Below are 72,089 nucleotides of genomic sequence, written 5' to 3' on the forward strand. Positions count from 1 at the left end.
ATGAAAACACAAAAGAAATTAATGGCTCAACAAAGCCAAAGACAAATCGCTAAATAAGACCTGGTGTCAGAAACACTTAAATCCTAGAGGTTGGGAAGGAAAAGGAGAAAAAGGTACATTTGACAGAAATTATTCCAATAACAAATTCTATGCATCTTCTGATGGGACATGGAAAACGTTTTTGTCATAGACATGCACTCAAATAAGAAGTGAGCCGAGTCCATGGGAATAAACTTGGTCTTTCCAAAGGGCACTCATTATGAGCTTTCATTTTCTTTGATCATTATTCTGCTGCAATATTTATAAAAAAAGAGAAAGAATTTGCTTTCTATAGGAGTGATAAAGACGTAGTGAAGGTTCCTGAAAACAAATATGTGTAATTGTAGATAGACATCCTACTTCTGCCTCCACCCCCTCAATCACTTAGCATAATATGTCAGGATATATAGATACAAATTAGTTTGGGTTTTCCATAAGAGGAACACAAGGTGGTAATCTTATTAATATATTTGTGTGGGAATGAAGATAGGTAGTTCTCACAGAAAGGCAAAAAGCCAACGAAAACTCCCAGTCTGAATTGGTCTTTTCAACTGCACAGACAACTTGTTGCAGAACAAAATAAAACCCTGAACAAATGCCGCTATTTGTACCAATACACAAGTGAATCTGAAACCATGAAGAGCTTGCATCCTCAACACGGGAGCAGGTGTGATATCTTATTCCGTAAGTGGCTTCATTGGTGTCAAGCAGGAGAGAAGCTAAGATGTTAGAATAGCACAACTGGTCTCTAGGAATACATTTCTATCCAAATGTAAATTCTGTGGAAATTATAAATTGAAGTCAGTGGGGTTACGGTGGTTACAATTGAGGGAAGAAATTAGATATTAAATCGGTATTTCTGTTTTTTAGGACAATGATGAAATCGTCCTACTGCAGCAGAAGTAGTTCTACTAAAGCTCATTATTTAATAGCATTTAAAAATTCTGTGCATATATTTTCATTGGCTAAGCTTAACATACTGAAATAATGTTTCTCTGTTTGTTATGAAAGTCGATTTAATATAGTGCAGTTGCTTTAACACTACATTTTCAATAAACTTCAATGCTGAGAATACTGAATGGATTAAAGAAATTAGCATATCTGTTTGAAATAGTATTATGGAGAAGGAAAAACCAAGGATATTTGATTTTCAGTAAAACTTCTGGTAAAATTAAAATTTGCATAAACTGATCCCTGGCTTCTTGAAAATAAGAGAAACCAATTTAAAAATATGAAATTGGAGTTTAAACTGGGGGAGGGACAGTGAACAAGCAAGAAACTACTGGTCATTATAATATTTGTTATCAACAGGCTCCCATAAATAAGAGTCCAAGTATCTAAAATTAAATATATCATATACAGTGGGATTTTTTTTTTTTTTTTTTTTCTGGGCTGATTGGTATACATAAGTTAGAGGCATGTACTTTGGATCTCTTATTCTTGTTGGTGGCTCCACATTTCACTTGCTTCTCTTAATGTAATTGCTATCTGAAGACAGTGTTTCAAATGAGATTTAGTATTCCTTTTCCACTAGAGTGTCATTGGAAGAAAAAAATTTTGTAACAAAAAATTTTTTGTGTGAAAATTAAAAACAAAAAACTACAAACCCATAACTATTACTGATTAGAAAGCCATGCTGCAAGAGACTTATAGAAGCTTTAAAGCTATAGAAGACAGATCCTGCCTATGGAATTTGCAATTCTTGATTTTTATAACTTCTACAGCAGCTGTGTTTTTAAGCAAACACACAAAATAAACATACATATAATATTCTGTTACTTCTCTGCATGACAAAGTATTCATTGCATATGTCTTGCATTTAACTTTGATGAAATACTGGATTACAGAATATATGTATACATATATATGTTGGTGTTTTTTTAAATACATTAGAGTAAGTATGCATCATAGATATTTGAATTTAAACAGAAAAAAACAAAAACAAAAACAAAAAACAAACCAGGAATATTCCATTTCATGTTTTATCTGTTGTTGTAGCGGTATGCACCCACCTGGACATGTTCTTGTGTGACCTCACTTAGGTGTTCCTGCTCTGGCATGGGGATTGGACTAGATGATCTTCTGAGGTCCCTTCCAATCCCAAACATACTGTGATACTGTGATACTGTGTAATTAATTAAAACAGCTACAATCCAAAGAGACTCTTCTTCAGTTCAGCACTGGAGTTTTCTTAAGAAAAGAAACACTTACTTTCAAAGATGCAAGCAACAGTATTATGAAAGTTTCTTACTTAAACAAACCTGCATGATTCAAACTGATCTGCATAATCAGTCTGACACTTAATTACATATTTTACATATACATAAATTGTACATATCCCTTAAAGACAAGGCAGTTTAAATTGTCACTGTTCTCTAAGCTTTTTCTACTACAGCTAGTTGTCAACCATGCCATTAGTCCTTCAGAATGCTAATAGCAGTTTGTATTTTTATGTCTGGTACTGCCTGTCAGCTAAAGCTTTCATAGTAGCTGCATTTTCCTGGAGAACCAGATACATGTTTTGGCAAACATAACAATGGAATATGAAGTAATGGAATAAGCATGGATGGACATCTCGTGAGAGGGGCAACAAGAAACAGGTGACCAAGAAACTGACCAACTGTGTATAACATTCCATTCATGTCAATACTTCATATAAAAGTGGGAGGTCATGAGGATCTCGTGCCTTTTTTCCCTTTTGCTTATGGCCGACATTAAGAGAGGACCTTGCTAGTCATCCCTGCGAACTGAGGCCTAGTGAGAGATTGAATCCAGCTCTGGTTGGCCGCTGAGTCCAATCCAGGACTTTGGGTGCCAGCTCTGCAGTTGATGAGACTTTCAAGATTGGTTTTGTATATTTTGTACTATTTTTTCTATTCTTATTAGTAGCATTAGTAAAACATTTTTAATTTTTCCAACTCTCTTCTCTCCGTCCTTCTTTCCCTCCCGATCACCTGTCCTTAGTGGGAAAGGGGAAAAGGGATGGACAAAAGGGGGAAGTGGGGAAGGAGAGGAGGTTAACAATACATCTGCCAGGGTTTTATTGTCACCCTGCAATCAAAGGGCTCGACTACCAGTCATATTTTTACAGCCTCCTAAACTCAGAGGAAACTGAAAATACTTTCTGCCATTAAAAATATATGTGTGAAATTGTATGGTTTTTGAGAAAGAGCCAGAATGACTCAGAAAAAAACTTCTGGGGAGACAGTGACAGTGTAAGATAAAACTTTCATTAACTTTTTTTTTAAATTAAGAAAGATAGATACTTCAAGGAGACACATCTACTAAAAAATACCACATATTCTTTTAAAAAGGCCATCAATATACTGTTTTAAGCCATGTTTAGTTTATCTACCCAGAGTATTCATTGGAAATAAGGCAGTTAATTCAGATGTTTTTGCTCTGTCCATCTTTGGCATTGAACTTTTTGGAAATATTTAGAATTGGAGCCTTCAGTCAGGAAAATATTCCACTTTGTAAATTATTATATTTGCTTACTAAAAATAACTTAAAAATAAATAAAGGAAAAAGTACAGTCACCACCTCTGATTTTTATTTTATTTTTTCTGAAATTCCTTTTATTTCTCCTAAGTTTTGACATCATTTGAATGCATCAGAGTGTGCCTTTGTCACCATATGATTCACTTCAGTATCTTTAGTCAAGAGAATTAAGAGTCAGAAGACAAAGAAAAGTAATTCTCAAAAGTATTTTTGTTTACTTCTTTTCAAGCTCATCTGAGATGGATCCATCTGCTCTAATTGAGGATTTTAAAAGATGGTTGTTAAAATTTAATCTGTTTAAACAATTGTCTCTTTATTGTCAATGGAGGGATTGATTAATCTTGTTCAAATGTAGGAAGGTGAATTATTTCTATGTACCTTCTTTTCCCACAAATAAAACCCAGAGCAATTAGCTCAAAATTAGAGGTCAAAATATTAGATACCTATAATTAGCTAACATATAAATCTCCCAATTTGGAATGGGTTAACACCAGATTTTGAATTTCTGAAGTCAGCAAAGTTAATGGCTGGATTATGCAAGAACAGCAGATGATCACATCTTGTATAATGTGAGTTATATGTTTTCCTTTAATTAGTACTTCTTTGTCATATAAATGTTTAATTTTCCTATGTAGTAGCTTAGATACACGAAAGATGAAATGTTGGCAAGAAATTATAAGACATGTGGGCAAACAGTATGCTGATATGACTAAGGTGTCAGTTGTGACCCTTCTCTAGAGACACTCTCATAGTAGACAATACTTTTTATCAGGGCCTGCCTGGCTGCATAGCGCTGTCAGAGTTATCTAGTTCATGAAAAATAGAACTGGACAACTGATAGGCAGTTTTTGGCTTTACTCACTGTCTTCACTTTGGTCAGTAGAGATGAGTGACCATAAGAACTGCAAAAGAGCTACTCATGGTAAAATATGGCAACGAAGGCTACTGATTCTTCTGGGGTGACAACTGCAAGAAAATCTCAGGTTGATTTGTTGAAGACTAATTTAAAATACTTGAAAACTATTGTTCGATTGTTTAATATAAGTGCTTAAGTGCTGCCTTGGATCGGGGCCTAGGTCTTTATCACCCGGGGTGAGCTCATCAGGGTCAATAACTAGCTTTCGGATTAAATGCAGTATGGTCTTGAAAATTTGTACTCTAAACATAACACTTCTTGTGAATGGAAGTGTTGTTTTGTACTGGGTGAAAAAAGCTGGGGAGCTGGTTGTAGCCATACTATAACTTTAATCCTGACTTGATTATTTGCACTGTGTTTGGCCTTGGACACCTCTCAGCTCTGTGCCTCAGTTTCCCTTCTGTAAGATTTGGAGAACAATCATGTGAGACTTAATTAGCTGTTTACATAGCACTGAGAAAATCTGCAGTGCTGTAATGTTATTAGTATAACTAAGAACTGTTTTAAAAAGCAGCTTAGTGAAATCAAAAGTGCCTTTGTACCGTGTATTTATGTGTACTTGTTAGTCTACATGACCTGAAAGGGATTAGCAGCTATTCCCAGGTTAATTTGCCTCCATGGCATCTTTTCTGCTGAATCTTGAAGGGATATTCTGTCTGCAAATCCAAATCCCCAGATACATTTTAGCAACTATTATGGTAAGTGAATCAGCTGGTTTTTATTAGTTATTCAAGCAGTCTGATGGGTTTTAGTCATCTAGAATGGCCCAAACCAAATGACAGCTGCTTTTGCATGTTTTCTCTGCAGATGTCATTTTAATAACTAACATCATTGTTACATATACCTCCTACAAGGTAATGCTGGAACTCTTCAGCTGCAGATTTACAGGCATTTCAGATACATGTGAGCTTAAATACCTGTGTAGAAGGCTACAAATAATAATTAAAATGTCCTACAGATCAGAATGCCGTCCTTCAAACTTGTAGGAGGGTGGCAATACTTCCCTAGTTTTGCCTGTTGGACAGACAAGAGCAGTTGCTATCACTTACTTTAACTTCAGTTCACTTTGCAGCACTGTCCAAAATGATCCAATATGCACTGATCATATTATTTGAGCAATTATAATGTCTTTATAAATGCTTTCAACAGCAACAACATTGCAATAGAGAAAAAAAATGTTTCAAGGGAAGTTAGACTCCTAACTGCCTTTAAATATCTGAACCCTGGTCTCATTTTCTAGCTGTTCATTTCAGTATGCCAGATTATTAAGAGCCGTCAAATGCCAGATAGACTGTGTTTATGCACTGGTGCCTGAAATCACATTGTTTCTGAACCTATGAAGCTGCTATTCAAAAATAAGCCTGTAAAACTCATGATTAAGAAAATCTGAGGCATAGATTGTCTATGAACAAATCCATAACACTTCAGAGGCTGAAATCTTGGAGAAAGAAGCACCATATATACAGACTACTAAGACAAGATTTAATACTTGCTCACAGGATGCATCAGTATGAATCATGCAAAATTCATTTTAAATAAAGTATTTATTAATGGAAACAGCCGTAACCCTAACAATAATAAGTGTTTCTGGACTGTCAAAAGATAGTGTATAACTAACTATTCAGTTAAACATAAAGACTTCGTATATGTTTCTACTGAATTTATCAAGTGATCTCTATGGAAATGAAGATAAGTAGTTTTACCACCTCATTTTGGATTAGTGCTATACCCAAATAGTAAAGATTCTGTGAAGTATTTTAACCCCTGCAGCTATTTTCGTCTTTGTTTCATAGTTAGTTCTTGGTTTATGTTATCCTTACCACCAGGAACAGTGTTATATATTATTCAGGACCGAAGGAACAGGGGCTTTTGAAAATATACACAGATCCATGTATTCTTTTCAAAGATTAAACAAATCAAAAACAGTGGAGAAATTCTAGGTATTCTTTAGGTTGTGAATATAATGAACCAACATATAAGTTACCAGTGCAGGAAGCAAGCATTCAATGCCACTCTGGTTCCAGTGATGTTAATAAAATAGTTGATGCTGTCAGTGTTAGAGTTGTCTTGAGTTGCAGAGGGGAGGGCATGATTCGTGGGTGTATAAAATGTTAATTTGTCTTTTCCTGTAGTAAAGTACAGGTTCACTTTCCTTTTTTCCTGACATCAATTACAGCAAGTTTCAGGAAAGACCAGTATGGAAAATAGATGGAGTTCATGGGTTAGATATAAAGATCCAGTAGTGTTATTACTGGAAGGACAGAATACAAGCAGAACTACCTTTTAGCAAGAGCCAGAGACAACATCTGCAATGAGAAACATGACATCATATATTTATATATTAACATAAATATTAAAAATATACAGGCACAACACACACACATGTAAAAGCATCTGATAGATATAATCCAGGGTATAATAACAAGGAAAGTTTATTTTTCTTCCATGTGCAGCACTGACTACAGGAAAACATTGGGTTTAGTTTTTTAATGCTTTTAGAAGACAGTAGGAATAGGAACAAAGTCGTATGGCTTTTTTTAAAATGATTCATACTTTTGTGATTCATTAATACAAGTGCATTTTTCTTTACACTTCCAACTTTATAGTATAAAAGGGGACTTCGAGAATGAAATCTTCTTCACCTTTCTGTCTATTTAAGTACCTGCTCACCTTTCATTAAGCTGTATGTGCATCAAGCTACTAGTTGACAAATGAGCTGTATAATATGGTAATATAAGATATCTAACATGAGCGGATATTACTCTACCAGATATACACACACATTTTGGGACTTTTATTCTTTCATTTCCTGAGAGGGTAAAGAAAGCTGTCTAAGTAATATCAGTAGCAAAACCACCTTGAAAGCCTGAGAGCAATGTGGTGAAGCCATACAGTGAACCATTAAATGCAGAGAATCCCCTAACTGATATTTCCAGTCTGGTTGATCATAAATTATGTTATCATGTTGCTTGGTATGTGACTCTTCACAACATCCCAACGTGATGCACTGAATTAGCTCACTGCAGTATAATATATCAAAAATTTAGAAGCACAGGAGGAAACTGATACATCTCACCCTAATGAAATACAGATTTTGTCTATCCATTTTGTTAATTAGCCAAGTACCTCAGATCTAATTATGAATCTATCTTTAATATGCTTGCTTCACCCTGCACATCACGGGCATACCATGGTAATTATGCTACACACAACTAAATAGAAGTTATGTCCTCTGGTGTTGAACTGCAGAATCTTTAACTCTGTGATTGGGATATTTTAATTTCTGGATGAATTTTGTAAAAGTTTACTTAAATCAATCTTTCCCTCTTATCCTTACTTTAGCTGTTGAAACTATGTTATGAAAACTTGATGATAGAGTATATTTTATCTAATATATCTTTAAAACATCTTTTAAACTCATATTTAACCAAAAAGTTAACAAGCCAGTATTTCCTGCCATCTGAACTGCCCCACCCCAAGAAGACAAAAAACAGCCTTCATTAACAATCACCTCAATTAAGAAAACCTGGGGGAGAACCATTTTGCTTCTTCAATACTCAGAAATTATGGACTGGAGGTTAGGGCATGTGCAGTCTAATAGCACTCCCTGTAGTGCAGTGCTCTGATGTGTGCAGAGACAAGAGGTGTTCAGCACCAGCTGGACTAGATGCAATCATCCTTTAGTTAGCCATGAGTTTCATCACTGGCTAGTCCTACTGATCACTGAAAGGGCTTGCAATAGAATAAGGTGCAAAATACTTATAAGAAACCTTGATAGATAATTGCCTGTACACCTTTAATCTTGATAATATTATGTCTATATGTAAGGAGAAGAAGGGTGATGAATATCAGCCCTTTGTCTGTCATGTTTCTGGAAGGGAAACTGGGCATACAGACTGGAAGGAAGCTGCATTAAGGCACAATAGATAGCTGGATACCAAAGCAAGGGCCATTTTGGGTGTATAGAAAATATTATTTCCTGTGCAGCTGCCATTGGCAGTTTTTTTTAATTACCCAGTGAGTGAAACACAAGAGGCTATGCTGCATTTTAAAGTTCCATGCCAATGAGGCAGACCTGGCATGACATGCAGTAGAGAAGACTCGAACAGGGGGACATACAGAAAGGAAGTGTAGTATGATGGTTCTTCTAAAAACTAATTATAGGGAAATAAGCTCATTTGAAGTTTAAAAGTCTCGTGAACTTTTGAACGAAAAATACTTTGAAAAGGTAAAATAAAATAATAGTACTGTTATGTCTGAGAACTTGAAAGCAGAGGCCACAGCAGAATTCAAATCTCATGTTCAGAGCATTGGTGGAATGTAGCACTGCCATTGTCTCACACTCTGAAGAGTAAGATACTAATTTGTCCTTTTAGTAGAAGCAAAAAAATGTGTTTATGAAACTGTTTATTGATTCCTTAAGCTTTCTTACATTTTTATACTTCAGTTATAAACAAAGAAAAGACAGTATGTCCTAATTTGAAGGGATTGTTTTTTTCCTGCCAGAACAGTAAGATCATCAACTATTAAATGAAGAACAAAGAAATAGTAATGCAGTATGTTAAATACAAGAGAAACATCTATCACAAATACATTTTTATTCAGTACTTGAAAATATGCCTAGCTTTTCTCAAACTCATCTTTAAACAGCAAGTTTGGTATACTACTACATGTAGATTTTTAGTGTCTAGAAAATTATAATCTATGTATTCATACATCTATGATAACAGCTATTAGAGGAAATTAATATGAAATCAGTTTCTAGTACCCACAGGATTTGATTGTTATTTTCAAGGAAGAAGCTGCAAATTTATTTTCCTGCATTGGTCCCTTATCAATTAATTCTATTTCAGTTCAAGTGAACATATTTTCATATGTAAGTGGCCATCTCTCATTTTAAGAGTTGTCTTTCAAAGCTAATGAATGCATGGATAGAAGAAGTGGAGTTAAAAAAAGAGATGATGGCATGCATACACCTCTAGATACTGTACTTTCACTGGAAATAATCTTTGAATTGGAGTGGTCAGCTGTAATACAGATTTAATGAGATATTGCAGTTCATGTCCAGCTTTAATTAGATGATAGTTACCTTATCTGTTGATTTTTAAATTGACTTTTGATAGAATGGTGAAGTAACTGCAAATTCTTTGGCCTCGTGTCTTCTTTCTTTAGGACTGAACTTTGCAATACAGGGTAAATCTGGCTTGGAGCAGAGTCAGAGCTAAGTGTTGTCAGTGAGACGTCAGAAGTCGAGACAGAATCCATTATTGGATGGTAGAACTGGAAGTGAGTTCTTGAGCTGAGCACTGTAATCCTTGGTTACTCTAAACAAACAGATCACATAGTCCTTCCTTATATATTTTAAAAATTCTACTTTTTAAGTAAGATATTTTTGCTTTGCCATTATATCTCCTTTTTAATGACTCCTATCTCACTGGATAGGTGCCATTTCATTTCACCACCTAGTATTTAGAAAGTCTCTTCTCATACATGAAGAGTTTATACTACAGCCAAAGCAAGGTTCTACTGCATCCATAAAAGTATATCTACACTAAGCAGGATTAGATAAATATTAGGTTGTTTTAAAATTATACATAAGCACAGTAAATAATAATAATAGCTGTAAGAACATTTTTGCACCCTGTGGCCCTGTAAGGAACTGTAGTGCTTCAGAGAATAAGCTCCAGGCCTTAAGCTAACTGCACCTTAGCAAGCTCTGCAAGACCCCAGCTGTGGTTTCTTAGGCTTGTAACCGGCTTGCTATGAGGGCTTGCAATGTGAAGTGGAGCTTAATACCTGGCGTCTCTTGCTAGTTTGTAAAATTTTGAAAGTGTGGGGCATGAAACTGATTGAAATATGGATATATCTTGAATGCAGAGGCCCCAGAAGTTTAAAAAACTCACTGATGGTCAATTACTGCTCACTGAAAATGTGTAACCTTTAAGAAAAGGAGAAGCCGCTGAGCAGGGAAGGAAGAGCCAGGTTGCCGACAGAGCAACTGCCACAGCAGGAAGGCAACGTCCCAGAGCACCCCAGAGCATCTGCACCATTGCCAGAGATCCAGGGCTCAGAGGTGTCAAGAAACTCAAATATTTCACAAAAGGAAAAGATCCCCAACATGTTGCCCACCTCAGTTTCCCACACAAAAGAGTTCTGGAGCCTACTCTCCACAGTGAGTGGTGAGGATGGCTGAGGTTTTAGCACCAGTGCTGCAGTACTTTGTGCTCACAGCAGGTGAAGCACATGGTTCATAAGGACTGGCTGCTTTGAATGTGTACTGGTAACAACTCAAAATGAGTAGGAATTAACCACTAGCATGAAAGATGTTAATAAAAGTCAGTCTATTATAGTTAAGCATTTCATCAGATTTTAAACTGACCAGACTTATCAGTCTTATAAACATGACAATGATCTTTAGGTACCTGATACATCCTTATAAATTATTCTATTCAGTAGTTTTAGCCCTACAAGCTGTACTTATAAAAAAGACGTCTGCTAAGATTTTACTTCATATCTGATCTCGGTCTTCATATTGCAAAGATAAACAAGCCAAGTCTCATTTCCTTTTATTGTTACGGCTGCAGGCAGATATTAAGGCATCTGAATAAGCCCTGGCCTGGGGTTAAGCTAACTGAACAGGACATGAGAAACTATGACATGAGAAATTGCCGGACATGACAGATAAACAATGTGAGAAACTGCCAAAAGTTACAGATAGCACTGTGAGGGTTGTCAGGGACACCTGGGTCTCAGAGGTGGTTAAGAGGGAGCTAAGTGAGAGAAGGCTGAACATCACAGATAACTGGAGGAAAACATTGTGGATCTTTGGGGGAGAACAGCCTTGCAAGATTAACAGCACATAGGCAGCCTTGTTAGTAGAGCATGTAATGCTGAGATTATCTAGGTAGCAGAATAAGAAATACCAAATTTGGATATGGATGTAGAAAAACTGAGCTCAATGGAGAAAAAGTAGTTATCAGTAATTATTTGGGACAGGGCTAGGGTGCAGAAAGGATGTCAAAGAGGACAATACAGAAATGGGAAAAGGGATAATAGGGTACACAAATTATGTGTTTGGGGATGTCCAGGGATATCTCCTGTGCTCCACTGTAGTTGGAGGAGGACAACAAAGCAAAGTTGTTCCAATCATAACACGTGTTAATCCTGCTTTCATGATCAGGAGGACTGGGGTTAAAGGGGTGGCGTGCTTTCCCTTGTTAGCAAGAAAAAAAGCTGGGACAGACAGATTGAGCAACCAGATATCACAGTGTCAATGCCTGTTGAAGCCTGAAAACATCAGCACCCTCCTAAATACTTTTTGACATTTTTTGTCTTCTCTGCTATGATAGATGTCTAATACCACAATTCTGCTAGGTATTCCTCACTGAAATTCCTGTTTCCTGGATATGGTAATCTGACTTACACACTCTAGACATGTTTTGCAATGATAATTTATACTTTTCTTTTCCTGTTGTATCTACTTGAATTTGTTTTAAGCACAGATGTAAGATATTTGACTTTTCAACCAGTATCTCAGCAAACTCTAGATACTCAAGGGTAAATTAAAATACAACATATGGTGATCTTCTGACATCCACTACAGAGCTAACATTTAGGATCCTGTTTCTGCAAGAGAACAAAAGCTCTTTCAGATATGGAATTAATCAGGAGTTTTATAATTCTAAAGTTTCTTGTGTCAAAAATCAAGCTACTATAAAGTCATATGGGCTTCTTTCACCGCAACAATTGTTAAAGTAAAAGTAAAGGACAGAGAGAAGAAAAAATGGCTAAATTATCCTTTACATTTCAATTAAAGATAATAAAGAAGTTTTAAGAGAATAACAGTTTTCTGAAGGACGAGTGTGAGGGCACACTTCCCTCGAGAAGGTCTTTATTTATGATCTGGTCAGGTATATTGATCTTTCAACAAAAAACATTTGATTTACTTTGTCCCAGAGCAGTAATTATACTAAAAGGGGAAAAAAGTGAACACATATTTACAACTAGTGAACTGTATGATAGATTTCTTATTCCAATTTCCAGAATGTTTTGTAGAAAAGTTTATGGTGAACCCTAAGTAGTTGTTTGTTCATACTATGTCACTCGATTTATTATGAAAACACCAGCTGGTGGATTTGTGACTCAGATGCAAAATTCAAACTTTGTTTACTCTAATTTCAAGCTTGAACTTTTGACTGTATTGCTTGTTTGCTATTAACACAGTATAAACCCCCACAGCCCCGACATTTGCTGAATAGGTCAGATTCTTTCTCGTTAATTTGTCATACTTCAATGATACTGAAGTTTTTCAGTGTTAGCATGTAAAACTATGTCAGTTTTGTAATTGTACATCAGCTTGCTCCATATTCAGTGTAAAGACAGAGCAGAATCCTTTAATAAATGTTGATGGCAGGGAAACATTTTCTGCCATATAATTAGTATTTGACATTATCTTAGGTTAAGAGGGCTTGGTATGAGACGAAGTAGAAACACGCATGGAACTCGCTATGGTAAGCATTGTTACAGTTTCTAGAAGGCTTTATCTCCTTCATTGTGAAACATAATAAAAAAGTCTGAAAATTTCTAATTCTATGGTAGCTGTAATGTTTCCTTAAATTAATACAGATTTTGAGGTGGTGATCATTTATTAGTTTAAGTGGCTTTGGCCTCATTAGAATATAATAGGTTTTCAAGGTTAGTACTGTATCATGTAGGTAGTAACAATAAATAATTTCCTTGTCAGCAGGGAGTCAATGAATATTTTGGGACTCCATCTGCAGACTATTTGGCTAGCAGAAATATTCTCTACATACACTCTGCCATTGATGTGACTGCAAAACTCCTGTTAATTATAATGGGGATTTATAAATGGACATCAAAGGCCAGTTTGTGAGCTCTCTGAAGCCCTGATACTGTGAAGGCTTATAAATGCGTTTAATTTTGCACACTGTTAGTAGTACTGTTGAAATCAATGTGATTCACAATTAGCTACACGCTGAGTGTTTGTAAGATTGGGGACTGGTGGTGATTTTATACAGATTTTACTTCACTGACTTCACTAAGTTTATTTGTTGTGATTTACATTAAAATGACAGTCAGAAAACTATGACCTGACTGAAGGGGAAAAGCAATCCTTAATCTAAACAGATTTGAGATGATTGCAGAACTTTACACTGAAAAAAAAGTCCACTGTTGCACAACACAGCTGTGTTAAAGGGATGGTTGGGTTGTGTATACTACAAATTTAAGTTACGCAAAAATAAAACTATATACAAAAATTAATATAGCTCTACAGTAACAGTCACAAAGACATTAATTGAAAACATGTCTTGATTCTTTATTTTCACATTTTATTGAAACGTAGTCTTTCTGAAATTCAGTAATATTATTCTGTGAAGTGCATTCTGTGTTGCAGATTTTTACACAGCACAATGTCAGCATGACATATTTAATTAGGAGTCAATAAAAAGATCAAAACTGTCCACATAAAGAATATGACCACTGTTTTGCACAGCACTGCTCTAATAGTTTAAGCAAAGCTGTTAAATAAGTACCTGTAGCAGAGAATACTGGGGGTATCAGTAGGTAAACTGTATTATTTAAGAGCCAAAATCAATCTCCCTATATGAAAAAGACAAAGTTCCAGTCAATTAAAATATTAAGCAAAAGGAAGAATTAATGAAAACAAAAGTATGGGATTGGGCAGAAGTATTCTCACATCTTAAATCAGGGACTTCAAAAAATTAAACCTCTTCTCACATCATAAAATGCATGCAGGAGAAATCCGAGTGGGCTTCAATTTCTCACACAGTGGAGGCAAGGCATTCCTTTGTCCTTGCTCGGTTAGTGCATCCCTGTGCTATTCATCTTTGTCAGACCTGTGCATTTGAGTAGCTGCACTCTGAAGTCCCAGTCTGGGCTGTGCTCCTTTGCTAAATGGATGCGCTCTAGGATATTGACTACTGTGAGTTTGACAGGGCTGCCCTTCTGACAAGGTGAAAGAGGTCATTATATTCACCTCTGGGATGTAGCCAATATAAATCTCGTTCTTAAGGAGACACAGTATGTTTAGAAGCCAAGCCACAGGTCCAACAGCCTCCTGGATACTGCCTAAGCAATGCAGATTTTTAAAATTATGGCAAAGTACTCAGGGTCACCAAAATATGATAGGAAGCAATCAATACTGTTTATTGCTCTCTATGGTATAAAATCTGTATGTAGGACAAATTTGGGAAGTGTATCTTGGGGCTTTCTGTGACAAACAAGAGTTTCTATTTGAGGGGAAATTAATGAATGTCAGCCCATCCACTGGGGAGATGAAAACATATGCAAATGAACAAACCTCCATAAACTGCTACATTTCTTAATCTTCTTCATCTGTCCCACCCCTTTTTATGGTTAAGTGAGTTATTGCAGCCCTAAAACTGTAGAAATCCTTGCACAGTTGTCACTAGAGACTGGACTGAATCTCAATGAGTGGAAAGCACTGATTAAATGACAGAACAGTCTTTTCCATTCCAGTAACTCCAGTGGTCAGGCATTGTGATAGCAAGGACTTTGAATGTCATTGAGCTAAAGGAGCTTTCATACTCATTATCATTCTTTGCATATTCATCCACAAGGTGGGCCCTGGGCTTCACAACCTCCTTAATGCTCTCTCCATGCTGAACAAAATTAGGAGAATCTCATGAAAGAATCCCATATGGCACCAAGGAAGCTGGCCTACTTTTACAGACCACTGACAACTGAAGTTCTGCTGCAGTGAAGTCATTTTGATGCCCAAAGGACAAAGCTGACTCAAACACAACAAAACATATATTATCACTGCAGAAGCTTTAAATTGCAAAAAGCACAGAAACACAGACAATTCAGTTCTTATACAAGTATGTGACCTCTAAAATATTTATCAACCAAATCCTAAATTTTAAGGGTCTTCTTTGCCTACCTATTATTCACTGTTTATTGTTTTTCTACATAAGAAGAACATATTCCATACCACCTATAAAAGTACACAAATTGTCATCTGGCTTATGCAGCTCCTGTAAACCCTCAGGAAAACTGACTGCTTTTGAGACAGGCTTCAAGTTTATAGTTCAGATGCCGCGAGTCTTCAATACATATTTGTTATCAGAAATATCTAATTCCATGCCTTTGTGTTTTGGCAAATTATGCCACAGAATATATCTTTAATATCTTTATATTAAGTCTAAACAATCCATACGTAAAAGTTGTCTGAATTATATTCTGAAATAAACACAGATATGCCGGTGAACTGATCTATTATGAGTCATGATACAGTCTACACTATGGAATAGGATGAAGCAAAATGAAGCAAAAGTCCTTGAGTTTGGCCCCGCTAAAAGCAAATGTTGAACCAGATGACTTCTAGAGATTCCTTCTAACCTAAGTTATTGTTTGATACTCCCCTCTGAAGAAACTGACCACAGAGGCTTTCTGCTACCAATTTCTCACATACTTCTGCCTTATTTTGAAGGCACAGCTAATGTGGAAGCCTGCTGCTGGCACTCTGCATAGCAATGAATTGATGGTAATGTGTTGCAGCATGCTGACCAACTGTACATTCGTCACATGTGGGAAGGTATGTTCTTTCCTTTCAATCAGTCCCTAATAATTTTATTTTCCAGATCCTTTCCTTTTTATTTGCCTTATATTTCATGTGCACATCTGTCTTAACTCAAATATCTAATCTTTTTGCATACATGGGCACTGACAGCTGATTGTAAGAATCGCATGTAAGAATCGCCTTCTATCATTCTGCCTCTTTTGCAATTGCCTTCCTGGTTGTCTCTACGAAGGCTTCTGTCAGAGCACCTTTCCTCACGTTGTTTAGTATTCAATTCACTGCTCATTTGCTTAATCCTCTTCATTCTCTTCTATTAAAAAGGGGATTAGGCATTTCTAAAAATAAAAATAAATGTTTAAAAGTTTGAAAAGGTGATGCAAGAAGCTGTGAGTCATTAGCAATTTAAAGAGTTCAAACATTCTCTAATTAAATGCCAGTGTCAGGGAATGTTAAATGATCCTAGAAGCTGAGCTCTTCAGGGGCTGGTAAGTAGTCACTGATACAGCCAGACAAGCTGCACACTGGCACTGGAAGAACAGTTATATCCCCACATTCTGCCAGATAGAAAGTTGGAAAGTTGAGAACAGATGATTTTTAAAAAGTGACTTAGTGGAAGATGGACAGAGTATCAAGTTGAAAGGTGAACCCCATTCTCCTTCCTTTGACTTGTCAAAATAAACCCTGGAACATATTGCTGCAATAATATTCACTGCTGATCCCAATGGAAACAGAGCTGTTCAGCAGAAAACTCCACAAAACTTTAAGTTTTATCTGCCCACTCCAAATTAACTACTTTCAAACAATAATCCTTATTTATGCCTCTGACTTTGCTTGAAACATATTTACTACCAGTCCCTGGAGAAAATTGAAGCTTAGCGTATCTACTTAGGTTTTCAAAGAAAGAGACTTCTGGACATGTTGGTAGACATGTCTTCTTCCTAGCAGATATTGGAAACTAATGCTGTTACACAACTGGGATTGTGCTTACACTGCACTCCCAAATTCTAGGGTAACACATGCTCTTCTAACACAGAAACCCTTGTTATAGACAGGGAAAACTGAGGCAGGAAGTTGTTGACCAAAGATATGGGGGGGTTGTCCAGTTCCAGCTCTCTATACTTCAGTTATTTATGTACTTTTTTTTCTGCAATTTACTGATCTCTCATTGCTGTTGAGATGAAAAAAAGGTTTTCACAATATCAAGCAAATACTATGTGGTTTTACTTGCTGTATTTTTTTTTTTTTTTCACATATATAGAAAAAGAGGCAACATGGAAAAAGAAAACAAAACTACCCACTTCTCAGCATTAGAGAGAGAGCACATTTCTGTTTTTTCACCTGAGGAATACAAAATCTAAGATGTACATTTTTCAGAGATGGAGAATTCTGTAATGCATAAATATAATACAGAGTAAGGATTACTAAAGATTATGAGAAGATGTACAATGAGGAGGTGATGGCTTAGATTTTTATGCTAGTGAAGTGTAAGAGACAGTGGAGGATCGATCTTGAATTCATTTTAAGACTCTTAGCTGAAGCCTAAAGAATGTGATAAGGCATCCATAGGAGGCAATTTTAAACTAAATTTCTGAAGAGAAATGAATTAAAGCTGAATGACTTACTTCAGAGAAGCAAGAGCTAGAGGGAAAGCTAGAGAGAAAGAAGGAGTATGTAAACAAGGCTGGCAATAACGTTACGTGATATCATCCTAATGACTGTGAGGTCACTGCAGAAGCCACCATCTCTTTGATGGAGTTTCTAGAAAAATATTTGCAGAGAAAGAGGCAGGATCTGGAAGACTTTTTTTGTTTTGTTTTGTTTTGTTTTTGTAGTTAGCTGATTGAGTTAGCCAAGCTCAGTTTTTCTGTTCTGGACAAAATACTTGGGATGAAATTTTGCTTGTCTGTGATTTACCACCGACTTTTAGGCAGCTTAGAACATTTGTAGTCACCTCTGTTTTGTCATTAAAATTGTCAAAGTAAAGCATTATGTTAAAATTGCAAAAATCAGAAAAGATTCAGAGGCAGAAGATGAGACTCATGAAGGAGATGCAAAATTTCTTTTAAGAGGAAAGACTGAAAAGAATTTGATTGCTGCACTGATAGACTTGATGAAAAGGTTTGTCCAAAATTTTAATGCTTTGATTAACTTTTTATGCCTCTTTTTTGTGCCTTCAATGTATGGAATTTCTAAGTTCCTTAAAATGTATTCAGATGGGAATGGGGAAAACATAATGATTCGTTTCCAAATCAGCCTGTAGATCTGTATGTCCATGCACAGGTATATGTAAATGTAAATTTATACATTTAAGTCTGAATTTGCATTTGTTGTGAATACATAAGTACTGTGCCATGATTCTAAAATATGGGGCTGTTTTTACCTGAACTGGAGTAAACCAGTCTGTTTTAATTAGTCTGTTATTTGAATATTCTCCTAAAACATACTGACTATATTGATAAATTTTTCCTGAGAAGAAAAACATGGTAATTGCTGTGTAAAGGAGAAGAGCAGATAACCACAGCCAAAATATAAAATAATATTCATAAAACAAATTTATGTATTTAAGAACAAAATTTATATATAGAAGAAGAGAAAGTGATGATATTACCTGGAATAAGTTGAGTACAGCTACAAGTGCGAGACTCATATTAAAGATCAGAAAGCAGGAAAAGTACATAAACATGACCTTCACTATCCTTAATGGTAGCAGTAGCTGTTAAAAACTTCAAGGTTTTCTCATGACAAGGTGACAGCAAGTGTTATTTATCAAGGACAATGAGGGAATTCTGAATGCTCCTTCTACTTCAGGTAGAAACAAAGAAGCCAAAAGTAGTAACTCTTTAAGATTAATAGTAAACAAGCACAACAAACTTTGCTGGTTTCCTTGAATTCATGAACTGATATGACTGGCTAAGCTCACAGAGAAATCAGATGAAAAATAACAAAAATAATGGTGATTAAGTTAATTTCCTTTCAAATATTTCTTTTCAGTATTCCTAATGGAAAATACCTGTTTATTCGTATAGAAAATAACATTCTTAAATGGATTTGAATAATTTTGAAAATTCAGTCATATACATTGTATTAATCTTAGGTAGTTTCTTGTTAAACTGAAAGTGTCTGTGCTGTATCTGAGAGCCTTGTGGTTAGGTTATCACACTTACGTATGTATTCTACATTTCACAAGATTGAGCAACAGCTTGATTGTTAAAAGTGTGATGGAAATTATAATGAGAATTTTCATCCTGAATTTGAGAAATTGTTGTCAGAATCAGTGCCCTAAAGTTTCTGCAAATCATAATATTTGTTGATGAAAATTGTTTTGCTGGAAAATGCCCTAGTAACTTTTTTAATGCCTTTGCTTTAGTTAACTCTAGTGAATTTTGAAATTCCTAGTTTTGAGGTGAAAATTGCTACCCTTTATCTAATCTCTCCCCATCACCCTAGTGGAAACCAATTAATCCGTTAAATTGGGTCTTTTACTGTGATGATTTCAAAAAGGAGAGAATTTATCCAGTGTCCTATTTGATGCCCATATTTAAGTTAAATCATGAGAACATAAATCAGAAACTGAAGTAACAGCCGTTCAGCTGACAGATCAGGTAGGAGGGAACGCTTAGTCACAGTGATTAATAGCTCTTTTCAGGAAGCAATTAGATACCATGGTGATGGGTGTTATAGCAAATCCTCAGATAGTCCTTGATGACTTCATATGGTCTAATTCGTTTTTGACAATATGGGGAGGGTAAAAATTAGACTTCTAAATTGCCTGTTTGGTATTCACATGGAAATGCACTGAATGAACTACCATGACTACAGGGGTCTAGGTTGAGACTGTAATTTTCAAGGACACTTGAAAGGACAGCTCCTAATTTCCTCAGATGATTTGGAAACACTAGCTGAAGGTTTCATCTTGTGAGCTGTTATGCACAACTACACATAGGTCTATCCCTCCAAAGTTTTGAGGAGATTATTGTGTAAGCATTAAGCTTCCATGGATTGGGGCTTAAAACAATAATAATTAAGAAGCCCTGATTAGAAGCCTTGGGCAAGGAGTCTAACAGGGAAATGCAGACGTTTTTTGGCTCCAAAAGATGCCTGTGACCACAGGGAATCCCATGCCTGGCTGCAGTCTGATAGAATCATCATGGTCCCTGGTATCTATTTTGCCTATGCCTCAACTTCAGCAAATCAATCTCATTATTCTTATTGAAAGAATAATCGAAGACTGTGGGAAAGCAGTCATTACCCTGAAGGAACAGTTACAGCTGCTATTCATCCTGTCCCCCAGCAACAGGGAATGCTGCTCATCTTCAGCATTGCTTAATATGCTCAATGCTCCAGAGCTCTCCTTCGACTTCTTTCCTTCTTATAGAAAGAATAACCAATTCCAGCCCTTCTATAGTGCAGAATAATTGTGTTTCCTATACAGCACTCCCAATCCTGAAGCTTTTCTAAATTATAGCTACCATTTCCACTTTTAAATTGTCCTGTTGAGGTATTTTTAGCATGAATTTGCCTAGAAAGAAGCCCTACTAAGAAGTGAACTAATTTTTTTGATAGGTTGTTTCAAAAACCCTATTATATTTAATCTGACTATAAATTAGAAAGATAAATACATAAACTTATTTTCAAAATAAGATTTCTAAGCAAATTAGGAAACAAAAAACCTATTGGCATTTTGCCTTTCAATATTAAAAACAGGTGCATTTTTCGGACATATGACATTTTTGATCTGATACCGAGCTGGAATAAATTGGAAGAGTTACACTGAAGTGAATGTAATTGTGTTATCACCAGCAGTGGATCTAGCTTTTACATCTCAGCTGTTATATAATAATTACTATAGCAACTCTTGTACAGAAGACCAATAGAACCCACTAATTTTATCAGAAAGAAAAGGGAATTTGTAGACTTCTCTTATGTTTACAAAAGCTTTGTGTGAACTGGAGGGCAAATTGTAAGTAGCTGTCCTGGTTTTGCTAAAAACAAGTTTCTCTTTTAGTGAATTTCCCTGTCAGCTAAAGCCTTCATATTAACTGCATTTTCCTGGAGAACCAGACACATGTTTTGGTAAACCTAGCAATGGAATGCAAACTTATTGATAAGCACGGATGGACAATCTCGCGAGACCAAGAAACTGACCAACTGTGTATAACATTCCATTCACGTGAATACTTCATGTAAAAGTGGGAGATCACAAGGATCTCGTTGGCTTTTCCCTTTTCCCTTCTGCTCATGGCCGACATTAGAAGAGGACCTTGCTAGTCGTCCCTGCGAACTGAGGCCTAGTGGGAGACTGAATCCAGCTCCGGTTGGCTGCAGAGTCTAATCCAGGACTTTGGTTGCTGGCTCTGCAGTTGCTGAGACTTTCAAGATTGGTTTTGTATATTTTGTATTATTTTCTCTATTCTTATTAGTAGCATTAGTAAAACATCTTTAATTTTTTCCAACTCTCTTCACTCTGTGCTTCTTTTCCTCCCAATCGCCTCCCCTTAGTGAAACAGGGGGAAGAGGGAGGGGGAAGTGTGGGAGGGGGAGAGGGGGTTAACAATACATCTGCCAGGGTTTTATTGTCACCCCGCAATCTTAACCCTCGACAGTAGCTTATAATGTACACTGTGATCTTCCTGCTTTCTGACAACCCCATTTCCAAGGATATTTGAATGCTTGCATATGGATGATTCTAAAGTTTTTTCAGAAACGTCAGTATACATAGTGGAGTATCAACAAAGAAGACGTCAAATAAGAACTTCCAGAGCTCCTGAACAGCAGAGGAATTACTGGTGGGTCACATCCTTTGCAGTGGTGACTTGTCATCTTCCCCAGTTGGACATAAGCAGCTGCTTATTCCGCAAATAGGACTGCATGCTCTCACAGGTTTGGTAGGATCATACCTTTTGAATATATTTTTTTCATTCATATATTTATTAAATATTTTCCCTTCAACCTGCTGTCTTTCAATGCATTCTATTTTAATTTGTACTTAGCAGGAACAGATTTTCAAAATAGTGAATTGATTGAGCCCAGAGTACCCAAAACACTTTTTTATCCTTAGGGTTTCTCACCTTAAGGACAGTGGATCTGCTAATCACCTTTGGAAAGCACAGCTGTATTAGAAAATGTCTTTTTTTCATAAAGGTTGAACTTTTCAATTTATATGAAATTATGCATTCCTTTAGCAAGAGAAATTTCATGTTCCAGTCTTACTATGATTCTATGCCTCTGGTTAGAAAAGATCTCTGGAGATCATCTGTTCCATTTCTCCATCCCCAGGCAGAAGCAATTAAACCTTTAGCATCCCTGACATGGGTCTGTCTAGCCTGTTCTCGAAGTCCACAGATGATGCAGACTCTTACGCTTTCATTATCAGTCTATTTCAGTGATTTGCTGCTCTTAAAGTCAGAAAGTTTTCCTAATGTCACACAAGGCTCTTATGCTGCAATTTCAGCTCATGGCTTTTTGACCTGTCCTCCACACAGATAGAAAGCAGATTGTTCTTTTTCACTTTGCAGGAGCCTTTTACATATTTCAAAAGTGGTATCATGTTTCTTTTCTGTCTCCATGTCTAGACTAAACAACCACAGTTGTTTCAAGCCTTCTTCACAGGTCATGTGAGTAGGGTCCTACATTACTCTTGGTAATTTATGCCAGGATTTCTCTACCCACATCTATCTTGTAGTTTGATGCCCATAAAAGACACAGCTGAAGCTGTACTGGCGCTGGTAGAAGGGAAATACCTATCTTTCAGGTTTGGTTTATGTATTTCAATGTGCTGATCTATACTTTTTAAACTGCAAAATATGGTTGATGCATGTTCAGCTAACCTTGTCCAGATCCATTTTTACCATCATATGGTCAGTTGGACAGATAAACATTTGAATCAAAAGGCAGAATCTTGCATTAATGTTTATTGATTTCTTTTTCCTTCACAAATATTTCTTTAATTTGACAAGACTCTTTTGATTCTGGAATCTCTCCTGTAGTTTATGTTTATAACTTCCAAAATGATATGTCCATTTAATAAATCTGATTTATACTTCCATAACCTAAAATGTTACATACTGAACAGTACTTGATCTCTGCAGAACCATATCCTTCCATTCTAACTCTTAACTCTGTCTGCTTTCTAGATATGGCTTCCCATCACAATCTAGAGCAGGCTTATTCAAGTCACATGATTCCTAGATACATACAAACAAAATGTCATAACATTATTGAGTTTGGAAGGCGCGTTGGGAGGTCATCTACCTCTTTCTCAAAGCAGAGCAGACAGTGGAATTAGACCCAATTGTTTGGTTTCAAGTGTCCATTTGGGTCTGGAAAACTTCCAAACATGTTGATTTCATAGCATGTCTGGGCATCTTGTTCCCAGTGCTTAGATACTCACACACAGCAGATTCTTTTCCTTATATCCCCTTGAACTTGCACTGTTTGAATTTATTACCACAGAATAATAGAATCACAGAATGTCCAGAGTTGGAAGGAACCCACAAGGATCATCAAGTCCAACTCTTGTCCCTGCACAGGACAACCCCAAAATTCACACCAAGTGTCTGAGGATGCTGTTCAATCGCTTCTTGAATACTTCCAGGCTTGGGCCTGTGGCTGCCTCCCTTGGAGATTTTTCCAGTGCTCCAATTTCTCATCATTTTTAGTTCTGAAATTCTCAGGTTCCAACCTTGAGCAATTAGTGTTGTTAGCTGTGTTGAAAGCAACATTGTCAGCCTGTGACAATAGTACAAAATTATATCATTAGTCTAAAGTTGCTCATAGCTATATTTTACCAGCCTTATCATAAAACCTGCTCTACACATTTGGAAAAATGTTTTATTAAAAAAATAAAAAAGAAAAATATAAAGGGTATGATTTAGAAAGAGAATGCTGCTTCAATAATGTTCATGGATACAGACATATCTACTGCCATTCTCTGTTATGATAGGTTTGCTTGCTTCTGGCAATTTAAGCTTTGGTATAGGAGAACTCGATATTTTCCAGAGGAACTAACAGAACAGGGAACTTTCTAACTTAACTTTAAAGTTCTACACTTTAAAGTGAAAAAAAGTTCTTCACATTGCCAGTGTCTCTTGTCCTTCCTCTGTTAAGGAACTTGGCTTTGTCTTCTTGGTAGTCCCTTCTTACATATCAGAAAGCTGCTACTTTATCTTCCCAGGCTGAACAGGCCCCATTCATTCAGACTTTCCTCAAAGGTTAAGTGCTCCAGCCCCTGACCATCTTGGCGACCTTCTGCGGGACTCTGCTGCACTCATTAAGCTTTATAAATACTTCTTGTACCTGAAAAATGACTGCAATATTCCTGATGGAGTCTATTAATGGCTAAGTAAAGGGCAATAATCACTTCCCTTGATCTACTGGCTGTGCTCTTGTTGATACAGCTCAGTATGCAATAAGCTTTTTTGCCAGGGCACAGAGACGACTCATGTTTGGCCTACTGCCCAACATATCGTTTTCAGCAGAGTTGCTTTCTGGCAGTCAGTCCCCAGCCTATGCAGCTGCAGGTGGTCAGTCTCTCTCAAGCACAGGACTTTGCAGTTGCCACTGCTGGATTTCATAAGGATCTTGTTAGCTCATTTCTTTACCCTTTCTACATGCCTCTCAATTGAAACCCTGCCCTTGAGCATGTTAACTGCACCCCCCATTTCAGTTACCCATAAATCTGATGAAGACAAACTTCATCTAGTCTTGTGGGTCATTGATAAAGATATTAAACATGATAAATCTCTAGATTAGCCTGTGAGGAACTCTACTTGTAACCCATACAGGTTTACAGGTTGAGTATGAACCACTATCTTTTGAATGTGATAAACCATCCAGTTTTTTGCCTAGTAATCCATTCATCTAGACCATAATAGCCCAACAAAGACACCATGGGAAATGGGGTTCAAAGCCTTGCTAAAGTCAAAGTAAACACTGTCCACCATATCTACAGATCCAGTAAACTCATCCCAAAAGTCAATCAGGTTGATCAAACATAGGTTACCCTTAGTAAATAGATGTTGGTTATTCCCAGTCACCAGAAATGGCTTCTAAGGGAACTCGCTCCTTTGGGAGCTCTCAGGGACTAGAGTGAGACTGACTGACCTGTAAGATCCATTCTCAATTTTTTGAAAATTAGTATGATGAATGCCTTTCACCTGTGCAAATATATATATATATATTTTCTGAAAACAGAAAACCAAAAAAAATCTGGAAAAAATCAGCATATTATTCAAGATCTTTGATCTGTGGGGAAGCTGAATTTGTAGAGTGGAGTAACAATTTTCTGTTTTGCTCTCTCTGTTCCTTTCCTAACACTGTTTACTTTTTTGACTGTCACTGAGTTAAAGTATTCACATTACTATCTGTGTAATCCCAAGAATGCATTCCACTGTGTTAACAGGCTGCTCTGAGTCCATCTATGAAAATCTGATTGTTTTTTTCTACTGTGCTTCACTTTACATTTATCTTCACTGACTTTTGTTTGTCATTGGTATCTCAGGTATTTGATTGTGTGAGTCTTCTTCAGTCCTCACAGCTGGTTTTCATTTTTCCCAGATAACTTTGTTTCCTTGCAGACTTTGACAACCCACTGTTAATCATTCTTTCTGTATCTTTTGTTAAGTTTTTTATTGTTCCAAACAAAGATTTCACTAAGGTTCCATTCATAAATGCCCTGCACTGTAAAATCTGATCTTTAATATATTTTTCCTTGTTTCCTACCTTTTTAAAAGCTATTCATTTGCGTGACCTTCCCTGGCCTCCTTCTTACAGAGCAGAATTGATGAAAATATATTAAAACAGTAATTTTGAATGGAAAGCAGAGAATATTGTGCATACAAAAACCACACAGACAATTTAGTTAAACAGTATAATTGACGTACTTGGGATTCTCCAGGATCACAGGGTTTATTGAAACCATTCTATGAGAAATACTTGTGGATTTTGATAGGTATAAATGTTCAGATTGCTGGATTTAAATTTTATTTAGACAGAAGAAAAGTTTGTGTTTCTGAAAGGTTACCTGATGGTACGTTTTCCTGCAGATTTTCAGAGCTAATGCAAGACTACTGTTTCCCAAAATACTAAAATCAGAGTCCTGAATATGACATTGGGTGAGTTGTGATTTAGAGGTAGAAGCATTTCCTACTGAATCAATAACATCATCCTTTTGATATAAGTACATGGTGAGGTAAATAGAAGTTTTGTTATTGACTTCAATTGGATTTCACTTCTAAATCACTCTTAGAAGCTTCTTAGCCATGTAGAAAAAGCTATAGCTGACCTTGTTTAGCATGCTAGATATTACAAGATTTCAGTGCAAGGTGATATAGCTTCAAATTTAAATTCAATTAGTGGGTGCAGAAAAAAGAAAGTGTTGCATTGTCAAACATGAGTGGGTTAAAAATGGGTGAACAGAATTGTTATAGAGAGTATAATGATGTTTTTACATTCTCTCCTTACCCTTCATTGTTGCAATCATACCTTAATCTTGAGATATTTATCACTATCATTTAGTAATAAATCATAGAGTATCTGTAGTGATAATAAATGTTCTGAAATTTTCTTAATGTTGATGTGTCTTAACTATAGATATTGTTACAATTTCATTTTCAGTGGTAGCTCTGAAGATTTTAATAGAAGCATCTTCTGTAACTTAGCTACACAAAGAAACACACTGACTTGTTTTTGTAATGAAGATCTGGAGTCAATGAGTGAGGATGAATCACTTAAACTGATCATAATTCATTTGTCATTAGTCTGAATCTCAGAGAATAGAGTCACGGCCAATGACAATCATTCTTGGATTGTTGCTTAGAGTGCCTCTATGTTGCTTGTGAACATAACAATTGTTCAGTATTTTATGAGGCATGTATTGCATGGATCAAGATTTGAAGGTTCTTTCTCTATATCTGAAAACTTTGATAATAATTTCAACCAAAATTATCATATCTGATTATAAAGCACAGAACTGGTGGTGAATATATTGTTCTCTGTAAGATTTACCTATTTAACATAGGTTTATACTGATACTTTCCATGACCTTATAGAAATCTACTCTGATTAATTTGCTATAAAGCTTTCCTGGTTTGTTTGTTTGGTTGGCTGGTTGGTTCCTTTTGTTTGGTTGTTTTGTTGGTTAGTTAGTTCATTGGTGTTTTGTTTTGTTTTATAAATTGCTATAAGCAATTCACCAATTGAGGTTTTTTTATTATAGTTTTCTGTTATTTACCCTAGCACTTTGCAGCTGGAGCTCAATGCTGAGCATTATTTAGAGGATATAGCAACTTTATTTATATTGGTTCAAATGAATTTTTGTGCTATTTCTAAAATGTTCTTATAATTATAACATTAGTGCCTTTTTTTTTTTTTCTTCTTTTTTTTTTTTTTCCTTTTTTAGGTAGTTTGTCTGGAGTGCTCTGATTTAAGTTTTACAAAATGAAAATAACTTACAATAGAACAGATAGATTTATGTATGATGCACTTAACGATGTGGAAGGTCTTATCTCTTCAAATTTCTTTACTTAATTCTTTGTTATAATACTACTTTCAAGACTTGAACTTAACTGTGAATGTTCTTATCAATTCTTTTCTTTTGAAGAGTGACCTTAGAATCTGGTTCATTGCAAATACAGAAGAGCAGGCTAATGTGTTATCATATGTACAACCATGCGTATTATCAGAATACTAAAAAGTACATACAATGGTTTTCTAAAACTCCAGGCTTTCTTACTACTTAAAATGGGACAACACTTTATATTTTTTCTCAATAAGAGTTTGTTTAATCTTATCTTCTGGTGATGTTGAAAAATAAATGGTGAGAATAACACAGGAGATTTCAGCATATTGTAACAAAGTATTAAATACAGCATTTTGTGGATAACATCTAAACAATATTTTTTTCTATTTTTTATGAATATTCATGGCTTGATTAAGCCATTAATTCTTCACTGAAATTTACAGACATAGTTCTCAGCTGCTGGATAAACCCCTCTTTCTTATTATATAATATTAGATAGGCCTTTGAAGGTTCTGGTAAGATTTCTTTGCTTGTCTATAATCCAAGATGCTGGGTATGAGGGGCTGGTGGCCTGTAAGTACCTTAAGCTGACATATACCAGCACTGCCAGAAACGATGCTTACTGCTCACACCTGCCCTCACTCCACCACTGTGCAATGAACCACACTGGAAAACTGATGGAGCTGAAAAATAACTGTTTCCTTCTGTGTGAGTTTTCATCAGGATCAATCTCTTAGTTCTTTCCACCACTACAAACTTATGCTGGCAGGAGGAAGGATGTGGTATGGAGACCAGACTGGGTAACTTAGGATGCTACTAGCAGCAGTAGCAGCTTTAAAAAAAAAAAAACACAAAAAACACAAAACAAACAAAAAACCCAAACAAGCAAACAAACAAACAAACAACAACAACAAAAAAAGACAAAAACCACAAACAAACAAACAATTTGAAGGTTCTGCTTTTCACTGAGTGGTTTTTATCCATCTTTCCATTAATTTCCTGCTTTATTTTGCAGGATTAGTCCGCTAATAAAGTGCAGTATAGTTTCCCTGGTTTTCCACTGTAAATTACTCTCAAAGTTGTGTATTTGCTTTAAATTAACAATATTTGAATGAAAAATTATTGGGTGACGTATTTTGCTTGAATATGAGTAAAACCAAGGACATGTTTTCAACTCTGACATAGATGGAGGTGAGGGAAGAGGAAAAGTGTGATGGTGGGGGAAAGAGGTTTTGCAGCTGTGTAATCACAGCTGCATCACAGGATGCAGGAGGCAGCACTGCTGTTGATTGTGAATGGTGAACCTGAGTGCCCTTAGAACACCTGCATCTCAGTATAATTAGTAGAGTGCTTTTACTTTTAGAAAAGAATTACACATTTTTAACTGTCTAAAAGGTAGGTGGTATAAATCATGCTGTGGAGGTGACACTACTTCCCCTGAGTTTAGACTAGGCAACTAACTTTTTAATGATGATGTTGCACAGACATGGACAGAGCATTTGCTAAAATCTGATTCCCTGGGATCTTGGCACAGGTTAATGCTTACCTGGGGAATCAAATCTGTTGAACAGGGCAGTCAGTGGTTGTCCAGACAGTGACAGGTATCTCCATTGCAAGGGTCCTTGCAGCAGGGTCTTCAGGCATGTTGGTTGAGACTTCCCAACCTACTGTTCTGCTCAGTTCTAGCAGTCCACCTGTTACTGGTCCTGAGTGACACCTCCATCATGTGCAAGTTCCACTGCAATGGATTATTTCAAGCTACCGATAAGACACCTCCTAATTCTCTTAACTGTCTGCAAAAGACTGCACCATTGGACTTATCTACATACAGTTTGATCACTTTTGCAGCAGGAATCTCCTGAGAGTCTTGGAGTTAGCAAGTTTCTCCACTCAGGATGTTAATCAACATATTTAAGCATAGAAATTGGTTTAGGTGCTGCAGGGTTTCCTGGGGGAAATTTTTGAGGCAGTCTGAAATTTCTACCAGAAGAGCTTCTGCACCAATTGGTCAAATTCTTAGTTTAGAGGGTGGTTAGGAGTTCAGTCAATCGTTGTCTCAACTCAACCTACTGTCTAAATTATTCCATTATCTTCTCTACATCAATGTCTACATAGGGAGCTTCTGGATCACCCAAGGAGTTAATGACTTGAGTGTACTAGCTGTGTACACAGGCCTGTTACCCAGCAACACCACAATTATAACTAGAGGACAAGCTTGAATTTCATACTTCATTTTATACTTAAGTTCTATATCTTTTACTGAAGTTAAAAGATGAAACTCAACACTTCAGTAACTAGCAATGCCTGAAGAGAAAGACTCTAATTTCTCATCATGTATTTACTGAAATGATTTTAAACTAGACTTTTTAAATCCTATTTTTTTACATTTATTGAATTCAAGCTGTCTTCATAGAAAATACAAAGTGCTTAAAAATATAAATCTAAACACTAACAAATTTTAAACCTGATCTGTTTTCCTTGTTTAAGTAGGTTCTTGCTGAAAAATGAAGAAAAGGTCTTATGCACATGCTTTTTCTTAAGAGCATTGAATATTGTGCCTACAAACTATCAAGCTAAAGCATAACAAAAGTTGACAAAAAAGTTTTATGTAGCTGATGATTCTTACATGATCAATATTAAAACACACTAGTGCTGCTGCCTTCCAGTAGTGCCTAAATTAAGCAAGTGTTTACTCAATGAGACCAAAGTCACAAAATTTTATAATTCCAGTCTAATTAACCAACTGTGATCACTTATTGATTTGCATTTAGCTTTTTATAGGTCATGGTAAATCAAAGTCAAACCACTTCCTTCTATTGTAGCAAAGTCACTTAAAGTTTATTCAGAATTAAAAAAAAAATACATTATTTGATAGAAATTTTTAGGTTTTTTTTGGCCATTGTTTAATTGTTTTGCTTTTCAAATATAACACTAAAATCAGGAAGCCTGAAAATAACATTAAAAGACAAAGAGCTTGGTGTATTCTTAATCTAAGTACTCAGACAAGAAATTAACCTCTATTTTTTTGCCTCTGGCACAGGCTGAGGCAGTGTGACTACAGACAGTTTGTGTTAAAGGTAACTTCAGCATCATTTATACCTCCATTCACCTGTTAGAACAGCTGAGCTCATCCATGGTCACAGCTCCAGAGTACAAATAAAAAGACCACCAGTTGATTACAGTTAGGTACATCCAAGAGGGTATAGGGGAGGAACAGAGCAAGACAGATACATCTTATGAAGTTTATGTCCGTTGGACATAATTTGGGGACATTGCATCTGGTCATCTCAGTCAATGGGATGTTGTCATGCACAATTTGTAATTGAATGTTATGAATTTATGACAATTCTAGTTTCATATTTTGTCATATAGCTCATACAGCATCAGTATTGATGTCAAGAGAAGTAAGGAAAAAAAAAAAAGACAAGTCTCTCGACTGTCAAATCACTGCCTCACAGCTGTTGATGTGCTTTACCTGCATCTTAGCAGTCACTACAAATCTGGAACTTGAGTGCTCCTAAATCACTTTAGTAGCTTCTTTTAACAGGTATTTCTGAAAATAAACATCCTAACTGAGATGTTGTTAAAGCTGGCTTCTTAATCTCAAGGCCTTATTGCCTTGTTCCTCCCTGCAGAATATCAGCAATTTCCACCGACTTTAATAGGGGCAGTTTGTGTCCTGCAACGAACAAAAAGACCCTGGGAGCATTAACTAAAACAGCTTTAACACAGAAAACTGTAACTGAGGTCATCTTAATTCAGCTAGTTTACACTTTACTGGCCTTAGATGAACCAATTTGAGACCTATGACCTTAACGGAAGGATTTCTCAATTGATGCACTGTTAACTGATGCAAAGTCTACCTGAGATAGCCTTAGGAGCTCTATGTGAGTGTTTGACCATACTACATTAAATGTGACATTCTTTTGGCTTTAGCAGAATCAGATATTCATATGAAACTTCTCTAAGCAAGCAATTATAATTGAGATAGAATTTAACCTTTGGGGTTTAAGTCAGTTTTTGAGTGGAAGGAAAAAAAGTAGTAATGAATTCTGATGTAAGTGTACTAAAATTTCAAATTATGAACTTTTATTGTGACATCAATATAATTATGTAAGATCAATGGCTGCATTTATCCTATTTATCCTACTAAATAGAAGAGAATCAGAGACTGACCCTTGCCCAAAAAAATCAGCTAGTATGTATCCCTAAAATTTGGAGCTAGAACCATCCCTATAAAAGATACAGTTTGGAAGTATTTTTGAAACTCTGAATCAAAGCCAAGGATTCAGTTAACAGTTAAGAATACAGTTGATCAGAGATTATGTTCAGGATTCAAGCTTTTCCATATTATTTTTGCAGAGTTGTATTTGGCCCCCCAAGCATTACATCTCCAGCTGGCAATGTAGGGTGGTTTTTGATATCTATTATGGCTTCTCAGCCTGAGTCTACCAGCTCAGAACCTCATGACTATGTGGTGTGGTCAACATAGGACAGACAAGTGGTTTTCAGCTCATTCCTGTGGTAAGCTGTACTACCTGATAGAGGGTGAGTGAGCTAGAGGAGTCCCAGGGTTGGAGAAGTCAATATGGGAAGTGAGTGTCACAAGCAAAAGGAAGGATTTATGACTGTCTTGGATCTTTGTTTCCTAGGAATGTTTCCCAAACATTTTCCCTCCTCTCACTAACAACTGAGTCTAAGAATTTAATCTAGCCATAGTAATTCACTACTATATTTTTTTGAAGTTGTAAGAGAAAAAGGGACAAATGTTACACAGGAAATAAATAATATATAGCAAATGTTTTAAAGTAATAATGTAAAATATGTTTTCCCAATATGTGTGTGTGAAATGCCAAGCAGACCCACACAGCTCAGGAATCTGTGCACATGTAATTCTGAGTTCTAGCTGCACATCAGGCATTTGGCCTTTAAACACATGGACAGTTGAAAACATTTGGACTTTATTGCATTGTTACAGATGCTAAAGTAATTTAATGACTCCTGTAACAGAACCTCGTAATCAAATGTTGTATGCACAGGTTTAGGGAAGAAACAGAAGAGAACAAATATGAAATTCTGACTTCTCTTCCCATGCAAAAATCCAAGTTTTTTTTTTTTTTTTAAATTTCATTCGATCAAGATTGCTAATCTCAAAATTGTGTATTAGGCTATGCACCAGAATTTAAGTTTTTGTTCTAATGACCAGACCATGTTTTGTGGTTTTAACATAGGTTGTTGATTTTGGACTGCTGAGTGTGCCTGTTTATAACAGACAGAGGGGTTGGCTGTAAACCCTTACGGTGCCCTTCGCTTACAAAACTCGCTTTGCAGAAATGGCACCTTTGGTGTTACAGATGAAGGTTGTGCTGTTGCTGTTGCATTATTTTCTCTCAGAACGGTATATTTATTTTTTTCTGCCTAATTTTCTTCTTCTGTGTTGTATTAGTTAAATTCTATTACCAGTTTAACATGATACTTGCTTTATGAAAATTTTATTCTTATAAATTATCATACACCTTCTCTATACATAAATATGTTTATTTTACAATAATAGTTAGTTGTTCTTAAGAAAAATGCCAAAACATGCATGCAGATATTACAGAATCACGGAACCACAGAATCACAGAAGAGATAGGGTTGGAAGGGACCTCTGAAGATTGTCTAGTCCAACCCACTTGCTAAAGCAGGTTCACCCAGAGCAGATCACACAGAAATGCAACCAGGCAGGTTTTAAATGTCCCTAGAGAAGGAGACTCCATAACTTCTTTGGGCAGCCTCTTCCAGTGCTCTGTCACCCTCAAAGTAAAGAAGTTTCTCCTCATATTTAGATGGAACCTCCTGTGCTTCAGTCTGTGACCATGGCCCCTCATCCTATCTTTGAGCACCCCTCAAGAGTCTGATCCCATCCTCTTGACACCCACCCTTGAGATGTTTATACGTATTGATAAGATCCCCTCCAAGTCTTCTCTTCTCCAGGCTGAATAGACCCACCTCTCACAATTTCTCCTCATAACAAAGATGTTCCAGACCTTCTGGTCATCTCTGTAGTCCCTTACAGAGAGCTTCACCGGAGTTCTGAGAAACGAGTGCTTAACCAAGGTTTCTCATTTTGTCTCTCAAAACACATTATTTTCCACCTTGAACTTTTAAAATATTTATGGTAATGATCAACATAGTATAGGGCTGGGCTGCTCATTCATCTGTTCATCTATCTTTATGTATTTGGCCATTTGGGAATATAATGGAAAACAGTATTCTCTTGCTTGATGGTATATTGACACTGCAGACTTCTGCCAGAATAGCCATGTCAGTTGGGGTAGATGAGGTGTGATTTGAGACTGATTTAGCTGTTGCAGCAAAAACGTATCAAGTAGACTATAGTGACAGAACTGCACTTTTGCAAGCTTTCTGTGAGAAAGGTATGTTTTGCCAGATGTAATAAAGATATGTGACCATAGTAAGGGAGTTTTACTGCCATGATGTAACAGTCTAACTACTTAGAAAGTACAGTTATGGTAAACATAAGTAAACATAGCCATTGTAGCAACAGGCATGATTATCTGCTCTTTGTGGTGTGCTTTTTTGTTTTGTTTTGTTTCAGTTTGGTGGGTTTTTTTGAATGGCAAAATAGAGGCAGGTTTTCAATGACACAGAAATCCATGGCAAACTTTTTAATGTTTCTGCATCTGGGAATTTCCATGCATATCAGAGGAATAAAAGGCTTCATAAAACCTCAAAGACTGAGTACATTTTGCCTTCTGGACTGTTTGTCTATTGGATCCTGCTACATTGGTAGGTTATTTGTCAGGAGTTTATTCTTGTAAGAAAAAGAGCCAAACAAAAGTTGGCTTATAAGTGCTTTAGTATGGGAAACCTATTAAAACAAATAACTTGTTTAGTCCACCTGCATTCTATGTATTCTTTCTGAAGTTTATTCTAAATAAGATGACATACAATCCTACAGCCTGTTTCTGTTTCCAGGAGTGAATTTTTCAGTAGCATTTAGGATCTCATGGTGATCTTAATCAAATGCAATTTTATTGAATTTGTAACTGTATTTGAGAATCCAACATCAAGCAGACTCACTTTACCTCAGAATACAGGTAATGCATTTTAGGTGTTGAGACAACCATTTTAACAAGCTTTTGTTGAATTCCTGTTCTGTCATTGTGATAGCCAGAAAATGTTAATGGAAGGAAATCTCATGAGAGATAACTCCAACAAGGACCCCCTCCTTCTTGGATGCTGTGTTGGGTGAGGTCTGGGGCTCCGGCAGCACAATATGTTCCTCCAGAAAAAAGTATAAAGGGGTTCTTATCCAACAAGGATGAGATTTTCATGATGGGCAAACCATACACTTTAAGGAGAAAAATTCTGAGCTCAGGAAGAGATGGAAACAGATGAAAAATCATTTATCTGTCTTTTCAGAAAGGTTAAAAAAGAAACGAACAAACAAACAAAAAGGACGGAAGAATGGACCTAAACCAACTCCAGTGAGAGAAATAAACTCAATATCTACTGTATTTTTGGAGACATGTTACACAAATAAATAAATACCAGATCTGAATACAAAAAGTAAATTTAAACAATAATTTGCTAGTCATGCTTAGGTTTTTTCTTAGATTAAAAAAAAAAACAACCCAAAACCAACAACTAGTAGTTTCGTAGACAATTGCTTTTTCACAGCCAGATTTTTAAGAAACCTTGTATCAGGTTGCTTTATGCTTTATTAGTCTACATATTTTCAACTGGAACTCATGATAATACATTTCTGATGAGATATAATGGTTCAGACTCTCAAGTCCAATCTGTTTTCTTATTCTGTTACTTTTTTTTTTTCTCATTTTGAATACCTTATTTATGCACATATTTTGTTATTATGTCATACTCTTCTCCTGGTTCTGAGATAAAATTTTCAAGATCAAATGTTATTATGAGTCTAGGTATTCTGGCTTTTGTTTATTTTATTTTTATTAAAATGATGAATGCTTTTATACTCCATTTTTGCTTTGAGGCTATTGAAAAGGTAGACATGATATCAGACAATTAACTTACAGAAAATATATTCTCTGGTATTAGTAGGTGTCTAAGCACCTACCAGTCACAATTTTCATCTAGGTATTTTAATCTTCATTGGCAGTTTTTATTTAATGTACTTTCACTTACCTACAACTGGGCACATTATCTTTTACATTTCTGTTTATCACAAGGGACTATTTCTGTCACTCTTTTTTTTTTTTTTTTTTTTTTTTTTAAATCCTTTAGGAAAAAAAATAGTTACAATGGATTTATTGACTTTGGATTTTTAAAGCTCACATTTTGCCTTGTAAAATTACAGTAATTATAGAAATGCAAGTGAATTCTCAAGTTTTTCTTTATATCTGCTAAGGTGGAGAGTTTCTGTAAGGTTTTTGACTGTATGTTATACGACTGAGATGAAGATTACTTTAAGGTGATTTTTGTGTCTCAGCCAATAGAGACTTCCTGAAGGATAACTAGATTCCGCATAAGTAGGCAAAGGATCCTTAACGTTTCATTTTTTATTTTTTTTTTTTTTTTCAGAACAGCACCCATCATAATTTAAACTGACAAAATCTTAGAAAGGTTCAAATACTACAACTTCACCCAACTGATTGTATTGTCAACAAGAACATGAAGCAAAGAAAATTCCAGGAAATTCCTTCTGTGGAAGTTCTTCTAATTTTTTATTTACTTATTACCCATCACAAGGTTTATTTTAATATTCCTTATTCTCTGAAGTTCTGTCCTTCGTAAGATCAGGGGCTGAAGTCTATCATATAGCCAAATTCTTCCTTATATGCCTACAGTGGAGTTAGTAGACCTTAATTATGTAGGCTCTTACCATCAAGTCTAAGCCACCTGAACTATGCAGCTGTGAAATTCAACCCAAGTTACCATACCAAGGCAGGTGCTTTTCTCCATTCACTTCTGTGGAAGAGATGAGTTTGGAGATGGAAGATTAGGTTCAGTGATTATACTACAATTACCCAAAGTACCCCATATTTTGAAACTGAGAATCTCTCAGATTTTAACTGTTAGAGATCCTTTCTGTCAGTCAGAAAAGTTACCATAGTTAGTAGTATAATAAAAGTTTTCCTTGCCTGATATTCAAGGAGGTAAACCAAGATACAGGTTTTACCTTGCACAAATCAGTATAGAGTAACCGAGAAGGGAAGATCTTATGGAAAGACCCACTGGACTACTGTCATGAGGCTTTACTGGCATGCCTCCCTTGACAACCTGAAAGGAAGCAATTCTGAATTTTCTTCTTTTGTAAAGAACGTTAGCAGAAATAAACAGTAATTTCATAATTGTATCTCAGGAAAAAAATGCTCATCAGGATTAGGATATAAACAGATCCAATAAAAGGAATAAAATACACAAGAAACAGAGGATTTGTGGTCCTTTCTTTTCCTCTTTCTAAAATTTGTTGCACATATTGTTTAGATATTGGACATTACATAGTTAATTGACCCCTTTCTGTGGATGGGTGAGAAATTTTTGCCTCTGTTAATGTAGCATTCTGGAGCTCATAGTCTGCATTTGCATTTACAGTCATAGTGAGCAAATATTGTTTAGGATCACAATTTCTTCTTCAGCAAACACTAACACTAAAGGAATTTTCTCTGGTAATAAAACAGATATATACTGCACCTTAGTGTCTATTAAGGCTCTCCAGTTATCACCATTAAATACTAATTAAAGAAGAAATGTAGCTATATAAATATACTGTCACATATTACATTGCGTATGTAAATACATAGCCATATAACAAGTCTGCTACATGTCAGAATTTTAAAAATGCCAGACCTCTACTTTGCTTCCTTATGTATAAGTATCATATAGCCTTTCATTATTTTAGTGCATACTATTATTTTTGGCCCCAGTTTACAGGTACCACTGAAAAACATTGGCAATTATACAATATAAGCTCATTCTTAACACTTAAAATATATATCAGCATGATATATGTATTTATGCTCTCTTTCCCTGCTTAAGCAGGAAGAATTTTGTCAAAGTGTTTTGAAATGAAAATATCTTGCATTATTTTATTTATCCAAAGAGTCATTCAAGATGCTGAAGAATATCTAGAACTGTGAGCAAATCCATAATTGATGTAATCTAGCAAAAGAGATGGGTTGCCAGGAGAAATGACACCTGAAAAATGGGTTCTGAAAGTCATGCATGGAGTGTGCGATGGATGAGGCACATGCAATTAGCATCCAGTCTGATTTTTTTCCTTCACAAGACGTTGATACTGTTTATATGCCACTGAAGGTGTCAAGTCAGCTCTGTGCCTTCAGGAAAGTAGCTTTGTGTTCATGTAGCAGGTCTGAGGCACTGGAGCTTCTGAAGGAAGAATACAAGACATTACATTTGTGACCTTTTGGCTTCTTGAGGAAGACCTGGACATTAGAAGTCTGAAGAAATAACTCTCTTAAGGTATTAAGATGAAAGAATGTAAAAATTCAGTATTATCAGGACCCATCATTTACATTGTGACAGAAAATGTCACTGAAATGTATTTTAGCAGGAAAATTCCCTTCTTTTTTTCTAACATGATGATAATTCCAACTTAGTGTAGTAATGCTCAAATCAAACAGTCTCCTTCTTTAGCTTTGTAATTTGAATAGGATTAAAGACTTTCAATAAAATTGAATGGTTGTTGTATCAAGTCTGATGTTAGCTCCATAAAACCGCATTCTTTTCATGCAAAAATGTCAGAGAATTCTACCCATTTTAGTTTTAAAAGTCTCTTATATCAGTGCAGTGTCTGAACAGATGAAGTAAACAGTGTGAGAACATCTTTAAGCACCAGGCATGTTTGAAATGTGTGATAAAGGTAGCAGTGATCACATAAATAATACTATGGCGTTATTATCATATCATTATTTTTAGATCTAAAGGGAAAATAATTGAGCAGTGTTTTTAAACATCATATAATTATTGATAAAATATTTACCTGAAAATGACTCGAGCTTGAGTGGTCACACCACAGTTTGTCACTGCACCTTTAAGCAGGTTAACAGCAACCTGGCTTCAACTCATAAAGTTTTTTTTTCCCTTCCTGCCCACAGCAAGAATCTCTCTGTGAGCGAGTAGGTTGTTTTACACCTGAAACCATAATTTGAGACAAAGAGAGGTAGTGTAAAACTTGAAAGATTTTTTGATTGTTTTGCTACTGGAAAACAAACAAACAGGTCATCATGCTGGCTACTATAACCAGAATCAATAATTTGAAATTCACTATTAATTAATTTGTAAACATTTGTCTTTATAAGTCCTTATAACCAATACTACCACAACAGTCCAGATCTTCAGAGAATGAGTTATCCCACTCTGTTTGAGAAAAAAGTTGTAGAATGCAGATTCACTATTCAATTGTGCTACAGTTAGAGGCTTATGACTGAGTTAATGTCTAAAATCTGCTTGTGTTTATAGGAGAAGAAATACCTCAGAAAGGCAATCTGAGCAGCACAAATCATATACTATCCACTGTGTGGTATTGGCAAGAGAAATATTTGAAATGTCTTTTTCTCCAGTACTTAAATTCTTGCATGAAGGCTGAAGGAAGAGGTATGTTAGATAGCACTGATATCCCCAAATATACTCTAAAAAATAAGAGATGTTGATAGAACAGCCTCTTCTCACTTTTGTCAGCCATGTACTTAAAATACTATCTCAGCAAGGAGAATCTTTAGTTCAAACGCTTTTTTGCCGTCTCAAAAGAATTCTCTACCCATACAGCTGGAAAAAAAAAAAGGTAGAAAAATGCACTCAGCTTCTTCTGACACTGTGCACTTTCAAAATGCCTTGGGCCAATATGAAAGGACAAATCAACAAATTGTCAGGAAACTAATGATTCTTACCTTTCAAAAGTCCAGTTTTATTTCCTTTTCCTGGACTCTGGAGTATAAATGTAAAACAATTCCTACAGCAGATTTTATTATAAAAGTAACAGCAAAAAGCAGATCTACTATTTACTATTTACTGCAGAAACTATTTCACAAAATTTTAAAGCACTTTCTAAAAGAAGTTTCTTTTTATATTCTACTGCTGAGTTCTTCCTTGAATGTTTGATAACAAAGTTGACATACTGCAACATCACTCTATTTCTACACACCAGTTGTATGTCTAAGATCAGAATAACAAAATAAGTGAATATTTATTAATTGCACAACTATGCAGTAGACAATTTCTAATATTGGCTAACAAATTAGACCCTAAACTAACTGACCAGAATTACCATCTCAGCCGAGACTGACCATTAGAGAAATGATGTCAACAATTCATTCTTCTTATAGACATGTTTAGTTCTACATTTTCCCTTTAAAATCACTGTCCATTCTCACATTTTCAGCAGAATTATGGAATGGCCTCAGAACTATTTTTGTTGTATTTAGTAAAGCTTTGTTCAGTTTCCCAAGCTTGCAGGACCTGTAAAAAGCTTAAAAAGCTGACCTGTAAAAACCAGATTATTTTCAGGATGATTCATGGGAAGTCATGGTCCATCATTAACAAAAAAAAAAAATGTAATAAGAGACTTGTTCCATTATGTCTGTAGTTCCACTAATACGTTAATACTAATACCATGAAAGAAATGCAGAGCATGTATTAATAGTTCCTGTGGAGAGATGCAAGTAAGTAAGCATAGCCATTGCAAGCCATATTTCTAAAATGAATAATAGTGAAAAATGAAAAATGAAAAATTGCCCATCAGTGGGATCTTCTACCCTCTAGAGGTACCTAGTTCTTTGTAATGACTACTGAGGAAAATAAATGCTCCTTGAGGTTGAAGGTGCCTAATCTGTGGAAAATGAATTCTGCCTTTGTGGGAAAATCAAACATCGAGAAATTCGACATTGACAGCATAAGGGCTTGATAAAGATTGAGATTTAACAGGAGATAGAATCAAGGAATAGAACTTGAAAAGAGTGAAACTAACTGTCGGATAACTAGGGACTAAAAATTGTGGCCATGTTTTGGCTATTTGTGTAGAGTCATAATGTAATCCTAACTAAGCAAAATGGTGATCAGCATACAAACTGAAAGGACTGAATTTTGAAAAGGATAAAATATAGGAGATGGATTCAGAGACTACTTGTACTTTTAATCATCTATTGGTCCTTACACTGGGACAGGCCAAATAAGAGATCTATGTTGTACAAAGACAAATGAGAACACTAATAAACTTATTACATGATAATAAATCTTCAACTAAGCTATTTCTTTCCATGCTGATAAGCAATTTTGCATAAGGAAAAGATCTGCTACTCTAAAATATAGTCTCTAGAGAATTTTGTACGAACTAATTACAGATTGGTGAAGAAAAATACAACAAAAGTGCTGACATAAACCTAAATAAGAGCATGCTAGGCTAAAATGCCTAAGTTGGATAACTTAACACATCTTTTGAAACTTTGCTCATCTATGTGTGTATTATTGGATTGGAAGCTGACATAGCTGTTTTCAGCCCAGCAATGTAACCAATTAAATTTAATGCTACATATAATGATACAAATGTGATTAATGTGTCACATTAAGGTGAGTATCCTATGCATTGTACTTCCACATAGTAAGAGTAGTTTCTGCACCATGAAGCTTAGGGATTAAGTAATAGAGTAATTGTGAGTGTTATCTATTTAGTACAGTGCAGGACTGCAGTGGGAGATTATTCAAAATGTCCAAGAAAATTTGGTGGAAAGCTGAGAAGTGAGCTAAGAACTTCTTGGTGTCTAGTTAGTGTCTTGAATTTCTCCCATTTTACTATTTTTTTTTCTGAGACTATCACACTAATGTGATTTACTTTCTCATTATTTGTCTAAATAACCTCAAATAGGTTTTTTTCGGGCTAAGGTAGGTCCTGAGCCTTCAAACGCAATGCAAGATTAGCAGTGCTTACTTGCATAGAGAAAAGAGCTGAAGCTAAATTTATGAAACGAGTATTCAAGAAATCTAGTTTTGAATACACCACTGCTAATGATGAAATACAAAACAGAACAAATGACTCCCTACTTATCCATTATGATAACTTCTTAATTCAGTTGGAAATAACAGACACACCTTCTAGGGCATCTTGACAGCTTGAGTTTGTCAAGAGAGGAGAACCACAGTTTGTGCAGAGCTGAAATTAAGTAGTAAAATGTGAAGGTAAGGTCTAAGCATATGTGCCAAGTCTAAATGTTAATAGCATACCACCTAGGTATTGGATTATTTGGATCACTACCTAACTTGGATACGATATCAATGACCTTTTTTTTGTTTTTTTCCCTCCAAGTATATAACTGGTAACTTGACTTCTCCTTTGGAAGAGTCTTGCTAAATATGCTAAGTGTAGATGTCCTTCTCTGGAAAATTCCTGTTGCTTGGGAGGATAGCCAGCAACTGAGCTGACATGATTACCATCTACTTCTGTAACATGCGGTCACCATTAGAACAAGGGTCTGTGTTTCTTGAGAGGAAAGATGGAGACTGTTGACAGAGACATCTTTGAAAGGGGAGGAATGGAAGTTGCATGAATGTGGTTTAAAAGCAGCAAGGGCTGTCTCTTTTTTTTCTATAGAGGATATCAGTTCTTTCATATAATGGAAGAAAAAGCAATTAGGTAAACACGTCAATCATTGAACTAAGGAAGTTTCATGCCTGTAATCATACGGGCACAGAGGGGGTGTTTCTGTTGTTGTTTTCTACATGCAAAGATAATATCTGGGAGAGCTCTACTCATGAAAGCAGCACAGATTGGACTTCCCACTATACATTTATTTTCCTACTTCCTTGTAAATGCATGTGGTCTTCAGCTTAAAAATAATCTATGCAAAGTTAAATATTTATGAAAAAAGTTTCACTTTAAAAATATAATCTACACTTTTATCATGCATGTTTATGCTAGATAAGAGGAAATGTATTTTTAGTCAAATGGAAAAGCATCAATGTTATGTTTCCTGTAAAGAGAGTAAATTCTTTCACTTAAATACAATGTGCAGGAAGTCTCCAGGGGCTCCAAGATCACTTAAACAATCACCTTTCTGACACAGCTGCCAACCCTCTTTTGACTTTAAGAGAAGCAGCTCCGCTGTTTTCTGGAGTGTCTGATCTCTGCTAGACAGATTACATGGAGACACATTCCAAAGTTTAATCTCTACTTGACTGCGTTTCTTGAAAAAGATAAATGAGAGACTTCCAGATCAGCATTAAAGTTTGAGATTCTGACCTTTTTATTTCAAATTATGAGAAAGGTATAAAAGCATTAGACCTAGAATCTAGGTCCCTACATATACACACAACACCTGAAGAAATATTTTCATTTACAAAAGGACATTGTAAATGTTATGAATTATTACACGATACGTGCTCTACTGCTCCTAATATTGCAAACACTTGCAAAAGTAAAGTTGAAGAGCAAATTGATTGAGCACTAGTAGCAATAGTTTCAATTAAGGCAATTATCAATTTAATCGTACACATATGATTTTGCAGGAGGAGAAATTTTATTTAAAAAATAATTTTGTAAAAAGCTTTAGCATGTCTTCATCAATATTCCATTCCTTCTATGTCCTATATCTAAAGAAAAACTGAAAAGGAATTTGAACCCATTGTAGTTCTCATTTTGTGAATGCTAGAGCAGAGAGAGTAAAGAAAATGTGAAATAGAAAAGTGTATTCACGCCTTTATAAAAAGAAATCAAAACAGAAAATCAAAATGGAATTGCAAATGGAGCCTGTTTGCACAACAGTTTTATATGGGCCCTGAGATTAAATTATAATTATAAATAATAGTCACTTCTAAATAATAAATACCCACTTTACAGAACTTGCTGAAAACTCATTTGAAACAGATCTTTGGGATTTGTTCCTTTATACAGCAGTGTATTTTCTTGCATTTAGTTAAATATAAAAAAAGGATGAAATGGAAGTGTTTCCAAAAAGTACATTAAAAAAGTAACATAAAGTGAAAGTGCACAAGCAGAATTAATTTATTCCCTGTCTTAATTATTAGTAATGAAAGTATGCTGTAAGATAAATCGTACTGTTTCTCACTGTTCGTATGATCTACATACACCTAATATTTTAGCAGAGAAATATTGAAATATAAGACTTGTACAAGAAATTACTGCTGACTTGCCAAGATAATAATAATAATTATTAGTTTTCAATAGGATAAATAGTCATGAGGTATTAGACATGATTGGATTTCTACTAAGCAAAAGTAAGGTATCTGTTTACAGAAGAGGACCCAGAGGGGAAATAGAGATGTACAAAACCCTGTTTGATTTATACAGTTCTGTGAATTAGAATACCAGCCTGGGTTTCTCATTACAGTTTTATAGTCAAAATAATAACAAATGTTCTCCTGCATCAACTGACCAATTCCAAGTAATAACTTGTTCATCTCAAACAAGAGCTCCTTTGGCTTCTAGTGCCAGTTTAACAGTTACTGTGCAAATACAGAAAATTATATTTTTTTTGCTATCTGATCTGTATTACTAAGGAAATAATTAACATAGGTTTGCAATCTTTCCCGCAGGAAAAATTCTAGATGTATTCATCTGGATTTTCTAGGGGCTTTGGTCTCCTGACAAGGATGCCAGTGATATCTTCTCTTAAATTCTGTGAAGTTGTGATCACCTGCTCATGGGCAGATGCAGACATCGTTGCAGTCCTTGTGGTAATATAATAAAAGCTTTTATTTAAAATCCTCTAATGAGCCATTTAGGAAAGGATATGAGTAATATTTGAAATTCAGTGCATATGACCTTGACAGACAGCCAATACAGAACATTAGAGAGGAACACACTATGAAACCAATATGGAAAAAATAAGCATCCTTTTAAACATATCCTATTGAGTGGGAGTTTTTCTCTTCATCACTCATTCACAATGGAAATAAGTTGAGGTAAAATGAGAGTTTCCATATCCTCACATGTGGACCAGTGTATTCACCAAACCCCCATTTTATTTAATACAGTATTTTAAGAGGATCAAGATGGATTCACTGGAATGGCTTTGGTATGTATTCACCTACAAGTCCAAGAAGTTAAAGAAATGAACATCTGAAAAGGGTATACATGTTTAATTATCCCCTTGAGTGAAGCTCTTTTTTTTCCAGCTAAACATCTATAGTAGGTCACTGGAATGCTTCTGGCACCAGATTATAATGGCTAGAAGTCTCTTCTCTAACTCTCTGCAATTGTTTCACATGGATCCTAAATTACTTAACACTTTCTTGAATGGATTCCACTATAACTCAATAAAATGTGCTAAGGGGAACTGAGGAACAATACTGGAGCAAATGTGGTTTCAGCTGCCACCCACCCATTAATTGCTTCAGTGTCTGAAGTCTCCGACCTTTTAATCTTTGAGGCACTAGTAATATGTCCAAATGATTGGTTACAAGTTTTTAAAAATTGCCTTGTGTATATGCATTAGGAGCTCTTGGTAGACTGCAGCAGGAAGGAGTTGCTATAGAAACACCACCTTAACACATTCCATTCACTGATGGCTTTAAAGAGATACAATGGTCCCTGAATAACTACTACTAATCCACATGACACTTGAAAATTACTAGGTTTTTGATCTCAAAATTCTTACTTACAATGCCAGGGCAGCTCCCCCTCCTTTCCCACACCCTAGCCTCCCACCTTTCAATTCAAACCTTCTCAGATGGAACTTTGTTTGAATTTCTACTTCCATGTATTATTTTTTTCTGTTTTGTGAAGGTAGCTGAATTCAGCAGTGATCTGCACAATGTGAAGAATTCAACAGAATTAAATAAAATAATCTGCTTTGTCAGAAAAACCTGTGCCACCAACTGGCAAAACAAGTTGGGAACATCAGGTTAGAGTAATGCTTGGAAGAAATGAACCTTTTGCTTCCTGTAGTTTTCCCTGTGCGATTCAGACTGCTTGAAAACGAAGTCCCATCCGTTGATACAATTCACCTACTTTCCAGGATTTTTCTCCTTAACCTGGTAGGTGATGAAAGGTATTCTGTTAGCCTTTTGCTGTTCATCTTTAAACATCTACAACATTTAATCACTTGTGAGAGGATAGAAGTACATACATGGTGCAATTAATCTATTTTCTTGAGTATTATTGTGATACAGTATGAGAGTACAATCTCTGAAGTAAGCTAAACAGCTAAATCTACACAGGACTGTAATTAAATCAAGCCCATCTCATGGCCATTGCCTCAGTATAACATTAGACCATTCATTCAGGAGGTAGAAGATCTGACTTCTGGACTACCCTCAGCCTGGAGAGAGGTTTCAACCCAAAAAAAACCCACCATAATTGCCATTTTGTCCCACTCAGACTGTTTCTTTCTCTGTAAAAATAAAAACAAAAGTGCACATGATTATGATTAGGGAACTTACCTAAAATAAATTGTCCTGAATTGTCCTCTAAGGGCAATGAAGGGAAGACTTCAGCAAGATCTTCCTGTGCTGATGCTAGATATCTGCTTTCCTCTGTTGACTAAGATGACAGATGGTTATTTTAGATTATGTCAGTTAGTGACTTTCTCCTTTCTAGATGTGAGCATATAATATGCCATTTGGGTTATAACTGGGCAAGATATCTAAAGAAAATGGTAAGAATTCCAAACTCCAGATTAATTTTCTTTGTTATAAAATTACCAATCTTGTAACTAAAAGAAAACTTTTTTTTTTTTTTAATTTGGCCTATAAATGCTTGAAGAATCATTCTCTCTATGAGAATTTTACATTTAATTGGTGTAGAAAAAAATTGTCAGAAGCAGGAAAGAACTTCAAACTATTAATATCTAATAAAGGAACCCACCTATTCAGATATTTATATGCAATGTTTTTATTTTGTTGTCTCATTTCAGTAGGGAAAACAGTGAAGCTGCTTTGACTTAATTTATATGCTATCCTAACTTTTCATATGGCTAACAGTATGGAAAAAATCTACTGTATTTTTAAGATTCAATAAGAATTGTCTTTTAGCAGTTCTGAAATGTCTTATTTTCTGGAAATAAGACGTATTCATATAGAAATGGAATAACTTATGTATTAGTAGTAGCAGAACACTGTTATCACACACACCCACACACACACACACCAAAAAAGTATGCAAAAAAGGAAGAAAATACCTTCCTGGTTTAATGATTTAAAATCCTTAAATCCATCTGGTTTTGTGTTTTTTCTAAGCAATGAGAATGAATTGCAAGGAATGAAAATTTTCCATGAAGATAGTTTCATTTATTTATGAACAAGAGCAACCTTGTTTGATAGATTAGGCTGAAAATCACAGACATGTGCCAGAATGTCAGGTTCTTTAACTTCATGTCATCTCACCTTATTTAAATGAGACACAAACAAGTATGGTGTTAAAAAATGCCAGTAGTTTTTGTATGAACCCTGCATAGGCTGATTTATACAGTATTAATAACACCTGGGGGAATTATTTTTCTTCGAAACTTAGATGAGAGCTTTCTCACCACCATTTACTATCAGGAAGCATTTTGTGGTCTGATGGAACAAAAATAATCTCCTGTTGTATTATTTCTCCTCTACTTTTGAACTTTATTTCCCGTTTCAGAGATGCCTTGATGGTACAAAAACCCACTTTGTAGTGAGAGTGCACGGTCTTCACTTCCCTTTCCTGTTAAACCGTTGCTTTATTATTCACCCTAAGAACCGCTTAATGACATATTTAAAAGTTATGACTCTTTTGAAAGTTCTCCCAATAAAGCTGTTGGCTTTCTAACACTCTCTGTATTTGCTTCAGGGTAACTAGTGTTTAACTACAACAGCAGATTAACCATTCCTGCAGCAAATACAAATTTCTGTCTTTTTCTTGTCTTTTCTTTGAATGCTCCTTATAACGTAAATAGATTCTGTGAAAACATGGCACTCCAGACACCAAATTCAAAATAAAACCCAACCAGCTAAAGAAGCAGTTTCTTCACCATTTTGCCTTTGCCACTGCTTAGACCTGAAACATTGAACATGTCTACAAATTAATTGCTTATTAGCAGATCCTCTCATAGGGTGGGAATCCTGAATGTAAGAGAAGTAATTTTTTCACCTCTACTATACCATAGGCACAGTGACTTTAAGTAATTCTGAAGTTAATGAGACCCTGACTGTGCAATAGTAGTTGACTGTATATGATCTCTAAATTAGTAATCCTGATAAATAACCCTGATATGTTTTGAGCTTAATCAGAAATAGAAAGGAAGATTTTTTTTAAGTATATTTTTCAATTTTAGACCACTAAAATTATTCTGTATTATATGCTAAATGAAAAAAATGTCAGTTATTACATCTATAATCATTACATGATTTTGAAGGTTAATTGGTAATAAAATCTGAAATGTCCAAGCTGTTCCAATCATAACTATTATATCATTTTTAGAATAAAGATCACATAACTATTGAACTATAACAGGCCTCCCAGTTTTCATGAAATATGTCTCAGGAGGTCTGTTAATCTCTTCTGGGCCATCTGTCCTTATTTGAATCAGAGAAGAGAAAGACTTCCAGGATCAGGAAGAAAGTAGAGCAATGTATTCTGGGACATATCTAACTTAGGCAGAAATATCCAGGAGGAGCTTTTAACTAAGGATCATTGAGCAGGGCATATAAATGTCCAGAAGTCTGGGTAGAATACTTCTAAAACTGTAATTCTTCACATAGAATTTAACCAAAGCTTGCTGAAGTTAGTAAGAGAAAGAAAAATTACTGTAGTTGAAGTTTGGATTCTCCAGAATTTATCAGAAATTGCTTCCCTAATCTTTCTTTGTCTCGCTGTAGGTTTTGGCTTTAAAAGGAGAAAAAAATATGTCCTTTTAATGTAAGTATGTACTGAAAAATGACAATATAGTTTAATGAGACACTTGGTCTCAATTATGGAGCTTCTTCCAGAGAAAGAGTTTGCTGGTGATAGTGGTGGGGTTTTCTTGTTTGTTTTCTTTTTTTTTGTGTGTGTGTGTGTGTAGGGTTTTTTTTGTTTGTTTGTGTTTTGTTTTGTTTTGTTTTTCTTTTGCTTGCTTTGGTTTGTTGTGGTTTTTTGTTTGTTTTTTTTTTGTGTTGTTTTGTTTTTACTAAGAGGTTTACTCATGATAGAAAACTTTTAAACCACCACTAAAGAAAGCAGCAATATTTAACAAGCTACATAATTATGATAACAAAATTTACTGAACTCTAGCAATCGTGGGGAGCTCATATTGCTTTGTTAGAATGAGTTGTTAAGACTGCAGCCACCCATAGGAGCAGGTGCCACAAAGGCTCCATAGAGCTCAGCTGCTCACCAGTGTTGCCCCTTGGTGCTATAATATACACATGCTCTCCTCAGAGGTAATACTCTCACTCCTGTCTCCACTACGAGAATGGTCTGCTGTTGGTTTATCAGTTCATCCCTGGGAAGAAGAACACAGAGACTTCTCTTTAATTGGAACTATGCATTTTGGAACAGCTCAAAAAATTTTAATGGCCTCCTAGATGTCAGTGGGGAACCATACTTTTTATCAGCTTCAGCTTTTCACTAAGGAGGAACCTTTTCAGAGTTTGTCAGTGACAGTGAGTTTAGACTACTATTTGCCTCTCTCTGAATGTTCTGTCTCTCTGCAAGCAATATTGTCCAACAAGGGAAAAGCTCTTTTTATTATTTCAAATGTAAACATCAAAAGTTGTCTTTCATCTTTTTCCTCTTCAACTTAGTATAAATAACCAACTAGCCAAAGAGCAAGAACTGCCTTAAACCCATTACAAAAGAATCTGAATAGCCAAAGGAGTGAAAAATCTGAGCTTCAGATCTGGCTCCCTGATAATAACATTGTTATGTTAAGCCACTAGGCTTGACTAGGCTTAAATCACATGCTGAACCTTGTTTTAAGCACATCATTTTAGAGGCTGAATTTCAATCTTCAGCTTTCTTTATCTGTGAAACCTCTATGTAGAACAAAATTAAAATATTATTTTGAATTTAATTTGTTAAAAGCTATACTTTTTTAGCATGTGCATTGGAATGTTGTGGAATACCATAAAAGTGTGTAAGTGTATTTGTTTCCAAATAATTCATATAGGCATCCATCCTCAAAACTTCATTAAAATTGCTCTAGTACCATATATACTGGTGGTTGAGCTATCAATTTAATTTTCCCAAAACAGCATGCTTCACATCATCTGAAAAATACAAATACACAAGCAGAACAAGGACATTTTTGGTGTGTAAAGGTGCAGTGTTTCAGGCAAACATAGGCATAGTTTTTGTTCTTGATACTGAAGATTCCCACTGATGAGGAGACACATTGATTAGAAGAAAAGAATTCCAAGCACTGAAAAGCCCCTGATATTTCATCAAGTTACTATGGCTTATTGAGGTACCATGTGTGAGCTGAACCAGTGTAACAGACCCATTGTGTACTCTCATCTCATGGCAAATGAAAAGTAAAATTTTCCAAAATAAACAACTTTTTTGTTTTTTAAATTACATATGTTTTATTTTTCTCATTTGCAATGGCTTATCTATCCCCATGAAGTCAGTTAAAGCATCTGTCTAACATGTGGTAATTCAACTATATGTCTTAGTCTGTATATCCTGACCATGGACCCGTGCTGATATGCATGTCAGAATTATTCACATTCTCCTTTTTTAAGTGGCATTACAGAGGTACACTTGCCATTCTTTTATTTATTCCTATAATATTTATTCCCTTTTACGTGTTTTTTGTTTGTTTTTTTTTTTAATCATGACCATGACCTTTCTTTTCCTATAACCTCACCATCTGGAAAGCTAATATGATTACCATCATATCAGAGACCAGCTATGCGCCCGGTCCCAAGAATGCCATTAAATGGAGAAGGAAAATAGAAGGGAGGTACTTTATTTAATGTAATAATTCCATGCCAGTTTGGAGCCAAGAGTTCCTCATGCCACAGGAATCCCACCAGGGTGAGGATTCCCTTCTGCCACACCATGTCTCTCCACCCACATCTTTCCTTACCTGGAGTCACTACCTGTAATCCAAAGTTTACTAGGGTCCTAGGCAATCCCCTGAAATATCAGTCAAGGAGCTGTAGCCAACACCTGGTGATTTCGTTTCTGTGTGTTCTTGCCTGAATTAATTTGGCATACAGTATATACTAAGCTCAAAAGAGACTGGATGACAGTATCGAGGGCTGAGCTTTCAGATCTTGTCCTGAAATCAGTCAGTGCACCTTAGTCCACCTAAAGCTTATTTAAAGATGATCTGGGATAAGTTGAAGACTAAAATGAATTTTCAATGGATGTCAGCCTGCTTTGAATGCATCTTCATTCCTAAGGGCTCTAGTGCCACTGTCACCAGCAGTTGTCTGTTCCTGCGCTACTGGACCTCATGTCATTAGGCAGAAAATCAAGTGTCAACCTTATTTAAGATGAAGATAACCAGATTCTTAAACATGAGTGTCACCGGATAATATTTTGTATGTTAAAATGTTATGATCCTAGTGCATACTTGACAACTTCTGGAGTAACTGGACAAGGATCTTTTTTGTCAAGGACTACTACACAGAATATTACTTTATCTGAAGGCTGTAATGACCTCTGGAGTACTGCAAATAGTCGCAACGGTCAGAGGTAGGCAAGGGATACATAGCCTCAAAGACATGAGATTATCCCAGTGAGCATGTCCATATCGATGTAGTGGTTGATATATTGAGTCTCAAGTAGCCAAATTCCAGGTGATATCAACTTGCCTGCCTTGGTCATCTTGTTATGGAGACAATGAACATGCCCTTGACCAGAGGAAAGCTGGCTAACCTCTGCTGATTGTGCCATACCTGGAGGGTTTAATGACTCCCAGTGCATGCAGACTGTACCCAGAAGCAGAGGGACACAACAGACTGATGTCTGAAGGCCAGTCTTCTGGGGTGTCTCTAGCCATTACAGAGAATATAAACAGGGTTCAGCAAGGCTCCCAGCCCTTTATGAGCTTCCTACAGCCACCTGTAGGGTCAGTGTGATGTCACTAAATCTGCTGCACCGTGTATGATGAGAGGGGCTGGCCGTGCCTGCCAGCAAGGGACTGTAGAAATATGATGCTATGTGGGAGATACTTTGGATGTAAACATCTACAGGACATCCAGACTAAGTGCCTAAAAATACTCTTATGAGTGGTTTTAGATAGCAGTGTAGTTGTAACCAGAAAGCAAGATTTTTAAGAATGCTTAGGTACATACTGTTCTCATAGAACTCAGAATTAGGCACCCAGATACTTTTGAAAATATTCACTTTAATGCTTTCATGGATTCTGGCTGTATTATAGTTATTTAAGGTCTTGGCAGCTAATGATTAAAGAATATTTCTCATATTAGGTAGGAAAGAACTTGTGTTTCTGCTCTCCTTTGTCTTGAAAATCTGTCTTAGCCTAAAAAATAGGTTGGTTTCATTCCTATGGAAAACAGCCTACAATCCTTGTTCAAAGGAATGAAGTAATGCAACTGAAAAAGTTCTTAATTTCCCTGCTTGTACAGAAAAATGTACATTTAGCAAAATTGGTTTGCATTTGCATGCAAAACTAACATCGTAACAAAGAAAGATACCCATCCTCTCTACTGCACAAAGACATTTGAAGACCGTCATAAAGCTCTGAGCTTCCCCAAACTTCTGCTTGACTCTTTTCTTACCCTCCCTGAAACTCTGACAACTATAAAATTACTTCAGTGGATCTCTGGCTGTCACTAGCCCCTCTGATACCTCCTCAGTGCTCTTGACTTCCTGAATCACCCCAGTGGGGCTGAAGCTACAATGAAAGAACTGGGTGATTACTGTGTAGTTTGAAGTATTTTAAACTGGACGCATAACGGACAAAATAAGTAGCACATAGGTGCAGCAAAAGTGTCCCAAATCAGAATAAAATATTCAGTTGTGCTACAAATGGGAAGCTAAACTGTGTACTGTACTAGTGAAATTTTTTTGCCAAGCATGAAAATCAGCCAATGTTATGAATATTTTAGAGATTTTTTCCCCCCCCCCAGCTTCTCTTGCTCCCTTAACACAGTTGTTGGATGCCTTGCTTAAAGATAACAAAAAGTCTGTGTTTCTCTCTATATACAAGCTTCTTGAACAATGAAAGATCTAATTTTACTATTTCTACTGTCTGCAGTGAATTTTTTTCATGCATCTCTAGATGGCAGTGCTGATAAACAGCTAGTACATTCAGCAGGGACAGATTTTACTTGGTGAACTGCTACAATTGATTTGGAGTCCTAACCTTTCCTCCACTTACTCTGTTTCCCACTCTACCACCTGCAGCCCTATAAACAGAAAAGACTTGCATGATGGAAGCCATCTGTACAGTAACTCATCAGAGTACTGAAGAGCTGTTCTGCTCAAGTGTTATCAGTGTCTTCCAACTCACTGTGTATTTTTCTTATTGCTAAAAACAATCCCAAGCATTCTCTTTGGCAGATTAGTAAGGAATTCAAGTAGCAGATGTTCAAATCACTTTTTATTTTTTGCATATTGAATCTCCATAAGGATACTAAGGTCTGTTTCCAGGTCTTTGTGCTAAGTGCAGCAGTTCAATCATCTCTGCTCTATAGACAGTGACTATGATATAAGGAAGTTATTGTGAATATATTATCTGAAAACTTATGTACATTTTTTTATTATGTTTAACCTTCCTGGAAAATGTCAAGAACAGCTTACACTGGTTTTTATTCCTATATTTTCCTCACAAAGAATAAATATAATGTGGCAGAAAATACCTGAATAATTGTTTACATGTTACTGCTGAACAAACTTAATTTAATCAAAAGTCTACCTAACATACTACAAATAGAAACTTCTACTTGGCATTCCTCGATATAAATTGAGACTACAAAGGTGTCCCCTGAAGATATGACTGGAGCAAAATCTACTAGATTAGTTGAACTACAAATCTTTTTTATAACAACTTCCTTGCACATGTTGAGGCATTGGATTTTACTATGAAGGATTCATTATAGTACACCAATTCTGTTATTTTGGTTGAGCATGATACTTCACAAAAAATTGTTAATATTTGGTCAGAGAAAGTTTTTTAAGTTGAAATTTCTGGATGTCTACCACATGGTGGTGGATGAAACACATAATCCTTGTGAATCTCGATTTAACAGCAATAAAATGACCATAAAGTTAACATTTCATAAAACTCTAGATATAATTTTGTTCTTTGTAATCCTTAAGATGTTTAGATTAAAGGAATTTCCCAGTATAACTGAAAATAATTCTATTTGTTTTCAGCTGCCCTGTACAGTTAGCCTACAGCCCCATACAGTTTCAAAGCATAGAGGAACAACATTTGGCAAACATACTTCAAATCCTACCAGATCCATATGTTTCAGAGCGTTCTCAGTTGATGCTACGCAGATAAGTTACTGATCAGGTTTCTTGAAGGTAATTAATCTATAGCATGTCATGAATTGCATATAAAATTGTCTGATAACCATGTGTATTAGTGGCTGCAAATGACGGAATTGTAGGTACTATTTTAACTTGGTCTACTCAAGCAAAAAGCATAGATGTCTAACTTAAGAATAAAAGAATAGACCTTATTACAACATGAAGTCTGCATATTTAACTCATAAATAGTGCGTTGAAACTAGTACATAATAGAATACTGCAATGTGTAGCTATATTCAGGGCTGTTAGAAATATTATCAGTAGATAAAATCACTATTCTTCTGTCATGTATTAAACTTATAGAAGTGACTTCACATACTTTTTACTTTTATCATTATTGACTGGAAAGCTAATCCTTTTTGTTTTAGTAACTATTCAAAGCTATTCCTAATTAAAGAATAAACATTTTCTATCTGAAGAAGGATATTACTTTCTCTCTTTCAGGATATTCCTGCAATCAGTTCCTGCAGTTAGTCAACCTGTGATGTTTTGTTAATCTTGAAACGTTGTAGATATTTATTACTTTTGATGAAGATTCTGATGAGAAGGCTTCTGAAAGTCAGTGGGGAATGAAAGGAAGCTATTTCAGCTTTGGAAATAAGATGCTTAAAATACTGTTTTAAAATAAAGCGTATATTATAGATACCATACACTTTCTGTAAGACTGCACACACGTGTTCTAAGATTATTCATCTGCTTAAGGAATTTTTTCTTTTTGTTATTGCTAGGAAGACGAGAAAAAATGTAGGAAGGAGGAGGTATGAGAAGTTGAGAAAAGCATTGCCCTCTTCTGTATATATTTTTACTTTTAGTATAAAGGTAAAAAACCCATAGCAGAGTGCTGCAAATAACCGTAGACACACAAATGTGTGCCTTGACAAGATTCTGAATTTTCATTTCTATCACTATATACATTAATTTTCTTGATTACTTATTGGGAACTGAAACAAGTAGTTGTTTTGGTCAGCCACAGTCAGATCATTCTCAAACCAGATTTCATTAATAAGGCACATAATTCCTCTAAGACACGATAAAAACTAGATAAAAATTATTTTGTTATGTGTTTGCTTGTCTGAAACAGGCATACCAGAAGGCCACATTAAATATCTTAAATGACAACAATTTTATTGATTCCTTTGGCAGTTTTTTAGAATTTCTTAATCTTATTTTATCAGCTAAAGATTTTCTTAAATCAAGCTAAAATATCCTGGTAAAACAGAATGCTCATTCCTTCTTATTCTGCCCTTGTTGGCTAATGAGAATAATTGTTCCCCATCCTCCTATAACATTCCTTCACGTATTTGTAGGCAGTTATCATGGCTCCCCAGTGGTCATTATGTTTGGGTATTGAACATCTGCTCAAGAGTTTATTGATGCTGCAGATAGTACCATATCTACTGGGAGTAATAGCACATTGCACTGTGTAGCCATTCTGGGAGCCATACCTGCAGGAAGGTCACTCAGTAGTAAATCAGAAACACCTACAAAATACAAAGTCTTCACCATGAACACAAAGGTGTGCATTTCTTCACTTTCAGTTGAATTAAGCCTTTACAAAGGAAGAAGAATGATTTGTCAAAAGCATATACAATTGTGATACTTACAAAACACAAACAAACAAAAAAACCCAACCCAAACCAAACAAAAAACAACGCCCCCCAAAACAGCACAGATTTTCTGTGTCTATATTTGATCATGACATTTTGATGGTGTTTCAAAGCATCAGATAAAGTTTTATACTTATTACCAGACATTTTGTTATGAATTCCCAGGAGATTTTGACATTTCTATAGTACCTTCCATGCTTGAGAAGAAAATATTACAAGCCTGACAGGTGTTGACAAGCAAAACATTCGTTAGTGAAGCATGGTATTAATTATAAAGTTTCTGTCCTTTGTTTTGATCTCTGCTTTGTCTTAGGGTAATTTTCAGGTAGGAAGCACTTGCTTTTAAAGTCTACAGGAAAAAAGAGAGCAAGTTTTTGGCAATATTACAAAAAAAAATAGAAGATCACTTCAAACTAAGAGAACATGCTGATCCACAGATCACTTATCTTTTATTTAGTAATTAATGCCAGCTAAACCAGAATGCATAAATCCTCCACACATAAGAAATAACTAAGTTAACACCACTAAAAATGATATGTAGTATCTCAATTCGTGAGAATTTTTAAGTGGGAAGACAGGGAATGAAACCAAAAGGAAACAGACTTTTGGGTTTCCTGAACTTTAAGTGAAAGACACGTTCACACATATGCAAATACTATTGCACTTTAAGAGTTTCATATCATCTGTTATAACAATTACTGTATCTGCCAGTGAAGTAATGACTTTTCAGTGGCACTCTTATTCTGCACTTTCTTTTCATTTTTCCTCAGTATCCAACAACATTCTATAAACAAAATAGTGATTAGACAATTCTCTTAAAGAGGCTACAACATCGAGAGAAAGAGAGAAAGAGAGAAAGAGAGAAAGAGAGAAAGAGAGAAAGAGAGAAAGAGAGAAAGAGAGAAAGAGAGAAAGAGAGAAAGAGAGAAAGAGGAAGAGCGTAAGAGAGAAAGAGAGAAAGAGAGAAAGAAGGAAAGACAGGGAAAGAGAGAGAAGCAAAGCAGAAGGGAAGCAGAAGGGAAGCAAGGGAAGTGAGGAAGGGAGGGAGGAAGGGAGGAAAGAAGGGAGGAAGGCAGGAAGGAAGGAAGGAATGATTCAAATGAATTAGTATCTGCCATTGTTAGCCAGCAAGATATTTGTAAATGAAGGTATTATCTGTTTTACCTTCTTGTGCAACCCCAAAAATTCATTGCCATGTTCTGTGACACTGAATGTTGCATATTGATGTGCTATGTTTATGTACTGATAGGGCAGGGTGGTGGCGTCCTACACTATGTAAAAAAAACCCTATTGGCAGACTAGCAGCCAGAACGCTGAGAGCCTTCCAATTTGAAGGCATGGAACAGGCCAACTGGCACAGTATTTATGAAAGGGACATTCATGCTATGCACATTGCTAAGCTGCCCACTGTGAATGAGAGAAACACAAGCAAAGTGTTATTGAAGCAAAGCCTAGAAAAAGAGCATCAAAGAGATGGGAACAATGAAGGGCCACTGTCAGAATGGGATCATGAAATTCTGAAGCCTTATAGCAAGGCTGGCAGGTGGACACATGCTGCTGCAGATCACAGTAGCAGAAAAAGCCATCAGGATACTATACATAGATGGCAAGGTTGTTAGAATCCAGGTGGGATAGATTAGGACCCTTACAGAGAAAGGATTATCAGCTATGAGCATAATTTAGACAGCAGGAAGGTGAACTGAAAATCTACAGTCCACTAACATCTGCCTTTGTGCTTTCTTCCTCCCTGTTGTCAATGAAAAAGAGCATCACAAAATGAAATGTTTTAAAGTTTCATTTGGATATGTCAGTCCAGAATAAGTGTCCTACTCTATTCTCCCAGATCTTGGGACTGAGAGCATTGTCTCTGCAGTGGATGAGGAGAGAAAGGTCCAGGTGTCTGTCTTCCACCAACTGTAATATATCTTCTACATTCAAGATGAATCATGGAATTATCAAGACAATTTAATCTTCTATAAAAATAATAAAATCAGGAAACTATGTGTGTAGAGGTGAGTGCTTTACATATTGTTTTTATCTAGTTTATCATAGATGGAAAATCCAGTATATAAACCTAGATATCTTCTGGAGTGTGATGAGAATTCACAATGAATTGCAGCAAAGTCTCATGCCCACGTTTTGGTATGGAAATCCAGTATATAAGCCTAGAGATCTTCTGGAATGTGATCAGAATTCACAATGTATTGCAGCAAAGTCTCATGCCCATGTTTTGGCATGGAAATCCAGTATATAAGCCTAGAGATCTTCTGGAATGTGATCAGAATTCGCAATGAATTGTGGCAAAATCCCATGCCCATGTTTTGACATGGATTCTAACACTTGAAGCTTAAGCTCTCCTTGAGGATGCAAACTGCAGGAATTTCCAGTTATCTGCAGTTTGGTTAATCTCCTGCTGAGGTTTCAGATTTGAGGGCCAGGTGGGTCCTCTGCACTGCTACCTCACCAAGGAGTCTGACCTACTTCACATTGAAGCTGGAGGCTGCAGCACAATTCTTCTCTTTTTCTCTTTTGGTCTTTATTGTCCCTATATGGAAATGGAGAGAATAACTGGAAGAAAACACCTCTAATGAAAGAGCTGTCCTCAAGTGCTGTGGGAGAGAAAAGGGAAATATCAGAAAACATGCTGATCCTGCTTAAATTCTCAGGCAAAGCACTCACTTCAGTGGGTGCATCAAATAAAAAGCAAACTGGTATTTATTTATTTTACTAATAGGTCTCACCCAGATAAGTGGTCACAGCTAATTACACAGTCAAGAGTATCAAGACAATAACTATAACGTCTATACTGATTATTTTTCATGAGGCATATGGGTCGTATTGTCTGGATTTGGCTTATGACTCAGCTCATATGATAGCAGATCAGCTCAGAAGTAAGTGAATAAATACCTGCATGTGTTCAGAAAAGTGTTCTTTTTACTACCTGCCTTTCCATTTACTCTGAATAGTGATTGAGGACTTTTATAACTATATATAAAATTTACTGGTATGGAATTTTAGCTAGGATCTTTTCATTAGAGTTGACCTATGCTGGTGAACTTTTGCATCTGACAAACCCAAAGTTGCCTAGGTATGTTTTCCCACGTTTTGCTACTTGCAAAGAAATACTAAATTATTATAAAGAATTAATTCTACATATTCTGATATATTGCCAACTCCTTCTGTGGCTGAATCTCACCCTTCCATAAAGTTACTGAATACATAGTCTGGTATGAGCGGGGGTAATGCTGCAATATAAGAGAAAACTGCAAAATGTTTTGCAACATCCAGTGTTTCACTCCACTTGCTGAGACTCCTTTAGACATCATTCTTTCCTGATCCACTGGTGACCTTACATTTTTTTAAATTACACTTGTCTATTCTTGATATGATTGCTCTCTTAGTGGCATAGTTCAGCCTCATTAAAACAGATCTTGTTCAAATCTTACTGCATTACTATCCACAATATCATAATTTTCCTTGGAATCTAAAAGGCAGTTTCAAGATGTGTATCTTGAGGTTTTTATGTCCATGCTATCTCAGTCTTAGGAATTGTTTTCTGTGTATTTTTGTATGTATAAAGACTTTTTTTAAAAACATTTTTCCGAGTAACTAATACTCCTGAAGCTCACTGATTTCAGTTTAAAAATCTTTATACCCTTTCTTCTAGCAATGCAATTTCCTCATTCACACATATTCAGAACGGTGGTGTAAATCTATTTTTCTACTCCTTTTATATAGATATATATTTTCCTCCACAATTCCCTTTCTTTCCATAGCATGCTCTATAACAACCTGGTTAGCTTTGCTTTTTAGAATGTTCTGGCTCTACCTTTCATCTGTTATTTGCCATCAAGAAGCTGAAATTTACTTTTAGTCCACAATGCTGTGTCCAGTCTCAGCTGTTACATTTTCAAAGCAAACACAGCGACAATTACTTCCTGTTTCTTAATCCCATTTGGACAGGGATCCTCAGGAAACTTCTGCTCAACTACATAACTACCGTTTTTTACCTTTCTAAGAATTTTTGCTTGATTAGATACCAACAACAGGCTTAGCAAAGGTCTCACAAGAGTTGTGGTGGTGAGTGTTGTCCCACCTGTTTGTTGGAAGACCCCTTTTATCTGATTCTATTCTCTTTTGTCTTCTGGTTAAATCATAAATCATTATTTCAAAACTTCCTTTTTCTTCCTTAAGTATACAGCACCTGACACAATAGGCCATGAGAAATGATTAGTGCTCTTAAGTGTTAACTGTAATTGTGATAATTATAATCAATAACTATTTGAAGAATGTGATGTTATCCCCTTTCTTTTATCAAGCTGGACAATCATTTGATGAGGTTAGATTTAGTAGCTTTATCATATTTTAGTTTCTTATACCAAAGAAAAATGAGCTATAAGTGGGAGCTGTACAATGAACTTAGCTTAGATTTAATTAGAAATGGAAGTTAAAAGCCAAAAGCCAGGCAGAAGTAAGCTGCCAGTGAAGGCTGAGATTGCTATAAACCTGATAACGAAGAACGTGTGGGGCTTTAAATTGAGATTGCTGGTAGGGTGGCTGTGGGTTTCTGTAGCGACAAACTATACTTACAGATTCTACGAGCCCCTGATGAAAAGCTGTTCTCATTCCCTAATGCTTTATGGGAACATTGCAGCCTCTTGGAATATTTTTCAAGCAGAAAGCCATCATCATGACAACACTGGAGAAAGAAGGGCAAAAAAAAAATTCTTTCTGGTAGGGAAATAAAGACATCTTAAGCTCAACTTCAAAAGCTCTCTACAGCAAACAGTAGCTGTGGAGATACCGTTTCATCTTTGCCTCTGGGATATTATTAAGCCTTTCTAGTAGCTCTAACTGCAGGAGAAGGGATTACAGAAGTTGCTGCTGTGTAGCTGCCTGACATACAAATATCTGGCAAAGCACAGATCACGTTTTTGTACAAGGGCCACTTATTAGACAGCACCAAAAGCTTAACCTAAAATGAATAGCACAGCACACTCTGCTAGCTGCACACAAACAAAAAAACATACAAGACCCTCACGATTCACGTTGGCTTTTTAAGTGCTTTAAGAGAATATTCAGGCTCCTGGATTCCCTTTTGTCATGGCTGTGTATACAGAGATTGATGCCAATTGAGACTGTGCTGCTTTGGTACAGAGAGCCATGCCATGCCATTCATCCTGCTTCAGTTAAGGCTGTGTCAGCATTTCCATGACAAATCCTTACTTTCAAGGGTTTACAGCTTAATCGTAGCAAAATCTGCAATTGGCTGAAATGGCACACACTGTTCCAGTGTTAAAGGCTTTGTGCACAAGCACCAGAAACATGGGGAAATAAATGATTTTAGATGCTTCTATTTACTTGGAGCTGCTGCTTTAGCCTGGTAATGGCTTTGTATTTTAAAGTGAGTAGTGTGGAGTCAGGGTCCTTATTGTGACTTAATTGTTATATTTGAAAGCGGAAAAATAAAAACCAGCAACTAAACTTTTTTTTTTTTTTTTTCAGTGTTTTTCAACAGATCACTGTTAATATCACTGCAATATTAGCTTAGTGAATCAGGGATTGGAAGACAAGTTGTGAGGTGGTAGAAGTCAGTTTAGAAACAGTTGCTCTCAGGTCCAGTTTCACATTGTTAGCCTTGTGAGACTGTATTAGACTGAACATAGACCAAGCTATGATTTCTATGCCTCCACAGAAATAAGCCTCGGGTAGTGGATAGCACATGAAGTCCTTAGCACCTGCTACAGCCTGTCAATTCTCAAGCACTTGCACTGAAAGACAAATTTTGTTTTTTAAAGATTAACATGAAAAACAAAAGTCACCTCCTCTAAACAGCGATAAGGAATGGTGTGATGTTACAAAGCTGGAGAATTGTCATGATCATAGGACAGTCACTGCAATAAACAGTCTTCAGAGAAACAGTTGCAAGCGGTTCGTGATCAAAGGTGATGAAGAGCTGGGTGCTTCAGCATGACCAGTGTAAAATCAGGCAGATGAATAATTGTTTGTAGGTTTGGACAGAAGCTCAATGCCTCCCCATATCTGTAAGGCAAGTGCTGATGCTGTCAGTTTTATTCTCAGGGAGCTGCTCACTGCCACTTGTAATGCTCATGAACAAAATTATTGCTAGGAACTTGAGAGGAAGCAAAAACAAAAGTTTTCCTTCATCCCAGATGCATTGCTTATGTTGAGGGATTATATGGGCATCTAATCTCAGCTATTAAATTCTATGATTAAAGTAAGGACATTATTCTGCCTGAACTTATATCTTCTGTTAAAGTTAATATTGCAGGATTCACACAATTTACACAGTACCTATCTCATTTTTCATTTGCAAAAATGGTGTGAGTCCAGACACACTCAGAGTCTGTGCATAATAGACTTTAATACCTCATGCAAATACAGATATTCAGAGAAAGATTTTAAATTATAATTAATGTTATTTTTCTTATTTTAAATAACAGTGTATAGTAATGAATGCTGGGAATCCATCTCTTGTAGAAGACCATGAAAATCTACTTCATACTTAAACTTTTTTCCACATGTGAAAAACACCTGATTATTGATTTTAGAAAAGATAATTGATGAAAATATCATTATTATTTAGGATTTTGGAAAGCAAATCAGCTTAAGTGGGGAATATTGTCACTTATTTAATGAAATAAAGCATAACTAACCTGGAAATTGAATTACTGAATGAACTAGTCGCTAGAAATGAAACAGCTTCTATAAGTAGCTATTTGCAAAAAAGGTGCAAACTTCCATTTTGAAAAATGTATTATTAGCCTTACTCTGCTTCCTTAATTGGATCTTTAAATAACAAAGCACTTTAATGAATAACATATGCAAAATACAAACAAATAAACAATCTTACATGTAGTGAAGAAGCATAAAAAACATTCTGGGATTCATTAAGCTGTATTTTTCCTATGACAATGAAATAAATGTGAAAAGAAACAAAACACTGTATAAGGAAGAAAGTATTGCTCCTGTGAAAAAGTGGCCAATGTATTTGTGCTTTTTCTTGTCTTAACTTGCTCGTGTTATGTAAAAATTAAATGGCTGACTTTTGCCATAAGGCCAAGTGGAATTTGAAATGTTGATATGCTATGACATCGCTGGTTTTCCACATATCTATCACTGAATTCTCTGGTTCGTGTTTGGTAGATACAACAGTGCATATTCCTAGGGTTTAGTAACCATCAGAGAACAGCAAACTACAATCTTCTTGGTAGTTGTAAAAGTGAGAAAACTGCCAACAACCTCTGCTTATTAGTTTAAACTATTTCAAATCAGAGTGCTGCTCAGATGTAGAGAAGAACAGTGCAAGTGGTAGCACAGCACTGTGGCACAGAATTGCTTCTCCATCGGTATTTGAAAGGCAATACTACAGCGTTTGGGTATGACGTTGATATAGGGGTTGTCAGGGGGAAATTGCATGATCTGACAGTTTCAGGAATCTGAAATTCAGAGGCTTTCTGAGACCAGGACCTGCTTGTATATTGTTTTACATTTTAGAGAAACAACAAGTGTCATCCTGACTATTGATGGACCAGACATATGGTAATCTGAAATCTAGAAATTACCTTGTGAAACTTGCTTTCAACACCCCAAATTTTCATTTCTCCTCTGTCCTCCCTCCTCCTTCTCTCTGTATGTTCATCCAAGTTTAAATTCTGTAACTATAAGATTAAAAACATTCTCTTTGTATTTTCCAGGTGGAAATGCCTTTCAAGTAGTTACACTTTAATTATTGACTTCATATCAGTGTCAACTGAATAAATCTCAATGCAGTTGTTACACAGGATGTCAGTCTAGAAGCCTGATGGTCTCCTCTGACCTTGCGATCCATGAATCTGTAAATAATTGTAAAAGTAACTTGAAGATCTTATAACACTTCTGAGAAAAATGGGGTACCCTAAGTACATAATACTTGTAAAGACAAGGGAAAGTCCTTTAGTCATATACCCAAGCCAGCACATTGTAGAAAATTAATTTTCAGGCTTGTGCTTTCAACAAGAAATATGTCACTATGTAGAAATTATATGAAAAGGATAACCATTTCCTTTACAACAATATGTGTTGAAAAAGGAAACTTGTATAAACACTTCAGGTACAAATACAGTCTTTATTTCTCCCCTTTGAAAAACTGAAAAAGATTTTAAATTTCCTGGTGTAAATGATGTATCATAATATGATGTAAAAGCCTGTATTTTTAAATCAGTGTGGTACCAGGACATGTAATAAGGCTAAAATACTACTTAAATGAGTTTAAGTATCTGAATTATGTCTAATACATTTCCGAGAAAATGTAGAATTTATGTCAAATTCATAACTTAGATTGAGCATAAAAACCAAACACTTGATTTTTTTTCTCATATGAATAAAATAGTTTCCATTTTTCTTTTCCAAGCTGGGTAAGTGGACAAATAAAATACAAAATAAAAATATTTATCATAACAGTTTGAAATCCTGCATACAGCTATTATTTTACAAAGTCCCATTTATTTTAATTTTTGTCTTAGTTGAGATTAACTAGTTAGTAGGATTATACTAAATCTACAATAAAACTAGCAGTAGTATGTTATATTTCTGTAATTATCAAAGCTAACAATATAATTGAACATTCTAAATACGTACATTTCCTGATAATTTGCATTACAGTGCATATGAACCATAGTAATAGTGTTTTCTTCAAAATAAATTTAAATGTAAAAGGTTTACCTGAGTTTTGATTCTTACTGTAACACTATCAAATGAATTAATTATTTATCTTTCTTAATGTGTGCATATCTGTTATTTTAATGAACTTTCATGATAAAATTTATACATAGCTTTAATATTATCTTTTAAATTTTGAATATGAAAAAGGTTAAAATATGCAAATAATAAAGAGCACATAAAACAATAAAAACACTTCTAGTGTTGATTTATTCAGATTAAAATAATATTTTATAATCCATAATTTGTAACAGAGGTGAAAATTTTATTATGGAAACTGACATACTCTTTGATACATGGTTGAAATACGTGAAGGCAATGGCTCTTTAGTATTCTGCAATCCATTCTTAGAAAAGTGGCCTGCCTGTATACTTTCAAAGAATAATTACCTAGTGCTTAATACTCTAAGAGAAAAAAATCAGAATGACAAAGCCTCTCTGAAAAGATTTGTGAAAAGCTAGTTGTCTGTAGAATGAAAAGAGTGGGAATAATGTCAGAAAAACTCCTAGTGCACTGATGAATTGTTCAAAATCAATTTTAATTTTAAGAAAAAATACTGTAGGAAAAAAAAAGGAAAGATTAAATGAAAAGATAGGTCATTCAGTGGAGTGATCTATGCAGCTAAGAAAGTAAAGGGAAACAAATTTTACGAAAGTCACTCTCATAAATTGTAATATGTAACCTTCGGTTTACTCGTGCCATAATACAAAGACTTTTTTTTTTTATACTGTGTATTTAAAGTTATGGCTCTCTCCATCAGTGTTGTACTGGAGTCATAGCAGCTGATGTGCCAACAGCACTGGAAATATTACTCCAAGCCAGAGAAGCAGACATAATATCTTCAGGGTGCTGGTGGAAACATGACTGCCATCAACATTTCCTATACATCTTTTAAAAAGGTGCAGCACGTAGTTCTTGCAGCACAGCTCTGCAGCAATGAGTGGCCTTTTCAGGAAGGCAAGCGGTACCATGTCATGATAATCAGAGCCCTTGAACAAGAGGTAGGAGCAGTGGGAAGGAGACAGAGCAAAACTTTAAGCAGCCTGCGGTGCTATACTCTGCCCCCAGGTACTTTTGTAGCTTGTCAGAAGCTAAGAACTTGCTAAATGCTGTCAACCTTGTTGAATGCATCAGTAGTGAGGGTGGAACCTGTGTAGCAATGGGAACACTTTAAGCACATTTAATTTGGGATAAAATAAGAATGTGGCAGAAGTATAAAATATTACGGTACAAGAATGAGTGCTAGACAAAAATCTCGATTTTTGAAGACAGGAAGAAAGGCTCACAATCTACACTTATATTGAGAAAGCAGTACAGGGATAATTAGGGACAACAGGAGAGATAGAGAAGGGAAGAGAGAGAGGAATTTGCCCCTTAGAACTGAGAAAGTGCCTCTGGCACAATTACTCCGAAGAGCAAAGAGTATCAGGTCTCTAAACTGGTGCACACAGCTCAGAGATCACACCAAAGACAAAACTAAAGGAAGAGCTGTCGCAAACTGGGAAAGCCCTGTGGGTATGAGCTGGTTGCCAGCACTGACTGTTAACAGCTTCCCCCCCATACTGAGGAATTTAGCTGTCAGACATGGTGAGTGCAAATGGTGGTTTCTGACATTGAAGCATCTGTGAAAGGATTTGCTGTTGGATATGACCTAATTTTATTAATTCTGTTTTATTTTTCATAACTGTTTCCATCCTTCTATCCAATCTGCTACTCAAGATAGGTCTGTGTGAGTCTGACAACTGTTCCTGAGTTACCTTGGAAGCAGCACGTCCAAGTGAAATGAGAGGCACAAGCCTTCTCTCAGAAGACCTTCATTTCAAGAAGAGGTTAGGGGATCCAAGGCACGCTGGAGCTATGGTTGCTGTTGGGAGAAATAGCATTACGCTTAGAGCCACAGTTGTAGGTGAAGTCACTCCATAGGTTACTGCAGCACTTGCAAAGAGAAGACCATGATTCTGAGCAAACCCTCAAGCCTGTCCTGACTTCCTCTGACAAATTATAGCAGATTTGTCAACCAAACTGTCTCTTTCAGAAAGTGGAGAGAAATATACATTTTCCTACAGGATCATGTCTTTCATTTTATAGCACTGGTGAGCACAAGTCTCTCTTTACAGGCTACAATAGTGACTTCTGGGCATTTTAGGCATCCGGCTTTGTAAGTGTTGTTACACGAGAACAGCTTTTGTCCGCAGAAACCCTGTGAATATTTGTCTGCAATGGAGATTAACCTGATCTTGTGCAAGAACTCTGATGGTATGAAGACTGAGTGCTGGCTTATCATATTACTATAATTTTTTAAACTTCAGTAAGGGAATGATGCAGGAGAGAGGGATGAATTAATAAAGGAGTATTATCTGCATGGTAGTAGCACAGTATGTGAGCAGTGCAGTGCTGTCCTACGTATGCCATGTGCCATTCAATAAATGTCAATCAAAATAGTGCATAAAGTTTTCAAATATTGTTTTTGCATACATCGAATTAATGAATAAACACATTATATTTTATAATAAACTGAAAACTATCTCATCCCTGAACCAGCAGTCACTCATGGTATTCACTGTAACTTCATTTGGAAAAGGTAGCTAAAAGGATTCTCATAGGTTTCCTGTGATTTTTAAGAGTATAAACTCACCTTGAGACAATACACATACAACTTTGTAAGTGTTAAAATTTGCAAATTAAAAAATAATGCAAAAACGGTGTGTCTGTATAATTTGTGGAAACAGATCTTTCCTTTATACAAGGTTTATATAAGGTTTCTTTTTTTAATAATAAACATACTTGCTAACTTTTCTAATTATTCATATTTCTGGATGTATTTATTTATTTGTTTATTTATTCTGAGAATGGTATTTCATTTACATTTGTAGACAATTGCTATGGGTAGCAATTGAATTCCTGAAGATTGGTATGAAAAGTGCCAGAATTCAGTTAAAATCACGACATTTTTAAACCCATTAAAACTCTCAGTAATGTTTTCCCATTTTTATTAAAAGAGAAATACCAAATGAGTTAGACTGTGAGAAGGAAGATAATTTTGAACAGACAGATTTCTGAAGATGTGTTTGTACTACCTGGAGTTACATTTCAAATACATTTTATCCCCACCTCAGAGACAAACACTTTCTCTGTTTATTTTCTATTTGTCTTTTTTTGTTTGCAAATTTACTTCCATCCAAAGTTCCAAATTGCTCACTTTTTCTCCTTTTTTTTGTGTTTCCTCCCCTTTTCCTTCACTGCTGACACACATACAGCTTTTCAATCCCTGAGTCATTTTGAAACCTCTGAGAGACTGCTGCAAGCAATATCTTCCCTGATCATAACAATCTGATGTAGACTCATTCCCTGTGCAGATCTAAAGAGGAAAGTAAATTGGAATTTTTTTCAGCAAGGGAGAAAGCAGCAGTGCCAAATACCTGAAGTCACTGAAGACCTGATTTCAAAGATGATCTTAGGATTTAGAAGCCATGACATCTGTCTCATTTAGGACACTGCTGGCAATTGGTTACCAGATGTGGTTGCACTCCTTTCAAGCTGGTAGGAAAGCAGCACAACATAAGTAAAGGCAAAAGTTGCAGAGTTAGCTTTGAAAATGTGAAAACTGTGCTAAATATCTTTGAAAGAAAAGGTGTGTCCTCAGTCCAGAGATGATTTAAGGTAGCATGAAGACTTTTTTTTTAACCCATTTTAGTAATAAGCCTATTATCATAATTAATCCTTGTACTATTCTCTGTTTAATAAAATCTAGCACTTTTAAAATAGTGCCATATAGATAATCCTTTTCTCCTTAAATAAACAGATAGTTCAAATATGCTGATTTGTTCTCCTTACTGTCTGTGTTTTCATAGTACCTACAGGACCCACCTCCCTCCAAAACTGTCTCTGTGCTAGGCAATATACAGAATTCCTGTTCTACAGGGCACACTGTAAAAAATGACAACATAAACGTACAACAAACAGAGCACTAAACACTACAACTGTGGTACTGTGGTGTGTATTGGAAGACATTCAGAATGAATGTCAACTGCCTTATGACATATGTTTTTAACATACTCTTGAACATGAGAAAATACAGTAAAAAATGCGATAAGAGTTTTCTGGTACAGATAGAAAGCTGTAGCTCAGGCCCAAACATCAACACTCAGGAAATCTGCCCAACCTTGATTTACCTGTGTAGCAAATTGAGAAAGCTGGGGTAAAAGAAACTGGTACAGGTTACAAACAAGTATGAGTCAACTACATCAAACCACTGAAAACAAAACAAAACAAAGCAAAACAAAACAAAACACAACAAAAAACCAAACCACACACACACAAAAAAAAGCTGATCCTTAGGGTTGGTGGATTTATAAAGCTGCATCTGGAAGGCATGTGCAATTATTTTATTTTTCTACTTAATACTGGAAAGTCACACCTGGGATCAAAATGCGCAGCTATTTATAGTTGATAAGAAAGGTAGAAAATTAGCTAGCTAACTAGTGTGCCTCCGCTACACTAAGTAAATAAATACATGGAAGGCATGGAAAGGTTTAACTGAGAAAAGGTAAAGGAAGCTTTGTAACACTGTTCAAATAAATCCAATGAAGATTCAGAAAAGGAGTACACTGTTCACCATGTCCATTGTGGCTGAGAAAAGGGTTTGAGTTGGAACACAGAACATACAGGGTAAGTATTAAAGGAGGAATGGTGAATTGTATGTCTAGCTCTCCATCAATTAAAGTTGTTAGGACTATAGTTAGACAGATCATTTTTAGGAATGATTTAGTCACAGTTAATTCTGATATGGATGGTCAGGAGGCTTGTGAAATGCACCTGAAACTTCCATGAGATCTTACAGTAGGTTGACCAGTTAAAACAAAATTGGAGTTTGCCGACAAATTTACACCAAAGTAATTGAATTATCTTCTCCCTTCCCCCCAACTTTATTATTATTATTATTATTATTATTAATATTAATAATAATAATAATAATAATAATAATAATAATAATAATAGTTTTTCTTGTTATTTTGGCTAACAAAAGAAAAATTGAGGTAACTAGTATGGCAGTGTTGGAAAACTCCTGTAACATGAGGTGTGCCCTGTTTTCTGAGGTGGCAAATTTATTTACTATTATTTACTATTTTTTTTAATTAAAAAAAAAGTAACTATCTCAATAGATCAAATATTAACCACTTTCTCTGTTAATATTTTTTTTTTTTACAGAAAGACTAATAAATGTTGTTCCACTTGCACAACATCATTACAAACACAGCTCGTTCATTTCCTTCTGTTTCGCTTTTTATTTCTTCAAATTTCAGGCACCAGTATGGATTCTATGACTTTTGGACTTTTAACTGCACTGAAAGTGTGGGAAAAAGGCAAAAAGCAAAAAAAGACAATTCAGTTTTACATCAGGGTTTTTCTGTGTAAATAATGTCAAATTATTCTGTAACAGCATGAAGTTCCATTATTGTGAATGGTTTATTCACTATTTTCACTTCTTTTATTGTTTGTGAATCACATGCAAGCACTGCAATTTTCAAAAATTTGTTAATTGGTTGAGATGTTGAACAAATGTTATATAATGATGTATTTATGCTAAAAAAACTATCATGAGCTGGTATAGATGCTGCTTCAAATAATCAATATATGTGACTTTGAATAGCAGCTGTTTGATAGGCTACACAGAGCATGTTACATTCGTTTATCCCCTGTCTGGATTAATCCTCCTTCTACTTTACGGTTACCAGTTTTCTCAGTTATCACTTTCAATCTGTTTCAGTACCTGCAAAATCTGCTGCTTTGGAAGCCACTCCTGTCAGCAAGTTTCCTGAGTGCTCTTGGAAAACAAATAAAAAGGGTTACAAGCACTGATCAAATAAATATATTTAAAATAGGGAACAAGTGTCTGTATACATGTGGGATAGCACTGAGCTGTAACAGTAAGTCCAGGAATGCTGCCTGTGTTTAAGCACTGAAATGGAATTCTTGAGTCCCTTCTCACCTCATGATAGTGATGAATGTCCTCAAGCAAATAATTTCCTCTCTCCGCTGACGTATCTCTCAGTGATCCTGACCCCCTTTGTAAAGAATTTTAAAACCTGTACTAAATCAAGACTAGGTGCTATTATGAGTGCTATGACTATATAAGAAAAAATGGCTGACCTTGTCACTCATCTGCTCATATCCACATAAAGGGGCTGTTAGAATCTGCTTTACCAATAGAAGATAGGCAGACAGCATTGTCCTGTATTTTGTGTGGAGATCTTAAGTCCTCTGGATTTGTAATATCTGATTAGGCAGACATAATAAATAAAAAACAAAACTAAAAACAAAAACAAACAATAAACAAACAAACTAACAAAAAACAAACCAACCAAACAAAAATACTCCTGCTAGTGACTTTCAGAAGGATAGCACAATAAAATCACAAACTTTTCTAACAAAATACCATATATTTCAAAGAAAAACATCAAAACATTTTGATTCTTGCAAAACCTGGAGAAGCTGTGCTTTCTTAGATTTTATAGCAACAAAGATGGAGATGGAAGACTTTGGGTTAGCATCAATCACACGTTAAAGAAGTAGAAATTAAACATATAACAGATCAAGCTTTTATTGCTTCTTTAAAGAGAAAGTGTCTCTTTAAACCAGAATTCAGTTTATTTCCCTCTTTCAGAACATGCAGGCATAGAAATCAGGTTGAAAATATTTGCAGACCTTTGAACTATTCTACCTGATGCCTTTGAAGATTGCAAAAAAAGCATTTAAAGGAAAAGAAAAACATAATGATGCTATCAACGTACACACAAAAGCAAGCACAAAAGATAACAGCGTATTAAAGCAAAGCTGATGGATACACATCACAGAAGTTGTGACATAAAGATATATGAGTGTTTCCACTGTTTCAAATTACTTTAAAGTACTTTTAAATAACAGTACTCAAGTGTCCAAGAATCATTCTTGGCATTTTCAACTATTTGTAATAATCATAGGAGACACAGGCTGAGCTGACTAGGTTTGAGTGCTTGCTGGTTCAGGCAACATGGGGACAATTCCACTTACTCCATCCCAAGTAACACTTAATACAGTTTTTTGATCTGGTGTTCTCCAGTTGTCCTGTCTGTGACATATCTCTTATCAGTCTGCACTTTGAAAATTTGCAAAACATACTTCTGTTGTTCTGTGTGTGGCACAGATTATTGTAACACAGGACATACTGAAGGGAGCTACAAGCCAATCTAATGAGCCTAACTCCTGCTGAAATGTGTGGCAAGACCTGAACTGACTTTAGGTGTCTGTCACTTACTATTCCATTTGCTGGCATGGCTTTTGGACTGGGTGAGCTGTTCTAAGTTAATACCTCCTATTTGCAAAGAATTTCACTGTCACAATTACACTTGGTGAAAAAAGTATTTCACCTCACAGAATTTTACACATTAAATTTCACTTGAAATCTGCACTACCTCTGTTTAATCAGCTTCTGATGGATTTTGAAGTAATAACTTTTAAAACAATTGAGAGATAATTTTATCTCTTCTTGTATCTTAGGCTGGCAAACAGAATAAATCAATATTTTGATGCATGCCACAATGTGATTTTGCTCAGTAAGGCCCAAATCAGGCTACATTTAGTGCTGGGTGACAACATAAACCATTTATGTCCTGTTCATCTGTTGACTGAGTGATTTTGTAGCCTGTTTTTGTTTATTTTTAGCAGGTTAAATCCTACAGGATTTGTATATGGAAGACTGCCTATTTCTTTGTGACGGTGTATTCCAATTTTCCAAATGTTGACAGGCAATATTT

This window comes from Columba livia, chromosome 3 (genome assembly GCF_036013475.1).
Source record: "Columba livia isolate bColLiv1 breed racing homer chromosome 3, bColLiv1.pat.W.v2, whole genome shotgun sequence".
Lineage (NCBI taxonomy): Eukaryota > Metazoa > Chordata > Aves > Columbiformes > Columbidae > Columba > Columba livia.